The 72,089-nt window shown below is 35.0% G+C and overlaps 1 protein-coding gene across 5 annotated transcripts; it reads left to right on the top strand.

The window, feature by feature from the left end:
- Positions 1-17,059: 17,059 nt before the first annotated feature.
- LOC131162434 (serine/threonine-protein kinase STY46-like) lies at positions 17,060-70,309 on the top strand. Of its 5 annotated transcripts, XM_058118891.1 has the most exons (17): positions 17,100-17,613; positions 20,348-20,462; positions 24,246-24,355; positions 24,502-24,621; positions 28,530-28,602; positions 29,242-29,352; positions 31,262-31,312; positions 33,852-33,991; positions 37,247-37,354; positions 48,035-48,108; positions 60,211-60,386; positions 66,050-66,145; positions 66,963-67,043; positions 67,148-67,198; positions 68,917-69,057; positions 69,133-69,211; positions 69,745-70,309. In XM_058118891.1, exons 1-16 carry the CDS (start codon positions 17,432-17,434, stop codon positions 69,160-69,162), a joined length of 1,659 nt encoding a protein of 552 aa, XP_057974874.1. In that variant the 5' UTR covers positions 17,100-17,431; the 3' UTR covers positions 69,163-69,211; positions 69,745-70,309. The 5 variants fall into 5 exon arrangements, with proteins under 5 accessions (XP_057974878.1, XP_057974876.1, XP_057974874.1 ...); XM_058118895.1 differs by lacking the exon at positions 24,502-24,621 and having other exon boundaries at positions 17,060-17,613; XM_058118892.1 differs by lacking the exon at positions 69,745-70,309 and having other exon boundaries at positions 24,508-24,621; positions 69,133-69,540.
- The last annotated feature ends 1,780 nt before the right edge of the window (positions 70,310-72,089 follow it).

Raw genomic sequence — 72,089 nt, 5'->3', positions numbered from 1 at the left:
GGATCTTCAGAAAATGGATTTCCTGAGGCTTAAGAAAGCCTCAGGTAACCTATATAATATATTATATTATATTATATTATTAAATTAATAATAATAAAATTTTTTTTTGGGAACCACTACATTCTTTCCTCCTTATAAAAAATTCATCCTTGAAATTTTCTAATCGTTACTTATTGTAATCTCCTCTGAAAATTACCGAATTGTTTACCCGACTCTAGAAAGAGCCGACGGCCACCCGCATTGCGGTCCCATCCCAAATTTATTAATAACTCTCACTTATGATGAAGGAATATCGTGGTTACATAAACGGCTCTAGGAGATTACAAAAAGCCCAAACCAAAATTCTCCCAAAACCACTCAACATAAAAATCATCACATTTAGATTTACAATTAATTACACTCAACTAATTACCCTGCACAAAACCTATCTACATACAAACGAATACTTACCTAAACAGTTACACTAAATTGCCTAGCATTGGGGCCTCATCAATTAATTGTGGATACTTTTGGCGTATCTCCTCTTCTAATTCCCATGAGGCTTCCTCAATTGCATGATTCCGCCATAGTACTTTCACAAACAATATTCTTTTAGTACGCAGTTCCTGTTCCTTCCAATCTAAGATCTGAATCGGTACTTCCTCATAAGATAAGGTATCTTCGACTTCCAAGAATTCATAACTTATTACATCTGAAGGATCTGGGATGTATTTCCTTAACATAGACACATGAAATACGTTGTGGATCCTAGACAGTGCTGGGGGTAAAGCTACTCGGTAGGCAACTGGACCGATTCTTTCTAGTATCTCGAATGACCTAATATACCTAGGGCTTAGCTTAATATTTTTCCTAAATCTCATAACTCCCTTCATCGGAGCAATCCTTAGGAAAATCATAGCCTCACATCAAACTCTAATTCCTGTCGGCAAGTATCAACGTAACTCTTCTGCCAACTCTGAGTTCTCTTAATTCTGTCCCAGATCAGTTTGATTTTCTTAGATGTTTGTTGAATCAATTCTGGCCCCAAAATCTATCGTTCTCCAACCTCGTCCCAATACAGTGGAGATCGGCACCTTCAATCATACAACGCTTCATATGGTGTCATTTCGATACTAGTCTGATAACTGTTATTGTAGGCGAATTCCACCAGTGGCAAAAATCGAATCTAGTTACCTTCGAAACGCAGCACACAGGCCCTCTGCATATCCTTTAAGATCTGAATCGTTCGCTTCGACTGTCCGTCAGTCTGTAGGTGAAATGCAGTACTGAAAGTAAGTTGAGATCCCAAAGCTTCTTGTAAACTTTTCCAGAACTGAGAAGTGAACTGTGGATCTTGATCTTAAACAATGAACACAAGCACGCCATGGAGTCAACTATCTCCTTCATATAAAGTTCTGCCAGTTTATTCATAGAGTAACTGACTCTGATTGAAACAAAATGCGCAGTCTTTGTTAGCCGATCCACAATTACCTAGATGGTGTCCAGTCCATACAACGCTGATGGCAACCCCGTGACAAAGTCCATGGAGATGTGCTCCCACTTCCACTCAGGAATTTGAAGTGGTTGTAGTGGTCCCGCTAGTCTCTAATGTTCCGTTTTCACTCAATGGCATATCAGACACTGTTCCACAAAACGAGCAATCTCCCTTTTCATATTGCTCCACCAAAAGGATTCTCGCAAATCTCTATACATCTTTGTACTTCCTAGATGTATGGTATAAAGAGACTGATGAGCATCCTTCAGAATCACCCTTTTTATCTCTGCGTCGTTAGGTACACATAGTCTAGTGTGAAATCTGAGAACCTCATCATCTGAGATATTGAACTCTATTTGTTGCCCACTCTGTACTTTCTCCACAATTTTCACCAATTCTAGATCTTTTATCTGAGTAGTTTTAATCCTTTCCTACAAGGTCGGCTGGATTACCAGACTTGCGATAAACGCCGAGTGATTCCCTTCCACCATTTCCATGCCAAACCTCTCCAGGTCCATCCTGATCTGGTGTTGGGCCACTACTGCCGAAACTGACGCATTGACTGACTTTCGACTCAAAGCATCAGTTACCACATTAGCTTTTCCTGGGTGATAATTGATGGTGTACTCATAGTCTTTTATGAGTTCAATTCATCTTATCTGTCTCATATTCAACTCATTTTGAGTGAAGATATACTTAAGGCTTTTATGATCTTTCAAAATTTCACACCTTTCACCGTACAATTAGTGCCTTCAGACTTTTAATGCAAAGACCACCGCTGCCAACTCCAAGTCATGTGTAGGATAATTCTTCTCGTACTCCTTGAGCTACCGAGAAGCATATACCATAACCTTTCCTTGTTGCATTAGTACACACTCGAGCCCTTTTCGAGATGCATCACTGTAGATCACAAAACCCCCTTCTCCTGAAGGGATTGTCAATACTGGCGTAGTGATAAGTCGCTGCTTTAACTGCTTAAAACTCTGCTCGCTCTCATCTGTCCACTCATATCTCATATTCTTCCTGGTGAACTTTGTCAGAGGACCTAATAACTTGGAGAAACCCTCCACGAATCGGCACTAGTATCTTGCCAATCCCAAGAAACTCCTAACCTCGTGGACATTTTTCGGTGTTGCCCAGTCCACTACAACCTCTATCTTGCTTGGATCCACAGAAATATCATGCATGGATATCACGTGCCCTAGGAATGCCACCTGTTCTAGCCATAACTCGCATTTCTTAAATTTGACGTACAACCTCCTTTGTGATGCCCCGATTTTTCATACCATTTTTAAAAAAAAAAAATCATCAATAATAATTAAATCATACACATAAAACATCACGTCGACCACATCAACATGTCTAATACTACTCACATGACCCGACCCGCATTGGGTAGTGGGTAAACAAACATTTTATTTATATTAGCCTAACAGCGGAAAACATAATGTACATACCATTCAGAATGCAATATCCATAGTATCAACATACATATATACACATTTCTATCGTACCTAAAAATAATACAACCCTAGGGGGATTACACCTTCCTAGTCCAAAACTCACCCTATATATCAGGGTATCCGCTCCACACTATCTCGGAGCTCTATCCTCTGGCTATCTCTGTTCCTTGAAAAGTTTAGATAATTCGAGTGAGACACATCTTTATAAGACGGAATAAATTTTTTATAGTGTGTGGCAATATGAGTTCAGTTATAACACATTTTACTTTTCAAATCATCAATTCATTTAAGAAAAAAACACTGATGTATATGCTCAAAATCATATAGATATAAAACACAAGCTTTTATAAGCTTTTAATTCCATTCCCAATCTCATTCGCATGCAACCCATGTTTATCAGCGAAGTTCCCGAGAATAGGGAAGTCTACCTGCCCATATAAGTAGCTTCCCTCTACCCTAATACGTTATGCAGCCAGATATGACTACATCTGATACTTATCAGGGCACTCACCTTACTCAGTAAGCCCTTATATGGAGAGTTTTACTTCGCTTAATTATTTAGATTATTAAATTCATACTCTTTTATTTTCCATTTTCATCATTCTTTTCCTTTCCATTTCCATTTCACCATACAGCCCATGAGTGTCCTTGATACCCAATACCAACATCGCGTTTGTAACTTACGGCTGCCCTGAGGATTTTTCTGTACGTCATGCTTCCCCCCATGAATAGGGTTGTGCGGCCCGAAAGCTAAATCTAACCACAGTTGGCTTACCCGGTTAGATCAAAATGGAAATCCATCCATGCATCTGTAGTACGATTGGTCAGCCTATAGCCCTGATCCGAACTCAAGTGGCACAACAACTTTACTAAACGACTCAGTCGACTGCCCACACCACACTCTCCACGAGACCGTGTGGTTGTACTAACACCTCACTAGCAACAATATCGTGCTCAATATCATAGTCCATCATTAAGGTTTCCATATCCATCCATCAGGATTATCATTACCACATACCCGCAATCATTATGCGGTATTGGCATTTCATCAATCATATTTTAATGATCTTATTGCAGCTTTCACACTTTGTAATGTTTACATTTCCCCATTATTCACAATCAGCATTCTCATTTCAATAATCACATTTCAATTTCCATATTGTATTTTTCACGTTGCAATATTCTCATTTTCTCATTCTCAACTTAGCATTTATTTTGTCATATTCACATTTCAATATACTCATTTTAGTATTCATATTTCAATTCTCACATTTCAATGTTTATATTGCAGAATTTACATTGCAATATTCTCATTTTCATATTCATTTTCTAATATACATATTTCAGAATTCACATTTCAAAATTCATTTCATAATAATACATATATATCTCATTTCACATTCATTTCATTCTCATGCTAGTATGTAACTCATTTAAGGTTTTTCAATACTTCTCAACATACTCAAATCAGTATTCATTAATTAATTATATTATAATATAATAAATATATTGTGTATTCAGTGCTTGTGCAGGCTTAATATGTTAGCACACACATAAGGAAAAGATGGAAGTCTGGAGGAACATAAAGACCATATCATCCGACATATTCTATGACAAATCAGAGGAACAAAAGTAGTAGAAGAAGAAGACATTTGTTATTTTGATTGTCAATGCATTTTAGTTTTTAATTTGGTCTGTAATAAATGCATGACATGCATGATGTAGATGTAAGCTCAAAATGACCATAGTCTGGCCATAGGGATCCAAACCTGACCTTAGGGGACCTAACCTAAACTCAAAACCTTTTTTTCTTAAAAGCTAAAATTCATACAAAAAGGTTTAAATTGATTAGGGTCAAAATCGAGGCAAAAGCTCGGTCAACCGACATTGTGTTTTTAGGCTTAATTAAAAGTTTCAGTTGACCGACTAGTTTATGTGTTATAGCCCTTGGTCGACCGAACACACTCAAAGCCCGAAGTCAAAATTTGACTTGACTCGGTCGACCGAACCCTTCTGGTATAACCAGCTTGGTCGATCGAACACATTGTAGGCTGAAAAGACTAAGTCTCGGTCGACCGAACCCCTGACAGTATAAATGTCTTGGTCAACCGAATCGATCAGAAGTCAACTTATTGATATCGCTCGGTCAACCGTTTTGGTGTCAAACACGTATCAGTTGAGTCGACCTAGGACAATACGTTCATATAAGTCAACTTGTTGACTTCGCTCGGTCGACCTTTCTTATATGAACGTATTGTCCTAGATCGACCGAACCAATACGTGTTTGACACCCTAACAACTTGGTCAACCAAATGCATAGTTCATTTTGGCCACAATCAACCGAACCTAGTTGAGTAGCCGACCGTCCTTGACTTGGTCGACCGAACCCACGAAGGTGTTCAAAATTGCCTTGAGACAATTGACCATATTTGCAGTTCAAAAGTATCATGGTTGACCGAACTTAGTGATAAGGTCGACCAAACCTTGAATGTGGTTGACCAAACCTCTTGAGTTGACAAGATTTTTACTGTGGTTAAACTGGGTTATTTTTTATTAAACCTAATGAAGCATTTTCAAAAATACCCTTGATGTCCCCAACGATCATATTTTTGCCAAAGTCTATATATGCCCCCTCATAACTCAAAATTAGTAAGATGATTAGTTAGAAAATCCTCTCAAATTTCTATATCATATTTTCATCTTCTTAAGCTAATTTTTTATCTTCTCCTTACTATTACTTTGAAAAATCTTTCAAGAGAGCTTTGTTTTTAAACATCCTTTGGGCATTTGTTTTACAAATAAAAATCCTTTTTACTCTCATATCTTATTCAAGGTTTATATCTTATTTTTTAAAGTAAATCAAAGTTTTCTCCATATATATTCATTGATATATATCTTTGGAGAAAACTTGTCTATTGCTTGTGAATCTTGCACACATATTGCAAGACTTCAAAGGCTCATATATTAAAACTTGTCTATTGCTTGTGAATCTTGCACACATATTGCAAGACTTCAAAGGCTCATATATTCTTTATTGCAAAATTATTTTTGAGGAAGAATCCTAATTCTCCTAAGCTTTATTTGAAAAATTAGTTTTGGGAAAATTCTTGACATATTGAAAAGAGTACCTTGAGCATATTCTTATTTTAATATATTTGCTTGGAATGTCTCTTACTCTTTGTTAGTAAAAAAATTATTTTTCACACTTGGTAGTTATTGAGAAATATTTTTTGAGTGAAAAATACACATTCTCACATTGAGCTTATATTCATATCATATGTAAGGGCATTGAGCTTATTGTTGTACACATCTGCTTAGTATAGAAGCATTCTTTGTTGTACGAAAAATATTTTACTCGATTACCTGTTGTATTCCTGATGGATGGTCGAAAGAGGGAGACTAACCCTGTGAATAGTTCCAAACTTGCTCAGGCTTGGTTAGGAGAGCACCGGACTTGTTCAAACCCAGTTAGGAAAACTAGGTGCACCATCCTGGTAAGGTGTTGTAAATGGTGTAACTCCACCCGCAAGTGAACAACTTAGTGGAATCCTCTTGCTTGTGAGCTTGAGGCGGGGACGTAGGCAGTGTTGCCCTTACAAGGTTTAACATCCTGTTTTGATGCTAACAAATAAGTAGAACTTAACATGCTTTGTTTAGTAATGTCTTTTCAAGACTCAATGATGAATGCAAGGTTAAAGAATTCATGAAAGCTTGTACTTCAAAGAATGATGATTATATCAAGCTTAAGGCATGGATTAAAATTTGAAGATCATGAGAGTATTGATATTAAAGAAAAAACTTCAAGAATGAAAGCTCAAGTGATCAACATGGAAAGCTCAAAGATCAATGAAGCTCAAAATCTAAAGTAATATTGAAAGATCAAGAGAGATAAATCTTGAAAGCTCACATCAAATTCAGGATCATTGAAACTCAATAATAAAGAGAACTCAAAGCAAAGAAGAGTCAAATGAGTCTTTAGAACAAGCTTTGTAAGTACTTCAAGTATGATTCAAGTATAAATTTTCATTTTGAAGCTTATTAGGCAAACGAGACTTAGAAACCTTAGTTTTAAGTCTTAGAACATATTTTTTCAAGGAAAAATATATTGATATTCCAAAGATTAAATAAGCAAAGAAGAGAGAGAACAAAAATATTTTAAAACAAGAAACAATTGGTTGATAGACGACTGACTGCACATGGACAGTCATGTTAAAGGGTGTAAAAAAAACAGACAAAGACATGACAGTCAACTGTCTAGAACTAGACAGGCGACTGTCAATGCAACTTGAGATGACTGAATGTGTTTTGATAGTCGTATGTCACCATTCTGGTCATATTTAAAAATCTAGTTGTTCAATGACAGGCTCCTGACTCCCTTGTTGACAGGCGATTGCCATCTTATTGCTTGTGCATTTTATACGTGTAATATACAGACAGCCGACTGCCAGAGACCTCACAGTCAACTGTCACGCGGCAAAATTTAAAAAACATAACGGACATATTTTGAAATATTCAATTACTTGAGGCTCAAACTTATTTAAATCTTGGACCCTACTCGAAGTAAACTTAGGAAATAAGCTGGATACTTTTCTACATCTATAAATACACCCAAGTTAAATTGATTTTTGAACCAAGAATTCAATTCAGCATTCATAATCTCTCTCAAGTGTTCTGAAATTCTCAAAGCTCTCTCTTGCTCTCAAATTGCACGAAGCTTACTGAGTTCTTACTAATTCTACTCATTGATATTGTGCTACAACTGCTAATTCTTCCATCCATTGAAAGAATCATATGGTGAAATACTTCTAGAGCTTCAATCTGAATTTCATATTATGAATTACATTGAAGTATATAGTTTTGAACTGTACTAATCAGCTCTTTGAGGAGCAAATTCTTTGTACATCTATTTGATTTGTATCTTGTTGATTGACGATTATAAGGATTGTTTGGATCGTTGGCTAAGCGAGGGAATATCGCTTAGAGAGGCGGGCTCTAGCCTAATTGAAGGAGTGACTAAGTATGGGGATATCGCTTAGAGAGGCGGGCTCTAGCCTAATTGAAGGAGTGACCGAACGAGGGTACATCGTTTGGAGAGACGAAATTTAGCCTACTAAAGGAGTGTTGTAATCGGTGCTGTTTCGCCCGGAAAAAGGAACTGATTTTAGTAATCCTTTGGTGGTTTGCCAAAGGCGAGGACGTAGGCTGGTATAAGCCGAACCTTATAAAAATCCTAGTCTCACTCTCTTTTGCCCTTACTCTTTATTTTTAGCACATATAAATTGCGTGGATGATTTAATTTCTTAATTATATATATTATGTATATTTGGAAATCAGGTAAAATTAAAGTCTAATTTTGATTTGGGATTGCAGAAACCGAAAGGGAGTACATTGGTTAAATCATATTTTGCGGAAACCATAAGGGAGTACGTTTGTTAGTTAACACCCAAAGATAAATTAACTAAAAGTTTATTTGAATTCGAAATTTTGGGAAGAGTGTGAATGTTTTGTTGAAAATCACTTTGAGAAAGCTAATTCATTATCAAAAGGATTGCAATTAACCACGGGGCTTGAAACAAACCTTCATATTTTTAGGGCTGCAAATAAACAAGAGCTGAAATCTTGTATCTTATATATCTTGGTTTGAATATTGTGTTTTGGATAATTGGTTTGGTTGATTGATTGGTTACTTGATTGTTTAAATAGTTGTGTTGTTAATTGTATAAAACAAACTAAGTTCTTATGTGATTAACAAATTAAACAAACAAGTCAAGAATTGGTTAAAAGAAATAAAAGAGGTTAAAAAGTCTTAAAAGAAATTAAGAGAAATTTTTTAAAATCCAATTCACCCCCCTCTTAGGACTACATCTTAGTTTTCAGGCAATATTGACCAAACCCTGATAACATATCTGGTATCATTTTTGTTTTCCGCAATTTACTTTATGCACCTGTATGTTTATTTATTACTATGAATGTTTGATATACTGAGATTGCTTTAATTTCTCATATATCTGCTCAATGGTTTTTCTATTGAATTGGTATGTGCTTTAGACAGACCGTAGGTTGAACTATACTGTTGTTGGATTCGTTATACCTAGGAAGAAATTTTTAAAAACTCAATTCATCCCCTCTCTTGGGAATACACCAAAGTTAACAAGATCAATAGCGAACTCCACCTCACGCTCAGTAGGTAACCCCAGCAAATCCTCCGGAAATACGTCAGGAAACTCCTTTACTATCAAAATATCCTCCAGCTTAACTTCTCCCTCTGGTGTATCCTTTACCCAAGCTAGGTACCCCTGACACCCATTCAAGAGTAACCTTTTAGCCCCCGTGGCTGACAGAATCGATTGCAAGGCACGCATATGCGACCCCACAAATCTAAACTCCTGCTTTCCTGGAGGTCTAAACACCACCTCTTTCTTGTAGCAGTCGATACTAGTATATCCAGAAGCTAGCTAGTCCATCCCAAAATCACCTCAAATTCATGCATGTCGAGAACTACAAGATTAGTGGGCAACGTCTTCCCCTGAATACTAATCGAAAAATTTTCAAGTATCCTCCTACACATTACTACAATCCCTGTTGGTGTAACCACTGATAAATCAACACCTAGTGGCTGAGCCTCTATCCCACACAAGTTAATGAACTCCCGAACCACGAATGAATGTGTCGCCCTTGAATCAAACAACACAATAGCTTTATGTGACAAAAATAAAATAGTACATATTACCACGTTGTTGACGTCCTCTGCATCTTTCAACGTAAGCGAATCAGTGCTCCTCTGGTGGCCACTTCAGGGTCCCTGATTATGTCCTCGGAAATGATGAGGTGCGGATGCATCACTTAATGGTGCACGACAGTCTTTTGCTATTTGTTCAAGTCTACCACATCGGTAACAGCCAGCTGATCTACCCTAGCACTCGCCCCAATGCCTCTGATGACACCTGGGGCAAGGAGGGTGTGACTGAGTTCCTTGAGGAGCTCGAGGTCCCACCTCATATCGCTGACCTGCGTAGTCACTAGGCCTCCTTTATGTACTCTAACTGGTGTTGTTCTGAAACCCATGAGGCAGGGGTCTTTTCCCCCGATTTGCTACCCCCTCACACTCCTATATACTGGCCTCCACTACCATGACCTTGTCCACCAGCTCAGAGAAACTCTGGGCCTGTAACGCCGCCACCTGTGCGCCTATTCCCTGCCTCATACCTCTCTCAAACCTCCGAGCCTTCTTCAGCTCATTCGAGACCATGTACGGGGCGAAGCATGATAGTTCCACAAACTTAGCCGTGTATTGTTATACAGTCAAGCGCCCTTGTGTCAGATTCTGGAACTTTTCCGCCTTAACTTCCCTAATGGAAGCGAGGAAATATCTATCAAAGAAGATTCCCCAAAAACGGTTATAGGTGATAGCTGCAAGTCCTAGCCTCTGTTCCTCCACCGACCTTACTGCTCTCCACCATCGTTTAGCCTCTCCTATCAATTTGAAAGTGGCCTACCGCTCCCTCTGCTAATTGGTGTAATGTAAAACAACCAGAAGCTCCTCAATCTCCTGAACCCAATCCTCAGCCACGATCGGGTCTGCTCCTCTTGCAAATGTCGGCAAACTCATATGGGTGAACTACTCGATAGTGCAGCCTCGATCTAGCTGCGGGTGATTCTGTCTTCTGGGGTCCCTTCCTTCCTAACTTGCCGGGCTAAACCTCGCAACACTATCGAGGTATCTACATCCTCCTTGCTAGAAGTATCCACATTATTATTACCTCCGGCATCTACGCCCTTATCCTTGAGATCCATCTTAAAAATAGAGCAAAGAATAGTTTCTTAGAATCCTATTAGTGGGACCTGACCAACACAACAAATTAGGTGAAACTATAGAATTCCCTATATTCTCGTACTGAAATACTTAGACTTCCCTGATGCACTTTTCTTGCACAAATAAATCATCTAACCTCCAACTCCCTAATCCAAGGGTCAGCCTTGCCTTGCCACTAAGAAACAAAACCTTCGATGGTTTGCCATGATTTTTCTAAGACCATCACCTCAGGAAAACCATAGAAGACCATCAAGGGAATTCCGCCTCCAGGCTACAAGACAAACCCCAACATCTCAGTTACTCTGAACCACTATCCACCCTATACTTGACCCACTTTACCTTACCTAAGCTACCTTTTTCCTACTCTTATCACCACTCATTCCTATACTCTGGTAGTATAATTCCTCTAGAGTCTGCAGAACCTGGCAAACTAGGCTCTGATACCACAATTGTAGTGACCCAAAAATTATGCTATATATATTTTTCATATAAAATAAGTTTGCTCTAAAATCACGACTGTAGCACCCCAAACTTAGTGGGGCCTACAATGTTAATATTTCGTAGATAATTTAAATATACAACTAGCGAAAGCAAGATATACTTTTACAACCATGCATACCAGAGTATTGCCTCTCAACCTTAATATCAACATCTTCCCAAAAACATATTACAACCCCAAATAACCAAAACAACTAGATATAAACAAAATATTGTCTCAATACTACTCACTCTCACCTAACTCGTCTAGGTCCCACCCTTAAGCTTCTAGACTCGGTTTCGTGAAGGTCCTAAAAAATTTGTATATTTAATGAGGTGAGACACTTTTCAGTAAGAAGGAATAAATTATTGTCAGTGTGTGGCTAACATGAATTTTGGTGAAATCAGACCCCTCATTTAATTTACTTTAACTAGAAAATATGACATTTGTGTAATATAACTCACACCTATATAGTTGGAAATACTCATTTTCTTCGCAATATAATCTGTTCATTAAATAATAACATTTACATAAATTTACATATATGCATAAAAGAAACCCCCTTTTGGACATACAATATCATCATGTATAAACCCCCATGATCGGGTTGTGCGGTCTAAAGACTGGACCTAGCCTTGGCTGGCCTACCACTAGGCTAAGTCAAATCTCATGTCTACAAGTCCGATTTTCCTACCCAACCTGGTCTAGACTCAAGGGGGGTACACAACCCTTCCGTGGCCAAATCGACTTTTCATTACCAACATTTCTATTCAGAACAGTGTGGTTGCACTATCTCAAATACTAGCTATGGTACCGTGTTCTCATCACATCTGGTTCTCAGGGTTCTTAAACCATATAATGCAATTTAAGTAATCAAAATTGTTATTTAAACTCATTTTGTCATTCAGTATAAAATCTGTCATATAAAAACCCGGTATTCAGCCGTCATATCAAACCCTTGGCATACAACCGTCATATCAAAACCCGGTACTCAGCCGCCAAATCAATCTCGGCATACAATCGTCATATCAAAACCCAGCACTTAGCCATCAAATCAATCTCGGCATACAACCGTCATATCAAAACCCAACACTTAACCGTCATTTCAAAGTTTCACGATTTCCCACATTTCCAGTATTTTCATTAATCAGTATAAATCACATTTTTTTTCCACGATAATATCACAAAAATACTCAGATTCAATTATGCAGTAAAATATAATTGAATCTCATGCCACACAATTTATTCAATAATTATAATTTCACCAATTGCCTGCAGAAGTTTCAAAATATATAATTGATAAATTTAATTATAATGCAGGTATGATCAATTCCCCATTTTTAAATTTAATCCCCAATATATTTTAAAAACCCTGAATGTGATTCAAATCCTCGCAATTTAATTTAACTCCAAAATATTCCCAAAAAATATAATTTGATCAAATTCCTAGAGTTTAACTTAATTAGAATATATTCCCAAAAATTTCAATCTAATCAAAGCCATGCAGTTTAGTTTAATTAAAATTTATTCCCCAAAACATACGTATAATAATTCAAAATTTCCATTCTCATAAGCCTAAAAACTCAGAAAATCATATATATTATTCTTGAAACCAATTACTACAATTTAATCGGAAATATTTTCAAAATAAATTGACATAATCTATTCCCTTTACATCACCCTAGGAGTAATGCTTACGACGCTCTTACGACAAATCCATTTCGGTTAAAATATTGATGGTCGAGAATGGAACCGTATTTTTTATTCTTCGATCGGCGCACGTTTGGCCGAGAAAATCGAGGAGAAAGAGAGAGAGGTCAAGGAGAGAGAGAAAGTAAAGAGTGACGGAGAGAGACAGATGATCGTGAAATTGAAATTGGGGGGTCTCTGCAGGATCTTCAGGAAATGGATTTCCTTAAGCCTCAGGTAACCTATATAATATATATTATTATAATATATTATTAAATTAATAATAATATATTAAATTAATTAATTAATTATTTTTAATTTTTATTTTTACTTTTTTTTTGGGAACCACTACACAAAGATCTCCCACCTCCAATTCTCAAAAGCATGCAAAGACCAAACCCTCAAGACTAGATGAAAATCCCTTAAGATTTTTATTCAATAGCATATAAATATAGGCAAGGACACACAACCAACCATTTCTAGATATAGATCCCTTTCTATTCTAAGACATATAAGATCTCCTTATGAAAATAAAAGGAATGCAAATAAAGGAGCAAATTGCCCAACCAATATATGAAGAGCCTAAACAAAACCTTTCACCAACCTAATCATAAATTTTTGAATGTAATGTTCTAGACAAATAGTTTGTTATAAACAAAGCAAAAATAAGAAAGGAACTTCTATAAAAAAAGAGTAAGGTGCTACCGAAAAGATTCTACCAAACTCCCTCTCCTTGTCTTTTGACCTATATTCCCTATGCTTTTTGTAGTATTTTCTTTCAGGAAATTTGTATTTTTTTGCCATCTTCTTCTTCCTTATTGTCGGTGTCTTAAGTTTTTCAAACTCAAATTGTTAACACTAATTTCCTTAATTTGTATAAGAAATTTGGACAAAGTTTTTTATTGTCTTCTAAATTTTTGATTTTTTATACAATTTCAGAAAATTGAAAAACATCTCGCCTTTATGAAATTGTTAGAATCTAGAAGCGAAAAAATGAAAATTGTTTAGTTAAACTAAACACACCCTTTTTATTTTCTATCATTTTAATACTAATCTTGAAAAACTAGAAAATAAGTTGATCTATTTGGTATTATTTCTGTTTTGTGTTTTATGTTTTTTTTTTTTGTTTAAATAGTGAAGAAACAAATTAATGAAAACATCCTTATTTACATTGTTAGTTTTTTGTTTCTGTTCTCGATTTTCAACTATTTAGAAAAAATAGAATACCAAATTTTACGATTTTAAGTTGTTTTGACAACTTATTGTCAAAATACTTTAATATACTAAAAATTAATTGAATCATTCATTCAATGTAACTTTTAATTAAAATAAAAATAAAATAACCATATGAATTTGAATATAATTAATATAAAATATTCATAAAATTTTCAATTTTCTAAAATAGTATAAGCCATTTAGAAAATATTTTTACTAATTTCAATTATCATATACAATAAAATTGTTTTTGTAAAGTAAATCCTGAACTATAATAATTAAATAATACAGTTATAATAATTTTCATTATATCATTTTTACTTGGTTTTTAAGTAACTTTTATTGTTCTAATAATATTTTTTTAATTGTGTTTTGATTAAGAACAAAATCAAGCATATGTTTATTATTTTAGTTTCCCTTACTTGTTTTTGATTTTTAGCTTACATTTTTCATTTTCATTTTCATAATTTCGGAAAATATTACCAAATAATCAATAATATGTCTATAATTTTGAAAAATAAAAAATAAAAATATTTGTGGCAACTAATGTAGGAACTCAACCTAAGATATGTAGATTGAATAAATAACAAAATGGTGAAAAGGTAAATTTTGCAGGCTTCGTCGACGAAGCCATTGTTCTTGTTGACGAAAGCCCTCGTACTCTTCCTCGTCAAAATTCAGAGCCTCATTGATGAAGAGATACCGAACGAGTTGTAAAAAATCGGAATAGGGTTCGTCGCCGAAGGAGCCGGTTCGTCGACAAAATGTGTGGATGATTCGTCAACGAAGGTGCCGTATCATCGATGAATTGGACCCGGTCAAGGGTCTATAAATAGGATATTTTGTTGCTTCATTGCTAAGAAACCTCAAAACCTCTCTCTCTCTCTCTCTCTCTCTCTCTCTCTCTCTCTCTCTCTCTCTCTCTCCCTCTCTTTATGATTTCAAGCCATCAGTTGCCGGAATCAATGATCCGACGTTTCTACGTGGATCAAGAGGAGAAGTTCTACGTTTTTAACAGATCAGAAATTCGTTTCAAGGATTATCGAGTTTTGACCCAAAACTGAGGTAAGGGTCCAATTTTAGTTTCGTTTCGGTATATATGTAGTAGTAAGAATTATAGTGAAGTATAGTTTTTGGATGTTAAGGTTTTGGGAACTCGGTTCGTAGTTTTGGAGCCGTAGAGTTCATATTATGGTATTCGGGAAAAGGTAAGGGGATTCTATTTATATAAGTTATTTTTGAAATTGAAATCGGTAAACATGTAGTTTACGATTGTATGTATGTTTTGGCTACTTATTTGGGAAAATCTATCGGGTGAAAATGCAGGATTTTTGGGTCACAATTTTTGGGAAAATTTGGGGTTTCGAGTATCATCTCTATTTCGGTTGGAAACTCATATGTTCTATAAAATGGTAGTAATGAGATGACTGTACCTGTATTTGTATTAAACTGTATTTCTCGAATTGATAACGATATGATTTGTTGTATACTCAAATAAGTGTGGAATAAAATGTTGTATGTAAAATGTTCTAGGTTTTGTAAAGTAGTTAAGGGCGGCTAATTACCGTACGCTAATGGATATAGGAACATGAGTTCCAAAATTGTTTTAGGTTTTATAAATCAGCTAGGGGCAGCTAATTACCATACGCTGACGCCATGTCTCGACTAATTACCGTGGGTGAGAGTGTCCGGCTCTATATCCGAGGGTGTGAATATCACTTGTTTGTTCCGGCTGGTCACCAATGGGTGTGAGTGGACATCGTATTAGCATGATATTGCTGTGAGGTTTCGGTTATTGCAGGGTATCAGGTGCTTGAGTGTGACGACACTGACCATATGTTTGGTATCGTATGTACTGGAACTGAATTGTGAAAATACTGGAACTGTATTGTGTTATATTTTATATTGAAATAATATTGGTATACCACACACTGATATAACCTACTTTCTTCTTTACTGAGAGGTGTCTCACCCCGAATATACAAATATTTTTCAAGTCTTTCGGATAGCCGAAACTAGCATCTTAGCATCCGGAAGCGTGAGTGTCAGTTAGCTACGTGAGTACTTGTGTAAGTATGATTTTTGTAACCGGGTTGTCATTGTTGGGTTTTGTAGACACCCAGAGTATGTACTGTAATTTGGGAACATATATTCTAGTTATGTATAGACTTTAGTATGGTATGATGTATGTATAGAAAGAACATTTCCGCTGCGTATTTGATGTATATGGACATGTATGTGATTGTGTATAGAGTTTACGTGTACCCTCCGGGGTCGGACCCTCATTCAGTATAGTATCATGTATGTTTTAAATGATACAGAGACATGTTAGGTTACTAAAATCACACTTGAGACCCATCCACGGGTTCGGAGCGTGACAACTAAAGCGGCCCTAAGGTTTGTACAAAATGTAGTTTATGAGTTTATTATTGAACTAATAATATATTTTCATATTTAACTATTAAAATATAAATAAAATAGTTACCAAGCAAACTAAAATTTATTAAATAAGCCCTCACCGACATGGGGCAATGGTAAGCTCCAAGTAAGGAAGTGGAGGATCATGCGTTCGAGTCCCAGTTGATGCGGTCAGAAAATCGGCCCGACAACGGGTATAAATCGATGTTGACACGTGTCCTGTGATTCGGATAAGCAAATGTCCCACCTGAAGGAGACGAAGTTGTTAACCGTATCCAGCTTTACTGGCTGACGCACTTTTAAGGGGGGCGTCACCCCGATGGTTTAGTGCCGCATCATTGGGTTTGAATGGCTCGTTGGTGGCTGAAGTCTTACCGAGATTCAAAAAAAAAAAATTATTAAATAGTAAATATATTTAAATTACAAGAATCGCATTAGTAAATTAGACATGGATGCGCTAAACAAGGATAAGTGGTAATAAAACCACTGGTCTACGTGTCCACTTCGTCAGTCCATACTTCAGGCCCTGCCATCCCTCCCTCTCTCTCTCTCTCTCTCTCCGTGTCCCGGCTTGATATTCTTAAACGTCTCTCTCTAAACGTTTCTCTCTCTGATTTGAGGAAGAAACCTCTGCCGCCTACAGTAATGGTGGACAAAATTCCCGCTGTTCTCCCACAAACCTTCGAGCCACTACCTTTTCTTTTTAGATTCTACCAACCGTCAAAGATCCTTTCCTGTCGCTGACCGTCTTCTGATCTCCGTTCCCATTTTCCTTCTTTGGCCTCTCACTTTCTCGCCTGTTCCTCTCTTTCCATGGAAGTCTTTCGGTTTATGTTCAAGCAAAGTAGAGAGACAGAGGGTGAGGAAGCGTAGGAGGGGGTATGGATTTGATCGAAGGCGTTGGAGAGAGCTCGTCACCGCCTCGGAGTTTCGGTACTTTCAGCGCTTATGATGTGAGGAACGATGTGTATAACCGGTTGATCGAAAGTGGAAATGAAGAAGCCGTGTCTAATCCCGACTTTCGCGAGCAGTTGGATGCTCACTTCAGTCGATTGCCCCCTAGGTATCAGCTCAAATTTAAACTAAAGATGCGCTTTGGTACTATTTTTGGTATTCGGTGCCAGCTTTAGTTTGGCTGTAAGTGTTATTTTTTAAGATTCCGTTAATGATAAAGCATGCAAAAAAGTAGCTGAATTACTGTTTGCCCACATGAATTCGGCGTTGATATCAGTGATTAATCGCAGCGTTTCAATGTTGAATACAACCACTGATTTTGTGTTCCTGAACATTGTCACCAAATATTTTAGTTACTCTTGAATTTATTCCTTCTATTTTTTAAGTGAAGTATATGCAAATCTGTCCTGTATATCTGAGCAAAATAAATTATTTACAAATTCTCCTGATGCTGCGAATTACTTTGATTTTTTTTTATAAATTTTATGAAGTTGCATAATTATGCTGAATAATGATTAATGACATAAAAACAAAAGCCACCACCAAGTCTGTGCCTGACTGGGTGGAGTTAGCTATATGAATGTATTTTGGCCACTGTGCAGTAGCGCAGTAGCTGTGGAAGTTTGGAATGGTATATTCTTTCTTACTATCCCTGTCTAAAGTTTTTTAGATATACTTTGTCCCTCCTGTTGCGTTAGCATTATAATTATCATGGTAAGGAGATTCCGTTCAACACGGAAACTCATAACTACAGACGTAAAAGTCCCAACAGGGATGTTGGGACATCACAAGCTTCCCGGCATCCCTTAGCTCAAGTTCTGTATGCCAATGGAGCTATAACATGTCCATACATTTTGAGTCCTCTACAAATTTCAGAAAATAAAAATGAGTTCTTTAAGTGATAATGATTTGTTACATTCTCATTCCATCATATTCCTAGGAATAAGTATTCTGTGAACCGAACTACCAAAGTAACCTAAACATGAGGGGGCTCATGAACCAAACCTACTTTGCAATCTCACAGGGGATAAAAAGATGCATTAAGGTTTCATGTTCCAATCCATAAAATGGATACATGTAATCCATTCCCTTTATTTATTTTTTGTCAGTCTGTCTACTGCATAAATAGCCCCCAATAAGGACTCTAATTTCTTGTGATCACACTAGCCTTCCAAATCCTTTTCCATTGTCATTATAGAATTGATGTGGAAGATAAAGGCTGTTCATGATGACATTTGCAACAAACTTGTAAGGAAATTTGCTAGCCCTATTTAACCTAATAAATACTTTGTTTCTGAAAATTCTGCATGTGGACATCACTTCCTTCGATTCTACTTGGGGGGAATCTTTTTAATTGAGTCACAAATAATTGAAGAACCCTATCATTACGGCAGTCCTCCCTTGAAACCCTACACAATGGATCAAGAGGATCACTTTCTTTGTGTATAGGACAATCAATGTGTTTGTCAAGTTTGCTTTAAGTCACGCGGAATCAGGTAGCCATGGATCTTTCCAAAAATTTGTTGATTTTCCATTCTTCGCCACCCAACATGAGCCGTTCTCCAACACCCTCTAAACTTCTCCAACACCCTCTATTCTTTTGAGGTTAGAGCCAATAGGAGTTGGAGTGACACTGCAATAAGAGTTAAGAGAAATTATTGAAATACTTAACTAACCACTTTTGCATAGAAAGATAGGGTTTTGAATAAATTTCTATGATTGGTCAGCAAAATGGGCCAAATAAAAATCTTCCATATATTAATACCCTAGCTCCCTCTGATCTTAGGTTGTATAAGCTCTTCCCATCATACCCAGTGTATCTTCATTTGTTTTTCATTATCTCCCCACTAAAAGCCCCTTACAATTCTATTTATTTCGCTATGAAAAAACATTTTTGTGACACAAAATCTGGACATGCATTTGTAGGATAGCAGAAACCACTGATTTAATGAGAATCTCTTTCCTTGATCAAGACAGCAAATGTGACATTGCCAATAATGGACCTTAGGAGTTCTTTCCTCTATGACCCCCACCTCCTACCCCACCCTCTGCTCACCTCCTTGGTAATCCCAATTAATTGTTAGTTCTCCTGCACCATTAAGAGGCTTAAGAGATTCTTCAATGGGCCTTGAAGTATTTTTGCTAAAAATGATAACTGATTTATCATGTGTCGTCTGACCTCAATTGGAGCGCTAAGTATTAAGATCTTGGAGAGGTTTTTGATTCCTACTTCCTTAGCCTTTACAAAGAGAAAACTATCATCTGTAAAAAATAAGTGTGAGATTAAAGGGGCCTTCTGGGAATTTTGATCCCTTTTATAGGATTATGATTAGTTGCCCGATTAATGGTGAATGAAAGAGTTTCAGCATGAGGCGAGATAGATACAGTGATGGTTACCTTGCCTAAATCCTCTGCGAGGCTGAAAAGATGGTAAAGGAGAACCATTAATTGGAATAGAACATGATACTGAAGATACACTTTTCAGAATCCATTCAATATATTTGTTAGGGAAGGCCATTTGCCTCATAAATTCTCCTGGCTTGGTTTGGATTATAATTCTGGTTTTTCTTTAGAGTTCTTCATTTGGTGGTTTTAGAGGAGTTTCTTTGATTGATATACTCAGAGATTGGAGGGTGTTACTTCATTGCTAGTCTTGGGTTCTTTGTTACTTTTATGTTATGGGTAATATATTGTTCGTCTTACAATTATATTTCTACTCTCTTTATTTCTTAATGAAGTATATTGTTTATCTGCAACAACAACATAATAATTTTAATTGGAAAGGATATAGTTCCTTATGCGAAAACTCATTGCTTTGTATTTCTCCCATTTTTGGATTTTAGCTATGGACTGGATGTTAATATGGATAGAGCAGAAGATGTTTTGTTGCATCAAAAGATTCTTGCTCAAGCAAAGCAACCGGATAAGCGGCCTGTTTATCATATTCGTTTTTTGGAGGTATTTTTTTTTTATCCGAGTGAGTAGAAAATGGTTAGGCTTTCATTTGATTTGTTTATTTTGAAATATTGACCTTTAAAGTTATATATCTTGGTTTTTGGTGTTCTATGCAATGAATTAATCTAGAAAACAAAGCACTTGAACGGTTGAACCCAAAGAAAACAACTTCATCACAATATAGCAAAATGTATAGCACAACACAGGTTGCTTAATTTTCAACATTCAAGATGAAAGTTTTAGAGAGTTTATATGCATTCTATATACATGCATATGCACATGTTCACATTTCTAGACAAAAGTTCTAAAGAATGTGCATTCAGACATACGTGCATGCATGTATATGCATGTGTATACATGTATGCATGTGTATACATGTATGCTTGTGTATATTTTTTTTTGTGATCAATAGCATTGGGCAAAAGTGATAACAGGAGCTTACACACTTTTTGTTCTGTTCTTCATATTGAATTTAATTTTCATGTGAAGCTTCATGTTCTTCAAATTTCCAATGTAAACTTTTGTGCAAGCCCCATTTTTGCATAAAGTATAAATTGCCATGCACAATAAGCTGATGGGCTTATGGTTTTTGAAACAAAATATTCCATACATTACCTAGATCAATAAGCTGATGTAGTTATGTGATACAAGGTTTATCAGATTAAATTGACACAATTTCAAGGCTATTTCTCTTAAGTTTTTGAAGCATCTCACCTGGCTGGAGCTGGAGGATGTAATCATTGTGATGCATAAGGTAAAAAAAGTGATTTTGTTGGTAGAAGAACTTAGACCCCATTTGGGCGCACTTTAAAAAATGCTTATAGCACTTATCTTGAAATAAGCACTCGTACAAAAAGTGGTGTTTGGCTTCCACAAAAAAGTTGCAAAAAGTACTTCTTTGAACAACTTTTTTTCAGAACAAAATAAGTGGATTTGGAGAAGAAATCTAGGACACTTACATGTGGGTATTGTATAGAGGCGTTGGCAATTTTGTAATTATACAGCTTTTGGTGGATATTTTGTAATTTTAAGAACCAGTAAACCTTCTCTGATTCGGTGATTCCTTATCACGCTGCCTCTGCTGCCTCTTGTCACCATTGCCTCACGTTGCTAGATTTTTTCTTCGCCCTCTCTTCCTCTCTTTCTCGGGCTTATGCGTAGGATCTCCTCCTCCTCATTGCATTTTCATGAGTCCCACGCCTTAGATTTCTGCAATTCTCACACCTCTTCATTGCATCTCTTGTGGCACCGGACGCCACTAGAAACCAGAAATCACCGCCAAGAGTCCCATTTGGCCATCCCTTTATGTTGACCATGTCATCATACCATACCCTTTGCAAATTTGCAGACTGCTTTTGTATTTCTGTGGTTTGATTAATTTATTAATTAGACATGATGGATGAATTGTAAAAATTGTTTATAAGATTTAATAAAATTATAAAATGAGTTAATAATAATATCATTGTTTATTATAATCATCAGTTATTTTATTTGATATAAAATCGTAAAAATATTAATCAACATAAATATTAATTAGATTATTAATTATAAATATTTGAATATTAATTAAAAATGTTAATGTATTTAATAATATGATTATCAGCATAAGTTAATAATTATATATTATGTTATGTGTTATAAATATTTATTATATATTGAAAAATAATAATATTATTCATTCGATAATAAAGATAGGGCAATTATAATAAAAGTGAGAATCCAAGCACCACTTACTTATTCTGTTCTTGTACTCTTATTTTTAGACACAACTACCTATAACTTTTTGCATTTTTCAGTTCAACACTTATTATCAGCACTTATTAAATTCATCACTTCTTCAGAAAATTACTTTCTCATAAGTGGCTTCAAATGATCCCAAAGTTTGGAGAACTGCAAAATATGCCTGTACAAAGTGCAACAAATGATTATTTGAGGAAATGTCAATCTTTTGATCCACCTTAAGGAATTATGGGAGCTAGCTCTTGGGAGATTCTGGCATTCTTTCTTTCTTATGCTACCCAAACCATGGAAAAGAGGTTGAGCTGTAAAATAACAATCCTCTCTCCCAAGGATAGTGTGAGATAGAAAAGCTCCAATCCATGACCCTTTTTTTAGTGTGCTTTGGATGTAGGCGAGCAAGCCTTGCTTAAAAGGCTGGCATGAGATGGCAAAACTCCACTGGTTGGTCCTTATGTGGTGAATGATAGAAAAAACATTTCCTTCCACCCCCCTTTGTGTCACTTGACACTTGACAGATTTAAAATTTAGATATCACATTTCTTTTTAATTTCATAAATGCACTAAAGCACAATCCGAATCTTGGGTTCTAGAGGGCCAAGATTCTGTTTGGTGTGGGAAAAGTTTCTGTTTATGGCTTTTTATGATGTATGGACTATGGAAATTTCAAGGGGATGTGTGTTTTAGAAGTTCATCGCGATTGGAAGTCTCTTTCAAGGACGTCTTGAATTTTTGTCATTGGTTGTTTTTGCAATTTTCTTTTTGATTTTCCTGAGGATTATCAGACTTTGTTAAGGAGATGTCCTCTATCTTGCTTGTAAATTCTATCTTTATCTAATGAATTTCTTTTTCTAAAAAAAAAAAAAAATTTCTTCATAAATGCACGTTTCTTTTTAATTTCATAAATGCACTAGAGCACAATCCAAATCTTGGGTTCTAGAGGGCAATTTATGCTTCAATTTGTTATTTCATGGAATTGCTGAATTTATTAGTAAATGATCATTTTGGTATTTATATTACTTATTTCTAGTTTTCTAATTCTCATTTCCTTTCCAAGAATTTATTTTTGAGAATGAACACATGCATATATACGTATATCTAATATATATATACATACATATATATATATACATACATATATATATATACATACATATATATATATATATATATATTCGAATTTGAATTATATTAGAGTGAGACAAAGCTTAGAATTTTGCTTGAATTTTCCAAAAAGCATTTGTCATTTTAAATTTTAAAAATGATGTTGTTATTATTATTATTGTTATTATTATGATACATTTTTGCTTCACTGAGGGTGTTCTTGGCGGCTTTCTTTTGGTCCAAATATAAAGAATTAATTTGTTTCTAAATCTTTCTTTTATCCATAGCTCGTTTATTCTACCTTGTTTGCCTTGCACATCAAAGCTTGGAAGCTTGGATTTTGATGAGTAAGCCAACTCTTTATCCATCCGATCTCTTTCCTATTCATATAGTTACTTGACCAAATCTACAATAAGGTATAAATACTTGGGTTTCCATCACCTAAACCCAAGTTTGCCTAACCTCAGAATTTTTTTAAATCAAATCTTGAAGTAATCTTGAAGGACTAAAGGCTCTAATCTTCTCTGATTGATTGAACTAACTTCTTGTAAACTTCTTTAGACTAAACTAAGAATGATATGCATGCTATCTTTCTAAAAAATGATTATGTTCTAAGAAACTTCATCTTTTACCCTTGCACGATTTAGTCAGCTTCTTATTTAGTTTTTGAATGGTATCCTTGTTCTTTTTTTCTTCTTTTTTATTTTATTTTATTTTATTCTATTTTATTTTTTGTTGGGTGTGGTACCCTTGTTCTTGTTGTATGCATCAACCATTCATCCTTGACTATGATGCATGGCTTTTTTTTTTTTCTTTCTTTTTCCCACCACAATAATGGCTTGGATTCTTTTCAAATATTAGGTTTAAGTGATATATCTCATAACATATTTCTTGTTATATCTTTTGCATATTGTTTATTTATTCCCTTTTGTGTACTTTGGTTAGAATATTTGGACTGCAGCAGATAGTAATGATGGCCAACAATCTATAAGCACACTTTCTACCTCAAAGCCATGCTGTAATGCAGATAATGGAATTTCTCCATTGCATAACAGGTACAAATTATATGAACAGACATAGTTGTGCAGGGTGTTTCCTAGAATTTCTTCGTTTCCTTTCAAACATACATTGTTTTCTAAATTTTCCGTCAGAGGATGCATCGCCTTTTTCTTGGTTATTTATGGCATACTTCTTTAAGTAGAAGCAGGGAATGTGAGATTGACTTTGAACCTTGCTCTAAGCTTGAGGACCTAAATTTGGATGTTAAAAAGAATTCAAAGGAAGCGGAGAGAAGATATATTATGGAGAACTTTTCTAGAAGGTACTCTCAACAAACACTTATCAGTATTTTTTTCCCTCTCTATGAGTGGTATTTTTCAAGGGACAGAAGGCACTACGTTTCTAATGTCATAGCTATGACTGAGGAGTATTTTGCTTGCACTTTAAATAGGAATGGGTGGAGATATTTTTCTCCTTTGCTTTGGAAGTGTGATATTTCAACAATTTCCATTACTCTGCTAATCTACTTCAATTTCATATTGTTTTCAGAATTATAAATTTTCTCTCCAATCACTACTGCTATGAAGTGGACCCAATAATTAATGATATTTGAAAATAATATTAAATGGGTTTTTGATATATATATATATATATATATATATGTATGTGTGTGTGTGTGTGAAACAACATTGATAATGGGTGGCTAAGACAGTAACCAACTGTCCCTTTTTTTGATGGCATTCTTAGGCATTGGGATCTTCACCTGCTGCTGCTGCTCTTTCTCTCTCTCTCTCTCACACACACACACACACACACACACACACACACACACAAACACATGCACGCACGCATGCAAACATGGTGTACCTCCTAGAAGAGCAAAAACGAGATAGTTGCAGCATGCACATTTCAGGTCTGAATTATCCTGCTCAAGTGGGAGCATAGTTATTGCTTGTTCTTAGATTCTATATATTATATGGACAAGGGTATGGGTGTTGGATGTGGTTATGTGTCTAAGATAGAGGTTGGATTTGTCACATTTCCAAATAGTTGGATATGCAGAGTAGAGAGAGAGGGAGAGAGAGAGAGAGAGAGAGAGATGACGGCAACTGGTTACTTCTTCTCCTCTTTCTTCTTGGCATGGTGTGTGCAAGGGCGTGTGTTTGATACAGGAAAGGTCATGTAGATGTTAGATTTCGGGGGACTGGAATTGAGAATTAAAGTTGTTGGGTGTTGGTTCTGCATCAAGTGGTATTAGAGCAGATTATCCTATCCATCTGTCAGTGTTACCTGTCAGCTTTTGACAGGGTTGTTTACGAGTTTTAACTCAAACTTGTTGGGTTAATGATTTTGTCTTAAATCGCCTTGTGTGAGCCCTATCTCCGCCAACATCCTCATAACCGACTCTAAATCTTCCCTTCTACCCTTTTCTATTTGCAGCTGAAATTTGAATCTCTCTGACCATATAGAGACCTAACACCCGCCTGCAACCTCTAGAATTACAATGACTTCATTCTTAGTGCTCCCAACATGGACGAAAGCAAGCCTCCATCGTCGCAAGTTTCCATCATCTTCTTTGGCAGCTTCATTGGAATTTAACTGTTGGAATCGAATGACTGCCTGTCGCTGTCCTTCATCCTAACTTACAACAATCGTTCCTCAGTTTGTCATCAGGAGAGCCTCAACCATCCTTAGCGGGTCTCCATTTGGAGCCTTGTTGCTGCATTCATGCCATCATCATTGGCAGCCCCTCTCGCTACCAGCTACTTAGAACAGCTGAGGAGCGAATCCTAGCCACCACTCGCACAGCCTTCCCTTCATTCTTGACAAAGACAAGGGAGACACAATGCTTTACCTCAAAGAAGAAACAAACTTTAAATATTAGATTGCACTGGTTCACCTAGTCAGACTAAACCTGTTCATTCAGACTGGACTGAATCGAATTGGTCAATACTTAGATCAAACAGGCCATAATAACACTACTAAAAAAACAACGTGATGCTTGAATCGGCTTTGGAAAAGTTTATTCTAGGATTAACAAGATTGATTCTATGCTTCGCACCCTTGTATCGTTCTGTGTGCTGAAGCATTGTTAATTAGAAGAGAAGCCTTCCTTTTGGTTCATTCAAGAAGAGGTCAGCCAGTGAGAAGAGGTAGTTGAGGAAGTTGCTACTGAAATTGTAGAACCATTGCATTTGGGGCTCAAACCACAACATGTAGAGTTAGTTGAGGAAGAAAAATAGCTGTGGTCTCCTTCAAGCTTATTTGTGGTCTTTGTTCTTCATCTTTTGCATTTTTAAAATTTGAGGTTGAATTCTTTCTAATAGTGGGGAAATGATGCAGTTTGCTACCAAGATTTATTTTAATTTCCTAATATTTATTGTATTTTCGTTTGTTTTATTTATGGTAATTTTATTGTGGTCATATCTTCAAGATTCTAGGATACTATTGCTTAGGAAGCAAGATTCTAAATTATTTAGGAAATTGATATTTTTGCTTAATTAGCTTTCTTAATTTAGTTTCCTCATATTTCAGGCATAAGTCTATGAAGGCCCATATATATTAGTTTTGAGGGATTGTAATTGAGAATTAAAGTTGTTGGATATTGGTCCTGTATCACTGTATGTAGGAATGTTGCTTTGCCTTGCAGTTATGTTTTCGTACTCTGGATTTCCAAAATCTTTATTGAGGTGATACAGTATAATGAAAGCTTAGGATACTTTAGTCTTGGTAATTTATTTTTTCATATTTCCTTAAATCCATTGTTTCAAAATGAAGCAATTATTATGGAGGTTATGGAGGTTCACTATTGCCTTTTGTTTCAGAAGTTGAATTTGAAGTTGATGAAAAGGTTCTGATTAAGAGTCATTTTGCAGATAAACCAAATGTATTGGGCAAATATTTGGCAACTCTTGCTTAAGCTTTAGGGGTCACTTAAGTTGGGTTTGGCTCTAGAAAAGTGGATGTGCAGAGCTTATGGCTGTTTGTGGTCTGGAGTTTAGGTAGTTGGTGTAATGAGATTTTAGTGATGTATTTTAGTGGGAAGTAGAGTCAGAGATGCATGTGCATAGAAATTAATGAAAACATCCACGTTATGTTGTGGATTAAATTTTATTTAACTTATTTTTGTACATATGCGTGTGTGCACGCAGGAATATAATATTTTTTATAAATCGATAATAAATCAATTTTGAGTGGTGTCTACGATGATATTTTCCTATTGTCTTAATGTATAATACAAGAATTTTTCGAGATTGGTACCTACCTTTGTTATTATTGTGGGATAAGATTGTTGTTGTGGCTTCTTTGTGGAGTTCTGTGCTGGGAGCTATTAAAGGAGGATTCAGAACATATTGTCTGCTGAGAGAAAGGCTATTCTATATCAATTTCCATTTGTTTTTTCTCATTTCATTTGTATTTTCCTTTACTGTCAGAGAATGCTTTATCCTCCTTTTTGTTATTCATTTCCTTCCTCTTGTATTCTTCTTCTTGGTCTTCTTATTATTCTTTTAAAAGAAAATGCTAAACTTTCATTCCTTTCCATGTATATGTAGCATTCAACAATCATCCAGGTTTTTTTTTTTCAATCAGCAAAGTGAAATTCATTAAAAGGTAACAAGGGGGTGCCACCCATGTACAAACAGTCAAAAGACAAATAATCTACACTGTAGGGTGTCAAAAAGTCGAGAATAGTATGTGTGTGTATCAAAAACAAGCCACTTTGTCAACTAGTTACAGTAATAATCCATCAGTCTTTGATAACATGTAAGGGCGTAGCTGATCCTTTGAAAGCTCTTCTACTTCTTTCCTCCACCTAATCCAAAATACGGCAAAGGGGAATAAGAGTCGAGGCTTTCCTTCCTCGAGCGAATGCCTTTTAAACCCCATAACTCTCCCTACACTGTTATGGCTGTAAGCCACTGCTGGCTGATAAGAGATATGGCCACATTCCAAAGATTTCTGGTCCAAGAACAGTGCAAGAGATATGTTCAGTTGTCAGCATTTTCCATACATAAGAAGCACCTGTTGACAAGAGGCAGCCCTCTTTTCTGCAGGTTGTCTACATTAAGAGTCCTTCCAAGAGTTGCCTCTCTGCAAAGAAAGCATCCTTTGTGGGCATTGATGGCGGACAGAGCTTACGTTTTTCTATTATTTATTCAAGGGCGCGTTCAAATTCTTCATAATGGTCATTACAGAGCTTATGATTTTCTACAATATTTTTTGATGCAGGAAAGAGGTTTCATCCGTTCCAATTCATGAAATAATTTTTTCTACTATTGACAAACCCAAGCTCCTCAGTCAGGTAATTCAAAAAGATCAATTTGAACCTTTTTTTTAAGTTTTTTCATTTCATTACCACGGTGTCTTCAACTTTCATTTCATTTCAAAGTTCCAATTTATTTTTTCATTGCATTGTCATGGTGTCTACAACTTTCATAAAGTAATATCACTTTCCAGTAGCTGATGTTTGATCATAGTTTTTGATTTCTGTAGCTTTCAATGTTTCCTGCTGTCTTGTTTTCCTTTGAGTTTGTATGGAACTTGTGACTTTAGTAATGGCATTAAAACTCTTCACTGGAAAGGAATGTCATGTCATAGCCTCTGTGCAAGGAAATATGTGAAATTGAAGGACTTCTTCTAGGTTTTGGATAAAGGCTAACAGTTGTGTTATAGAAAGCTTTATCGTGTGGCTATGCCCATATCCGCTTGTGTTGCTTGAGGTTGTTAATAGAAAGCTAATGTGGTTTTCCTTGAGGAAAACCATTTCCTAGCTTCTATACAAGCTATTATGTGAAAACCTCTTGCTAGGTTTCCTTGAGTTGTTTATGTTAAGAAACTCTGGATATTTTTTCACCTGCATCCATTTGGTGTACCTAACTAAATTTATGGTTCTATATCAGGACTATGTATTAATCACTAACAGAGCACCTTTTTCCTCTAGCTTTCTGCTCTGCTTTCTGACATAGGCCTTAACATCCGTGAAGCACATGTGTTTTCGACAATTGATGGCTACTCATTGGACGTATTTGTGGTGGATGGATGGCCGATTGAGGTATTTTTTTTTTTGTTATTGTTATGGTCTTCTCCTTAAATTTCACTTCACATAAGAATTTACTTTAACATATATATAATTCTTTGTTAAAATTTTTTCTTGGGTTCAATTATTTTTTTGTGGGCTTCAGCATTGTCTTTCTGTGATAGCTTTACTAGTATCTAACAATAAGCTCTTGCTTTGGTGCATGAATTTGCAACTGTTTATTCATTACTATGCTCGCTGATGTATTATTTTTATCTGAGTCTGATTTATCAATTAACTAAAAAAAATCATATTTTTGATATAGTGTAGTTTTTTGGGATATAATAACACGCTGATCCGATGGATGATGGTATGTTATGGAGTATAACATTATCAGTAACATTTTTTTTTTTTTCCAGTTTTATCTGTTAAAAATATATAAAACAGCTAATTTTGCAATGGGTTCTAATGATACTGTTGCTAACTGATTGTAATATCACATACAAGATAATGCATATGCTTTAAAATATATTATAGTGTATGGTAGCATGAAGTAGTGCATAATATACATTGTAACTTATGCAGCATGAAATAGTATATATTATATAAAATGTTTGACATTATGCCCCATTATAATAATATATAAAATCATTAACTAAAATTTTATTTATGTTATCATTTCAATATTGTTAAAAAGTATGGGATTTGAGAGTGGATGCCCAATAGTTGATGCATCTGAAGTTGATTATTTGTGATGAGCTGTTGGATTGTTAGATAGATTGGATAAAATGTGTTATTAATCGGGTTGGCTGTAGATTACTTGCGATTCTGCCTACATCTGCACTGTTTGCATTCCTACTACTTATCCATCAAGAACAGTGATCTCCCATGAGGTTTGACAAAAAGACATGGGCCTCCCTTATGCTTTGAAAAATTTCACATACCTCCGTTGAGGTTTGACAAAGATATATGGGCCTATTGTGATATTTGATTTTTAGGATACTTATGTGCCCTTCCTACCTTTTCCCTGTGCCAAATCTTAGGAGTGGTGCATCAAATTTTTGAAAATTTGGGGGAGGTTTGGGTCTTTTGCTAACCTGAGGGGAGGTTGGTGTCTTTTGCCCTAATTTTATTGAAGCTAGTGTATTTATATTTTCTATTGGTTTTACCTTGTTTCTGAGTGTTCATGTATTCTACTGTTGCTTGAAGTTCCAACCAGGAAAAGAGAACACATTTGACAAAAAAAAAGAACATTATTATTATTATTATTATTATTATTTTTGGGGGTGGGGGGATCTGTATGCCGCTCATCTTGAAAGGTACTTTACCCGTTGTTATTGCTGCTCTTTTATACTTGTTAGCATTGAGGGAGTCCTCATGAGCAGGTTTGATACACATGGGTGAGCACCTATTTGACCCAAAAGCTTAAGCCATTTGGTCTCGTGTCCATGCATGTAAGCCACTCATCCTCCACTCAATTTTCTACTGTGGGATGAATCACAAGTTGAATGTCTCAATGATACCTAAGTTTTTGTTTTTGTGCATTCTTTCTTGCTGGTATTCTTATTTTGTGATTGCATCTTACAAAATTAATTTTATAATAGATAAGCTTGTTGCTTAAGCAACAACAACAAAACCAAGCATTAGTCCCACTAAGTGGGGTCGGCTATATGAATCCTTTTCCGCCAATTTATGCAATCATGGACAATAGATAAGCTTGTTGCTTGCTGTCACCTATATCAATATGCATTTGTTCAGAAATTTGCTTTATATCACCGCTCATTAAAGTAGTCAACGAGAAAAGTATGTATTTCTATATTGAAAAGTTTATATTTCATGTTAGGACAGTGGCCTTTAATTTATTAAGGAGCATTGTGATTATATTTTTTATGACAGGGATCTGTGCTGAGTCCAAATGTTGCTGACTTTGCAATGTTGTGGTCAGGATACAGATGGCTTGTATGAAGAAATGGAAAAAGCAATTGCTAGAAGTGAGGTATAATTTTCAGTGTGTTCCCATGGTATGGTTACAGGCTCTGTTTACAACTTTGGATATAAGAGGTTTTGGGAAAATAATGGCAGCATAGTTCTTGTAACCAATGGATTTTGGTATGCATTTTTCTTGGAGATCATAAAGCCTTTTACCAAGAATTTTCTTTTGGTATATGTTGAAGTGTGTAACTACAGAAAAGCAAGTGTCAATTGCTGTTCCAGAGAAGTTCAGTCCCTGTTCACTTAAGGAAAACAGTTCTATTTTCCATTTCTAGTTTTCTTAATAATTGCAAAAATGACTGTTTGTTTTCCAGTTTTCCAAATTTGTATAAGAAAGTTAGAAAACATTTTTTTTTATTGTTTTCTAGATTTTGTATGTAAGTCTTGGAAAATTGGAAAACGAGGTGGCTTTTATTTATTATTTGAAAATCTAGAAATGGAAAATGAAAACTGTTCTCCACAACTAAGCAGGCACCAAATGTTCATATCAGCTTTCCTGGGAATTATTTCCTTGTTTTAAATCACTATATTTTCCATCATTATGCATCTTTCTTGAACAGTTAAGTTTTACTGCGAATGCAATATTCACATTTATTGCAATTATTTCTTGCAAGCGTTTTGGGATAAGTTCATGTCTTCCATGGGAAATTGTTTGAATATAACATGCAATGCTGCATTCTGTAATTGAAAAAAGGGTTATTGAAGAGCTGCGTCACGTCTCCCCCACAGCCCCATCTCTTACCCAAACCAAAGAAGAAAGGAAAAAACCTCAGGTGACCAGTACAATTTTTTTAGATTTGTGTGATCATCAGAAGGTTCAGAACTCATTTTTCCTTGATAAAATTCGCACACAAATGCTCCTATGTTGTAGGTTATCCTTTTATCGCTCTTGTATCATGCTGATGGACCTAGATTCGTAGTACTAGTAGTTTTTTTTTTTTTTTTGGAGATCTCGTGGAAGGAATTAATATTTTATTAGTTCCAGTGCTATTTGATTGACATATCAATCCCTAACTTGCTGCTCTTTGCATGAAGGAAAGGGATCACAAATGCACCAAAATTATGGATTTCATTGCGATTGTCATGTCACTAGGGATTAGAGAAATGATTGAGCTGCACAAGGAAGGATAAGAGAGAGAATCTTGGTTTTAGTCAATAAATGGATAATGACATGTTCCTGTTTCCAACAATGTGTTGCTTCGTTTGAGTGGTATATTTTGGAAATTGAAGTAGTTCATAATTGATATACATATTGCGTAGCCACTCTCCAAGGTTGATAATTGATTTTCCACCCTTGGGCAGGTGCTGAGCATGTATTTTAGTTAATGATACATAAATTTGTCAGGCATGAGCTTGCCACATAGTGGCTTATCTATTGTTCCTTTCACCATGGAGGCCAAGCTTCTATCTCCCTTAGGGGAAGTTGTATGTGTATGTTAGGGTTAAGGGCTGTGTGTGTGTGTAACTGTGTATTTACCATTTACCCACTAAAACGAGACAGAATAAAAAAGCTAAGCTTTTGAAATTATGTGTAGGATTCATTTGCTTGTTCTTTAAATGAACCTGTACTTCCCTTGGACTAGTTGAGCAACTGTATAATCTTATCATGGAGAAGTCTTGTCATCTTGTTTATTTTTTTTTCCTTTAGTCTTTTTTAACTTCTTCTCATTCACATCTTTTGGAACTGTATATATGTTTTCCTTGACCTTCAAAATGAACTTGTACCTTTCTTTGGACTAGTTATTCCAGTTCTATGCATAATTGTACTGTGGGAAGAGGATACTTCCATCTTGTTGCTTTCTTCCACAGTTTTCTCTTAGCTCGCTCTCTCTCTCTCTCTCTCTATTGCGTGTTCACACATGCATATGCACACTCTCGAACCTCTCTCACACACGCACTTGTTGCATAAAACCCTAACTTTCCTCAGAGCCGTGTTTTCATTCATAGAGAGGGTGTTTTATCTTCTCTGATTACCCATTTATGTTTTATGCTTCTAAACTTCTGCAAATGTCTTCATTTCAAATATTGGCATTCTTGATTCTTGCTTACTGATCTTTGGTTCAATCATTTTCTACAATCACTGCTAAGCTATGATATATATGATCTTTTTATGCATGTACCGTGCTCTGTTTTCTTTTTATGAGCATTCTAGATTCTTGCTTACTTTTTTACAACCACTGTGAAGCTATGGTATATATGATTTTTTATGCATGTGCTGTGCTCTGTTTTGGGTGGATTAATTTTGTTTTTTTGTGCGATAAGCTGTTTGATTGAGCTGTTGTGTCCAGTTTGTTAGAACGTTTTTTCAATATACCTCTTTAAAATATGCACTCCTCCCATCTGAGTTGATCTTACACTCTCTTTCATACTTAAAGAGTGTGCCTGGCACATTCATCATTTTGATGCATTCTTTTCATTCCATTCCTTGGTTGGTACCTTTCAGTTAAATGTCTTTATTAACCATTTTAAGCTTATAGTGGTGTCAGTTATACCATGCTTAAGTAAAGAATGATGACTAATAAAAATATGATTAATCTGTCTAGGGGTCCTGGTCTGGTTCTTTGCATTTTCATTCAGTCGTGGAAAAAGCATTGGCCCCACAAGTAAAATCTGGAGATTGGGAAATAGATAGAAGATTGTTGAAGATTGGAGAAAGAATTGCATCTGGATCTTGTGGAGACTTGTAAGTTGGGAATTGTATTTTGGACAGCAGTTTGTGTGTTTCTCATGGTTTTAAATAGCATTAATATGTAGCATAGCGTAACTGTAATGGGTGTAGTAGGAAGTGGGAGTAGTTAGCATAACAGGAAGCGGATGTAGCAGGGGTGAATTTTTTTCAAGCACACACAATCTTATGGATATTGGTTTCTTTGCATGTTTTGAGCTCTTAACCCTTCTTGAAAAGAGTACTAGTTCATTTGGACCCTTTAGTTCAACTTATTGATGTTGCTTAGTAATGACTATAAATTTTACGTTAGTTTTAATATGCTATTGATAGAAAACATTTATATATATATATATATATATATATATATGTATGTATGTATGTATGTATATATATGTTTCTCATTTTCATTAATCATATGTGATAAATTCATTAATAAAACAAAATATGTTATACACTTCATAAATTTATTAGGCACATAAGACATACAAATAAATTGGCCAAGTTCTATTATTTTATTTGTTAAAGTAATAAAAATATAATAACTTTAGAGTCTTAGACCAACAAGTTTTGTTGTATAAATATTACCTAAGCTTTAAAATTATAATATATAATCATAACATTTACCATTAAATAAATAAAGCACTAACAACTTGAACATGATAGAAATTGGGAAAAAAAAGGGAAGGTTGAATTTGAAAAATATAGTAATGAGATACCAAAATTCTAAAAATATTATAAAAAAAAATATATTTTTTAACAAATAGTTGTTAATTAATGCATCTCTTGTAAATATTAATAAAAATAACTAAATTTTGTATCATTATCATCCTCATTATAATCTTCTCCCCCTTCTCTTCATATAGCTCATTGAGAATGACTTATGAAAGGAAAAAAAATGATAAGAAAAGCAGACAAAAAAGGTGGCGGCCGTTATGTAACAATCATTATGAATGTGAATTTTCTTTCCACTGTTTTAGTGCTGTGAAATGGTGTAGGGAACCCAAAAAAACTATAGCAATCGCAGCTGCTATTTAAAACCATGGTATATATATATATGTAGTTATCTTAAATTTCTATGAAATTGCCAAAATTTCTTTCAAAATTCTGCTTTCCACCACAGCCGAAATCGAAATGATAGTCAATTTTCATCTTACAAAATTTCCGTCGAGGAGCTTTGTTGTAATGGTAGAGTTATTGCTATGAGATCATGGGTTTAAGGCATGGAAAACAACCTCTAGTAAAAAACTGCAAGGTAAGGCTATGTACTATAGACCCATTGTATTCCACCCTTTCTCCTAACAATGCATACATGGGAGTTTTGTGCACCAAGTGGCCCAAAATTTCTGTCGAAATTTCCAGGATATTGAAATTTAGTGAAGTTTGTCAAAATTTTGCTGTAATAAAATTTCCTTTAAATTAAAAATTGAGGCGCAAAACCCAAATTGAAAAAATTTATTTTATTAATTTTTTATTTTTTAATAGAAACTAAAGATTATTACGAGAAGGATACAAATTTTAGCTTTTAGACTTTCGTAATTCTATGAAAAATTAAACATAGATATTATCTACAACATTTTATTTGACTATTTATGTCCAAATTATCTGTATTTGTAGAATAGAAAAATATTATACTAAGTTATGAATTTCATTTAATATGTTCAATATGATTATTATATTACAATATTGCTCCTTGGTGTATATACATGTCCTGATGTACTTTATTTATAATATTTTAGTTCTAAAACTTCCATTATTATGTTTACTAGGTACTACCCTGTGTGACGACATTGTATATTATTTCTGTGTACACACGTTTAGTAGAAGTATAATTCACAATGTAACACATAGCAAGTGTATTGTAACTTGAAAATATAATCACAAATGCATAACACCACCAAATTATGTAAACTAAAATAACAGCAAGAAAGCCAAAACAAAAAAAAAAAGAAAAAAACATGGGAAAATGAAAGGAAAAACACATAAATATTAAATTAAAATATTGCTCTTTATACACCACCATATACATGTCTTGATGTACTTTATTTATAATATTTTAGTTCTGAATCTTCCATTATTATGTTTACTACATTCTACCCTGTGCGATGCACAACATTGTATATTATTCTAAGTACACACATTTAGTAAAAATATAATTCACAATGTAATTCATAGCAAGTGTATTTTAATTTTAAAAGATAATCACAAATGCATGACACCACCAAATTATGTAAACTAAAATAACAGCAAGAAAGCCAAAAAAAAAAAAGAAAAAGAAAAGAAAAAGCATGGGAAAATGAAAGGAAAAACACATAAATATTAAATTAAATTTACAATTGCATATAAATTGTTTTCAAGGTGAACAAATCAATTTTAGAAAGTTGATACAATGACCTTAGTAATTTGGCATCACCAAATGAATTGGTGACATGCATTGCGGAAAAAAAGGTTAACAACCCACTTAAAAAATTAGTTCATTTAATCTCTAAATACAAAATTTATGAAACAAAAATAAAAAAAATAAAAATGACACAGATAAGAGTCACAAATTGTAAGTAAAATCTTAATTGTTAATAAAAAATAAGATAAATAATTACCAAAACCTGATTGCTCAATGAGAAGAGTCATCCTTAAAAAAGAGTTGTTCTCTCCTGCATTGTGGCGGGGGTTGGGAGAAGGAAACTAGGAACAGTTTAGGTATGAAAAAAAAGGAAAAAAAAGAGTTCATGAGTAAACATAAACAATGTATTCTAGATTGGGCGCTTCTGTCGGCTTTGTTTACATTTTCCTACTAGGGTTTGTTTCCATTTTCTTGCTACTGATGAAAATTTGAAGTTGATTTATAAAGGAATGACTGGCTATATGGAGAAGGGAAAGTCGTAGTCTTTGTTGGAAGATGGAAAGGCTCAATCTTGGGAAGAGACCAAGCCTACACAAAATAAAAAGGAAACAAAACGTTGGAGAGATGAAAAGTCTCTGTGCAAGAAGGGATTGATAAATAAAAAAACTAAAAAATAATAAAAAGAAAATGTCCAAATATCACACATGGACATGTGGAGAAAGCTCCAAAAGTTTCTACTTATATATATATATATATTGCAGATTAGCAATTTCCATTACTTTGTAGCCTGACAATGACATCACAATTTCCATTATTTTGTAGGCTTAAAATTTTAGTCAAAATTGAAACTTGAGACCTTGGGACATGCACGCACACATATAAGTTTTTATTTTCCCCCTTTTATTTGACTCTTTTTTGGTTTTTATGCAAAGGTATCGTGGAGTTTACGATGGTCAGGATGTTGCTGTTAAGGTTCTTAGGGCAGAGCATTTAAATGAAGGTCTCGAGGATGAGTTTGCTCAAGAAGTAGCAATTTTGAGGTGAATTGTTTTGCATCTGTTATTTGAAGGTTAATGTTAGTTTAGGATTGGAAACTACTTTTTTTGTTTAATCTTACCTAGAAAATGACAATTGATAACAGTGAAGTTTTTTTGTCCCCTTTGCATGTTATATATAATATCATATCAAAGCATTATAATTCATGTACCTTTTGTATTTTTAACTAGATGAATAATTAGTAGCACTTCAGAAATCCAAAATTCTTCTTGCCAAGGCTTGAAGTTGACAAATGATCGGTTAGGCTTCTCATTTTCAAGCTAGATGATAATTTGAACTTTTGCATTACCAGAACTATTTTTAATCCTCAAGGTATTTACTCCTCAATTCTTTGTGACAAGAACACCCCTATTTGCTTAATGGAAAGTCTTTTATATTCTCAAGGTATCTTATTCTGTATGACAATGACACTCATATCTTTCTCCCTTTTGGGTTAAAACTATTCAATCACACACTATTGCTTATTTTTGTTTTGGGATTATTGATCTTATTTGAGTTTTTTGGAGCTTTTATGGTAGACAACCAAATGCTGTTTGAAAGTCTTAAGAGTATTGTGTAAATTAGAATGCTAATCACAATGATATCTATGCCCTCTATTTATAATATAATATATGCCAAGTACAAAAAATAATGGCCTTAATGTCCTCTCTAACTAATGCATTAACTCACGTTTACCAACATGTCAATAAAACAACAATAATGCTAAATAACTAAAGAGTAACACTCCCCCTCAAGTTGGAGCATGGATGTTCCTAACGATATATTGGAAAGTTGGAATCACACTTCAAAAGGGTGTTTCTAATGAGCTTCTACACAAGTTTCTCCGAACAAAGTGACAATCAATTTTGTGTTTCATTTGCTTATAGAAGACTAGGTTGTAATAATATGAAATAGCAAATCATCATAGATCGACTCCATGACTGAGAATGTGGAAACCAATTTCTTCCAACATGTTCTTTAGCCAATATGCGACGTGCAGTGTGGGCCATGGCCTGATATGCTGACTCAGTAATCGATAGGGCCACTATAGTTTGTTTCTTACTCTTCTAGGAAACCAAGTTACCACCAACAAAACATAGTACCTGGTAATGGATATTTTGAAGGTCACCCAGCCCATTTTGCATCCGTATGGATACTATAGACCCATTGCGGTCCGCCCCCTACCTTAGACCCTGCATACGCAGGAGCTTTGTGCACCGGGCTTCCCCTATGGATACTTTTATACCTAAGAAGTACTCGGGCTCTAGATATGTTGATGATCTTCAATAGTAGTGATAATTTCATCTGCATACACAACGAGCAAAATTCTCCTAGAACAATGTAGTGAGAAAATACAAAGTGATCTATTGCGCACCCCTAAAGGCCAAACTCAAGTATTAGGTCTCAGGACCATGCTCGGATGCCATATTAAGTGTATTGTGAAATTTGGAAGGCCTAACACTATGATAGGTGTCTTGCTCTATTTATAGTATTTGCCAAGTGCATACCAATGGCCATAATACCTTTAGTAACTCATGCTTGCTAACACGGCAATAATATTAAATAACTAAAGTAAAACTGTAATAAAAGCCATTACCCAAAGCTCAATTTCTCGTAGTTAAGGATCATTTTCTCTCTCCTGGTGATACTTATTTAGTGGCCCTGAGTTCCTCTTTTTGGGCCACAGCTATGGGGACCCTTTGAAAAAAATTGTCATTGGGAAGTCCCCTGGAAAAGCAAATTTTAAATTTTGGAGAATATTTTTATTAGGATTTTTCTTTTTATTGGAAAATACACTGGGTTCTTTTTGATAGAAACATAAATTTATTAAGGAATAAGAATGTATGAGGACAGCAAGGAATCCTCAAAAAAATGAAAAATAAAGAGAAGAAGCTAATACAAAAAGAAATTCAAGACTAAATCAGATGCCAACCAATACATTGAATATTAGAAAGAGCCATATTACCAAAACACCTTGTAGTGAACACCCACATCAACGCTAAAAAACACAATCCTGTCCTAACCTAATCTACAGACAACAGTATAAAAAAAACCAAGCATATCTCTCTAGCCAAATAATCTTTATAGAAAAAGTATATAACCACACAAAATCCTTACATTTTTACACCTTCCAAAGCCTGTAAAATCACACCACCCCAACAAACCAAATAGTTTGTTCCTGTTAAGGCTTGATATGCATTATTGGCTCACAACCTAAGAGCTTAAGTAAAGTGGTAATATAACATGGCATCATAGGTATGGTTGCTAGGAGGTCCTAGGTTCTGGCTTTGTTGCCTGCCTTTATTTTTTGTTTGTTAAGAATTATCTAATTTCCTGTAATGGGTGTTATTTTTTGGTCCTCTCTGCATGCAATGGGGCTGCACGTACAGGGAAGCGTTAAGGCTTGATATATATTGTTGGCCCAAAACTTAAAGTGTGTAGGCCTTTAGGTAAAGTGGTAATTTAACTGTTCCGTAAACACCAAGCTACAGGGCTGTGCATAAATAAATGACCATGGTCTTCATTACTACCATAACACATAAGTGACATAACACGCACACACACGTCTAAAGAGAGATCCATCTATGGTCTTTGAACTTGGCACAAATCATTGCAAAAAGTTCTCTTATCATCTGACAAGAAAATACTGTCTTATTAGAAAATTTTATACCTACAACAATGCCCTGGACAAGACCCCTATATCGTCCTACTAAACACACCAACAACAAAAACAAAAAGAAATGGAGATGAAGGATCTCCTTGCCTCTCAACCCCAGAGGCTGAAAACCAAGTCTTAGATTGATCATTAATAATCATAGTATGGGTAGAAGAAAGACAGCCCCTGTTCAGGCCCTCCATCTGACACCAAAACCCTTCCTGTGACTGCCAACTAACCCTGTCATAGGCCTTCTCAAAATCCGGCTTAAAAATTAAAACCTGTTTGTTACATCTCCTAATTTCCTCCATTTCAAAATCAGGATTTTTTTTAGGGACTTAAAAATATATGGTGGACCACCATCTCTTAGGCTTGAGGCAAAGTGATGGTGAAAAATGAGGAAAGCTCTGAAAAAATCCTTGCGTTTCTGTTCCTCTACATGCAGTCAACATTGCAGGGTCACATCTCTATTCATTGGATTTAGGTCGTTTCTGACTCATTGGAAAGCCTAATGAGTTTACTACAGATGAAGTTGATTCCACCCTGTTGGCCCTAGAGTTGTGTCTAGAGGGGGGTGAATAGACTTTTTTGCGGATTAATATATTTTTCTACAAAATAATCAGACATGGCAAGATACAAGCAAATAAATTACAATATAAGCAAACTGAATAACACAATAAAGAAAATAGATAAGAAGGAGAAAAACTTAACACCGTAGTTTAACGTGGTTCGGCCCCTTGCCTAAGTCCACGCCTTGAGACACACTCAAGGGTTGCAAAATCCACTAACCAATTTCCTTTGAAGACGGAGAAGCCTTTACAAATCAGGGAACCAATCCCCTCACGCTCACCAAGAGCCAATCTGCGAAGTTCACCAAGAACCCCTTTGATTCGGTTCACCAAGAACCCTTTTACAATCAAACAAAAGAAGAAAGAATGTGGTTGATACAATAGATACTCCTTGAGCTGATTACAACACAAAGCCTCACACTAATCTCTATAGAAATATATCTTACACAAGTTTGAAGAGCAAGAGAGATTTGAGCAATGAATGATGAACTAAATGCTTGCAATAAATATTCAACGACTATCAAAGATGTTTATTAAGTGCTAGTAGCTTGTTTTATAGGCAAAGGGGCAAACTAGCCGTTGGGCATTTAAAATAATAAAGTACTTTGAAAACTAGCCGTTTTTCGCCCGTTGGAAGCAATTCCCGAAGCAAACCGTCGACGGTTTTTTTTGGGCCAAAATCAATTTGGCCCATTTTATGAAACCGTTGAAGCACCTGAGCTATTTCTTTTCTTTGGGTGCTTAATCTTGGTTTAAACTAAACTGGGACCAAGTATATGAAATATTATAATACTAATATCGTTTAAAACTTGTCCCTTATGAAAATACATTTGATTATAGGATATTCTGTATTTGAAAACTCATTAAGTTTTGTTCTAAGAATTCGTTGATATCCTATATACTAGCATGCTCATGCAATTGCTCAACTCTTGCTAAATGAACTTGCTCGAATAAGAACTACAAGAGTTACAAATTATTCCTATCTCAAACACTTCCCATTTACATTATGATTTTACATTTGCTTTAGTTGGTTGTGCTTGAGATGTTCGGAGTGAGTGACTGCTTTGATCTTTGCTTCTTGAATGTTTACTAGATCTTTGCGTTTGATATCACTAGTTTCAATTTCATCAAACTCAATAGTGTAAATATTTGATTCTCAACGTCCTACTAGGATAGTTTTTCCATGTAAATCATTTATGAGACATTGAGTAGATTGAAAGACAACATTAAGTCCCTTATCACATAATTGACTAATACTCAACAAGTTATGCTTCAAAGTATCAACAAGTACTACATTATCAACAGTAAATGATGAGTTACCTATTTTTCCTTTGCTAATGATTCTACCTTTGGCATTGTCTCCAAATGTCACAAATCCTTCCTTTTTGTAGGTGAGAGAGACAAATTTGCCAGCGTCACCTGTCATGTGTCTTGAACACCCACTATCAAGAAACCACTTATTCCTCCTGGATGTGGTCTTCAAGCATACCTACAAAACAGAATTAAGTAACTTGTTTTGGTACCCATTCTCTCTTGGGTCCTAGGGGGTTAGTTTTCTTAATAACCCATTTATACTTACTTTCTTTTCCTTTATTTCCTCTAAAAGGACAAGTGTAGCAAATATGTCCTTTTCTTTCACAATATAAACAAGTTTTATTTACATGCAAAGGGTTGGGCTTAGGTGCTTTATTTTTATCTGGTAGGGAACTTCTTTTGACACAAAGGTTAGCAAAACCAATAGATTTACATGAGGATAGTCCATAACTCAAACCTTCTTTATAGATTCCAATTCTTTGAGCTCCTAATAACTTATCAAAATTTTCTTTTCCATTAGTGAATTTGTAAATGGTTTTGCAGTAATCCTCAACTTTCTTTTTCAAGAGCATATTTTCTTCGAAACTCTTATCAGTTTGATTTTTCATGTTTTCAACTTTCTTTTGAAAAAGTTCATGATCTTCTTGAGCACATTTAATAGGCTCCTCATTTTTCATTTTTAAAGAGGCATTTCATTCTTTTAAAATAGAACGAAGATAATTCTTTTTGTTTACATTTTGAGTGTTTGTCTTCAAGATGTTTATTTTTTCTTTTGATCACGACTAATTCATCATATAATTTTCTACGTGTATCTCTTAAGTCATAATATGAAGGAGCATATTCATCATCAGAACTAACCTCTTCTTGATCCTCCGCCATGAGACAGAAATGAGCCACTTGCTCTTCATTTTCTTTATCGGTGGAAAGTCCGTCTAGTTTGTCCCACGCTGTTGCATTAATGGCTTTGTATTTCTTGTTGTCTCCTTGTTGGTAGTTGCTTTATTTTTGAACAGAGGACAATCGGCCATCTTATGTCTGACTTTCTTGCAATTATAGCATTTCATGCTATCATTTCTACTTGATTCCCCTTTTTCATTTTGCTTTCAAGATTTTTTTTTCATCAGGAATCTTTTGATTCTTATCGTGATTAGAGCAACTTCGTCGTCATTGTTGCTCTCGTTCTCCTCAACTATTTCTTTTTGGCTTGTTGACTTTAAGGCGATACCTGTTGCCTTTTTGGGCTTTTCTTGCTCAATTGCTGTATTGTTATTTTTAATCTCATAGGTCATGAGAGACCTGATTAGCTCATCCAGGGAAACCTTGGAGAGATCCTTTGCTTCTTCGATTGTTGTTGATTTGGCATGCCATGACTCAAGCAATGATCGAAGAACTTTCTGCATGTTATCCTCCATGGAATAATCCCTAGCATTTGCTTTCAATCCATTTGTTATATGAGTAAAACGAGTAAACATGGATGTGATTGATTCCCCTTCATCCATTTTAAACATCTCATATGCCTTCAATCCATTTGAGCAATGAATGATGAACTAAATGCTTGCAACAAATATTCAAAAGCTATCAAAGATGTTTATTAAGTGCTAGTAGCTTGTATTTATAGGAAAAGGGGCAAACTTGCCTTTTTATGGCCGTTGGGCATTTAAAATAATAAACTATTTTGAAAACTAGCCGTTTTCCACCCATTGGAAGCAATTCCCGAAGCAAGCCGTCGACGGTTTCTTCTGGGCTAAAATCAATTTAGCCCATTTTATGAAATCGTCGAAGCACCTGGCTTATTTCTTTCCTTTGGGTGCTTAATCTTGGTTTAAACTAAACCGGGACCAAGTATATGAAATATTATAATACTAATATTGTTTAAAACTTGTCCCTTATGAAAATTCATTTGATTATAGGCTATTTTGTATTTGAAAACTCATTAAGTTTTGTTCTAAGAGTTCGTTGATATCCTATATACTAGCATGCTCATGCAATTGCTCAACTCTTGCTAAATAAACTTGTTCGAATCAGAACTACAAGAGTTACAAATTATTCCTACCTCAAACACTTCCCATTTACATTATCATTTTACATTTGTTTTAGTTGGTTGTGCTTGAGATGTTCGGAGTGAGTGTCTACTTTGATCTTTGCTTCTTGAATGTTCAGTTGATCTTTGCGTTTGATCCAGTATCTTCATGTTGTTCCTGTACTAACTTGATGTGCAAAGATTAGTTTAACTTAGAATCACTAATGGGTTGTTATCATCAAAATATGTTATTTAGGATTATGTAGCCAATAAAGCTAACACACCCAAAATTGAAAAGTATGGAGAATTGAAGGAGTTTTGCTCAAAACATCGAGAAAATATCAAAAATTTTCTTTTGCGTTCTTAAAAATAGGTAATATTTGGTTCAAGTTAAAAAGAAGTGACATTTCTTTCATTGCGGTTGTCGGTTGTTCTTTTGAGCAGCCATAAAATGCTCTTAATGTCCACGTTTAATGCTTTAAGAATCACTCGAGTGTTGCTTATATTTTTGAAGTTATGGCCAAAAGAGTGCTTAAAAGTCAGATTTTGAACAATAAAACTATGCCTGCTACCTATCTTTTTCATTTCTTGCTAAATTCGAGTGATTCTTGATCTGATTCTGAGCTAACCCAATGTCTAAATGGACTGACAAGTCTTCACATCCAAAACTAGGTGGCTACCTGTGGTAACTTTTCAAATTTAACCACCCAATTCATTATTTTAAACTCTTGAATTGTTGAATTTTCTGACGAAATGGGATGCACCCTTTGTGCAATGCAATGTTCGAGGGCTTTGGTGTTAAGGAGGGGAAGCTATGTGCTGTTTTTTTGATGTAGTGTGGTTTGAGATGGGTTTTCTGTTTTTGCTTCTCTATTGTTTTTGGATTTTGGTTTGTTTAAAGGTGTGTGGCTAGAGTTCTTGTGAAAATATATTTATGGGCTTTGTTAACTTACCATTGCCATTATTTGCTTATTTGTTTCTTAGCTTTTTTTTTTTTTGCTTTTTTTTTTCCTTTCTCTGTAGGGGTATATATTTTTATCCTCCAAATATTGTCTTTCCTTCTTTGTCTTAATAATATTTCATTATTTCTTCTTTTGTGTGTAAAGAAATTGGGGCATCTACACCCTGGAATGGCTATTTACCTTTTCATACTTGGAAGTATTGTATATGCAGTAAGGCATGCCCAGTCAACGCATTTTGCTAGATGAACTGGTCAATTCATGCATATGGCTAATATCTGTCTACTTCTAGCTTTCTAGAGTATCTAGACCAACACCTGAATGGGTTCATTAAGCACACTGTGATTATAGTTAGTTTCATTCTGTACACTGGTGCAGCTTAAATGGTATGCCTTTGCATACAATTATTTTTTCAGTGTGTATTTTATGATGATTAGTATGGCACATACGATATACTCGAAATATGCATGATACACACCTTTTCAGTTGAACTGTTTTTGAACCTTTTTTGTTTTTAGTTTAATTTCAAATGTTAGAAAGTAAGAATAGTATTTTAAAGCCACTTTGCAAGGAATATGAAGCCAGCTCCTTAAGTGGTTGATTATGCATAATGTGGTTATAGTTGGTTAGTGTCATCCTGTACCATATGCAGATTAGATGGTATGCCTTTATACAGAAATTATTTTTTCAGAGTGTATTTTACGATTTTTATTGTGACCATGGTCTTAAATTTCCACGAAATTGTCGAAAGGGAAATTTTATAGGACAGCTATAAGACCAGCTATGCTGTATGGATCGGAATGTTGGGCGACGAAGAAACATAATATCCAAAAAAGTAAAAGTTGCCGAGATGAGAATGCTTAGATGGATGAGTGGTATAACATTAAAAGATAAATTAAGGAATGAACATATTCGTGGTAAGTTAGGCGTAGCTCCTATAGAAGATAAGATAAGGGAGGGACGACTCAGATGGTATGGACACTTGCAACGTAGGCCTTATAGTGCACCTGTGAGGAAGAGTGACTTAGTTACTGTGGGGGGGCAGTAGAAGGGGTAGGGGTAGACCTAAAATAATTTGGGTGGAGATAGTGAGTAAGGATTTAATATCCTTGAATCTATCAAAAGAAATGGTCCATGATCGCATAAATTGGCGGAAAAGGATTCAAATAGCCGACCCCACTTAGTGGGATTAAGGCTTGGTTTTGTATTGTTACCCTTGAAATTGAAATGGCAATCAATTTCCGTCTTGCATAATTTCCATCGAAATCTCAACGAATCATCCGAAATTTAATGAAATCTCGAATTTTTAGCGAAACTTGTTGAAATTTAAACTATACATTGAATTTTTCTCGAAATTCAAATGAGAGATTTAAGAGTGAAGTGAAATTTCTCTCTTAATTTATTTTATTTATTTTTATCAAAACAAAATTGTTACAAGTGCTTTTGAAATTATATGACAAAATAAACTTACAACAATATTTTATTTAACCATTCATGTCTAAATTATAATTATTTATTATAATAAATAATATTTAAATGATTTATGAATTTCATTTCTATAAACAGAATATGTTTAATTACATTATCTTACAAATATGTTTGATACACATACTATATTACAACTTTTCCACCTTGTACACAACATATATGTATTTAACTTGTAATATATTTGTTCTAAAACTTAAATTGTTATGTATGTTAACCATTTTTAAAGTTTCACAAAGAATTCCATGCTTTAGTGCTGATTTCTCTTATTTTTTCAAATCGAAATTGAAACTGACATCAAAATCAAAATTTCTGTACTTTTGGAGATTCTAAATTTGAGTCGAAATTGAAATTTAAGACCTTGATTTTGACACATGATATACTCAAAATAGGCATGATACATGCATTTACAGTTGCACTGTTTATGAACTTTCTTTTTTTTTTTAATTTAAATTTTAAATATCGTAGTCAAGATTTTTCTTTAAAGCCACTTTGCAAGGAATATAAAGTCACGCAAGGTTTCATTTGCTTTTCTAGTTTTTCCTTTTCCTTATTTTAATTGTTTTTCCTCTTCAATTCATGCTCTAGATTGATTCATTTTCTTGTGCCTTACGAACTTTTTATTAGTGCAATGCACTAGATGCTCCCTTTGTGATGAAAAATTACAAGCCTAGCTATTATAACATAGAAAATGTGACATAATTGGCATTTTTCTATGTTTTTGTTTCAAACTTATGCTATAGAACACATGGAGCTGCATGCTTTTGTTCAACATCAAGATATTTTGCAATTATGAACATTTTCTTATTAACTTGGTGAATTTTTATAGTACATTGAATTACTTGGATCCAAACTTTTATTTTTAATTGGTCGAGTAATGACCTGAACAGTTTGACACAACTTCCATAGAAATGATCAGAATTTGTAGGTAATTTATTCCCTAAATACTAGATAATGTTTTATGTACTTACTTATATTTCAGTTTTTTAAAATATTGAAAAATTAATGGCATATTACAAAGCCTGATGTTAGATAATGTAACACTCAGTAAGATTTTAATAATTGAATCTTGAACGATAATTATATGTAAGCACTTAGACATAAAGTGCCCTTTTCTTTTCTTTTCTTTCCCCCCTTCCTGGGCCTCTCTAAATTAATGTGTTGATGTTGAGGATATATTACCATCAAGGCGTTATGGTGATCTATGAATGTATTATGATTGATATCTAGCTGGAAGGCACTTACAATTACAAATATTATGTATATTTTTTGATTTTCATGTTAAGCTACCTTCTATTGTTTAACCTGATCCTGAAATAAATAATATTGGTGGATATCATAATTCATGAATAAGAGGATTCATGCCCTATTTCTTGTAGTTTTGTCTTTTTTGTTCTTAATAGAAGCAAAATTAGATGAACTGAACCATGATAGTGTTTCATTTACTAATACTCAAGTCTTGTGTTAATGATATTTTTAACTTAGTCAATGGCAGTGCTTCATATTTGTAAGCATTTAAAATATTTGAAGCAAAAAAAAAAAAAAAAAAAAAAAGAGTCTTCTTCTATACATGGTTTCATTTTCTTTTTATTCCACTTGGCATCCTTATGGCCAAATCATACTCTTTATGAATACTCTTATGTGAAAAACTTGAATCTGAATTTTTGTTTGCTTGAATGCAGGGAGGTACAGCATAGAAATGTTGTCCATTTTATTGGTGCATGTACTACGTCTCCACATTTGTGCATAGTGACAGGTATGCAAGTTTCTACTTGCAAGACAAAGGATTTGCCTTTGCGCTATAGGGCTATATTCTTATGATAGATCGTTGTAGGTTTTGTGTTGCAACTCAGCTAGATTCTGCAGTTGGACTATGTTTTGGTCATATCCTGGTTCTAATACTACTAGGATAAGTGGATTGATTACTGGCAGGAAGAACATATAATGGATGCATAGAAATTTTTTAGTATACATACTATACAATAGCAAGGATTGAAATATATGCAATCTTTAATTTCTGAGCTCATTCACATCCTTGCTCTTCAATCTCCATAGAAGGTCGTGATTTCCACCACCCTTCCTAGCCATGGTCTTAAATTTCCATGAAGTCGTTGAAATTTTCATCAGGATTTCTGTTTTCCACTACCTCGAAATTGACTTGATCAATTTTGGTTTTACAAATTGTGTCTAGGGAAATGTGCTGATGAATTTCTTTACGACTATGTGCACAGATGTTTTAACTTCTAGAGATTCATGGTGCAATTTTTATCTAGTTCTGGATAATTTCACCCCCATAACTACTGTTTTGAGAATTAAGCAGTGCCCCAAATTGAGTCTCAAAGGCCCAAGACAAGGTCCAAGGAGGCTTATAAGCTCACTTTGATAGCGTTCTCTCTCTCTCTCTCTCTCTCTCTCTCTGACTTGAGGCACATTATGGTTTTGATAGCATTAAATGATGCTAATTGCTAAAGTAGTTGATTCAGATTGAAGGGAAGACCTCGATCTGAGATTGGACAAATTGGAGGGATCTCCTTTTCTGTTCGTGTTCAAGAAAAACTTCTCTAGCAGCAGGTGGGTAAAATTCATGAAAGAGCCAGGTCTGTGATCTGCGGATGGGCTTTCAGATTTCGTTTGGTCATAGAAGGGTTCTCGGAGTCTGTTCGGGTAATCAGCTGTACTGGATGAAAATCTGATGGACAAGGGTGGGAAAATACCTGGATTTAGGTCGGGTGGAAGGGTAAGTATTATTCAGTTTTTATTCCTGGTGGTGAAAAGGGGTCGGTTAGCATAGTTTTGCAAACTTATTTTGCGAACTAGTTAAGGAATTTTGCCAAGATTCTGGTGGTGCAGGTGATGCTAGGCCTTCAACCCCTTCAGTTTCTCTTCTTTCAGTAGGTGGAGCACCTCTCAAGCAAGAACACCTTCTTGCTTGTCCGATTTAATACCCGAATCGTTCATTTACAAATAACAGCATCGGATTTCATACAAGAAGAAACTCCCTCAAAAGAGCGGATTTGTACAACTTAATATCACTAATATACTCTCAACAATAAATTTGCTATGAAGCTCAAGAGGTTTTCTAGGTTTTCTGGATTTAAAGATAAGAAATCAAGAACAAAAACCAGAAAATATTTGCAGTGATGAAGAATGGCGCACAGCAGTGTTTGAATGATGAAATCAATGATTTTTTGTGCGATTTGATTGCCCTAACATGATTAGGGTTACCCTTAAATAGATGGGTTTGAATTCTGACTGTTTGCCCAAATTTTGGAAACAATATCTTTTGAAAACGGAAAGAAATTGTGCTGTTAGTAACTTAAATCATGTACTTCGGTCTACTAAACTGGTAGTTCGGTTGCCTGAACCAACTAAAAACATGAATTTCAAACAGGTAGTAGCCTTTTGGTCGACTGAAAACTGACACTGTCTGGGCTTTAACAATAGCAGTACCCATTCAGTCGACTGAACCAAGTGTTCGGTCGCCCAAACTCACTGATGTCAGACCAGGTTGTTTAGTATACTGCATTCGGTCGACTAAGCTTTGAGCCTTGGTCGCCCGAACATTTTGAAATTCAATTTTTCCTTTTATTTTGATTCCAGAAATCATTTGTATTCTTTTGAAAAGATATTTGAATTTTGAAAAAATATTTTCAAGTTGTTAAAACAGGTCTCTAAGTCCAATTGTTTATCTAAGAGCTTCATAGACAAACTTAAACTTGAGAAATACTTACATGAGACATCTATTACATTACACATGAAATAAAAGTCTTCATGTCTTGAAGCTTGATCTTCATCCAAGCTTTAGCCATACTTCATTTTGCTTGTTTTCATCATGGCTTTTAAACTTAAATGTGGTCTATTGTGCTTGTAAGATATAGTACCTGTAAATTCACTTGAAAGCACATTTAGATTCCTTAGTTTGTCAGTATTAAAACCAAGATTAAGCCTTGTTACGCCAAGAATCTCCCCTTTTTTGATGATGACAAATAAGGAGCAAAATAAGGTAGCCTTGATAAGGCTCCCACTCACAATAAGCATAATCACAATGTAAATGAAAAAAATTCAGTATTCTCCCCCTTAGGAAAATATAAGTACAAGCATATTTTCAGTATAATCATATTATTTAGTACAAACATATTGTCAGTACAAGCATATTTTCAGTACAAACATATTTTTAGTTCAAGCATATTTTCAATTTGCTTTCATTTTGCTTGTTCTCCCTGTTCATTGTACATCCAGCATATATTGCTTGTTCTCTCTTTTTTTTGACATATGAACATATGAAAATAATCATTTATTTTGCTAGTTCTCCCCCTTTTGACATCTGCAAAAAGGACAATAAAAACATTCATAGCAAACATAAGTTCACCAAACAGTCAGCATGCAGTTCACAAAGATGACATTTAGAAGAAAGTCACAATCAATAATACAGTATTCAGCTTGCAGACATATTCAGTATTGCCCAAGTAGACCACATAATGATTTAAGATAAAGCATATGACAATATGAACATACATTACATGTTAAGGCTGTCTTCAAAGCAAAAAAAATAATTACAATCAGAATTACAGTGTTTCAAAGAAAATTTTCAACAACAACAACTCTCAATTAGTCGTACTTAGTATCATTGTCACCAGATGAGTTCTTATCCTCCTCATCATTGTCGTTGTCCTCGTCATTTGAACTCGCTGCCATGGGACCTTTTTTTTTGGAGGAAGAAACACTACCCATGTTGCTTTCAATTCAACCGAGTGCTGACCAAATGAACTGAAATAGGATTGGAATGTATGGTGAAGTGCAGTGTATTTAGATTCAATATCTTCAAGAATAGTACTAAACCGAGCATCCATATCCCGACCATAATCCAAAAACCAAGCAGGAGGATCAGTAGCAGCACACCAAAATGAGTAGGTGGTACTTCATGTGGTGGATCATTCCTATGTTCATGCTCATGTCCCTCCTCCATTTGTACATTTACATTATCTCTCGGAGGTCTTCGGTGTTTGGGGATCCAACCAAGTACACCAACTTGTTCATATCCCATCAGCTTTATGGTGGTCAATGAGAATATATCTGAGGTTTTCCTTTTAACAAAGAGAGTGGAAGGATGAGTTAGACCCAAGTTTTTTTGGAAGCTTTCTTGTTGGTTAATTTTAGAGGTTTTTTTTTTTTTTTTTGAGGGGGGGGGGGGGGGTGCTGTTGGGGGGCGTAGAAATGTTAGAATTTTGTGGTGGTGCTCTACTTTTCCTGTTGTTTGATTATATATTTGGAGAGAAATGCGCTGATTTTTTGAGATCATGGATCTTTTGTGCTGATGCTTTTGGGTGGTATTGTGTCTTTAGCATCCTTGTAGGCATTCTTTATAGGGTGTTTTATGGCTTTTTTTGACATTCAACAGAATTGGCTTGCTACTTTGGTTAAGTCTTGGGTTTATTCTTGTATTCAACTTTTTTATTTTTAATTTTTTAATTTTTTTGGGGTAAGATTATCATCCTGTGCCTACATTCTTCTACTTAATACATATCTTTTTCTATTTAAAAAAAATCCTTTTGTTGGAAAGTTTCAAATCTGTTTAGTCAACTTTCCTATTTTTCTAAGAGAATCTTGGCTGTAAATGAGTGAATATCCCAGAATATTTAGTTTCCTTAGAAGTTAGCATCTTTGGTTCTTTCCTTCTATTGTTCTATTGTACATCTATTTATACAGACTTGTACCTTTGTTATGATAAAATGAGAATTATTTCCACAAGAAGCTATCTCATTCTAGATGGTATCAGAGCTAGGTCCGGCTCTTGGCCTTGTGTAAACCCTAGTTTCCCTTGGCGGCTCCAATCTGACCCTAATCTCTATAGGGTTTTCTTCCTTGGTCAACTCTACCCTAATCTCTTCTGTTGCTATAGCCATGGCTGAAACTTCAAATGATGAGTTTGATGAAGCAAGGGGAAGAATCATAGGGAGACAGCCTCTACCCCCACTTGGGGAAATATTTTCTGAAGTACGATGAGAAGATTGTTGAAGGAGTGTGATGATGAAGAAAAAGGAGGATGAGATTGGAAAATTCTGCTCTACTTGCTGCCAATAATCCTGCTCCTCATGCTGCTAGTAACACATATTTGGCTATTGCCAATATTTCTGCACAGTGACCTTACTCTAATCAAAGGAGGTTGGAAGATAAGTCTCGAGTATGGTGTGACTATTGTAATAAGCCATGCCACACTCAAGAATATTGTTGGAATCTCCATGGAAAGCTAGCAAACTGGAAGAACAACATATTTAGACCCTCTGGCAACAATCATGCAGTCCCTAAAACAAATGAAGCTAATTTCCTAAGTGCTGAGCAAGTGGATCATCTTCTTCAACTGTTGAAATCTACTTCTGCATCTAGTCTTCCTATTGGTTCATTGGCCCAAACAAGTGATAACCCTAGTGCTACCCTTGTTGCTTAAATCTTGCACCATGGATTATTGAATCCTGTGCATCTGATCACATGACCAGTACCTCACAATTGTTTCAATCTTATTCTCCTTGTTCTGGTAATAAAAAGATTAGAATTGCAAATGAAAGTTTTTCATCCATTGTTGGAACAGGTTCTGTCCAAATCTCTGAAAAAATAGAACTCAAATCTGTCCTTCATGTCCCTAAACTTGCTTGTAACCTGCTGTCTGTTAGTAAACTCTCACGGGATTCTAATTGTTGTGTCATTTTCTTTGATTCCCATTGTGAATTTTAGGACCAACCCTCGGGGAGGATGATTGACAATGCTATGATGATTGATGGACTCTACTACTTCAATGAGACTTTATTTAACAATAAACAAGCTCAGGGTTTGAGTAGAAGTACTAGTTCTGTTTATGTACGTGAACGAATAATGCTTTGGCATCTTAGACTAGGGTTTTCTCTATTGAAGACTTTTGTTTCCTAGCTTATTTAAAAAACTAGATTGCAATTCTCTTCATTATGATGTTTGCCACATGTCCAAAAGTCACCGAAACACCTATCAATCAAAAGCTTATCATTCTTCCAAACCTTTTTATTTAATTCATAGTGATGTTTGGGGTCCCTCAAAAATCACTACTACTTCTGGTAAGAAATGGTTTGTTTCGTTTATTGATGATCATGCACGTTTGTGTTGGGTGTACTTATTGAGTGACAAATTTGAGGTTGAAATTTTTTTTTTTTTTTTTTCAGAATTTTTATAATATGGTTGAAACCCAGTTCCAAACGAAAATCAGTATCCTTAGTACTGATAATGGTACTGAATATTTTAACAAATGTTTAGGAATGTTTTTTTCAACAAAGGGTATTCAACATCAATCTACTTGTCGTGACACCCCACAACAAAATGACATTGCCGAGAGAAAAAATTGCCATTTGTTAGAGGTTGCACGGGCCCTAATATTTTCAATGCAAGTTCCTATGGGGTGATTTTATTATAACTGTATGTTATCTCATTAATAGGGTGCCTACTCGAGTGCTAAAATACATCACTTCCTTAGATTGCCTAAAAAAATTGTTTCCTACATGTTGGATAACATCAGACCTGCCACTAAAAGTGTTTGCATGCACTGTTTTTGTTCATATACCTACCAATCTTCGATCTAAGCTTGATTCTAGAGCAGAAAAATGTGTTTTCCTTGGATATGCTCCTAATAAAAAAAGGGTACAAATGTTTTAACCCTCTTTCCAGAAAAATTCATATTAGTATGGATGTTGTTTTTATTGAAAACCAGCCCCTTTTAGGCCATAATTATCTTCAGGGAGAGAAAAAGGAAATTGAAGATGAGTTCTGGCAAACCTCTAAGCCTCTTCCAAATGTTTTCCTTGACATTGACATCCTTTCTTTAAAGGGTTAGGAAACCGATACTTTAACTGGCGAAAATAATGGAAATCCTAGTCTACCTATATAAGGCATACTTGATTCTCAAACAGGGGGAGAAGTACTATCAAATATTCCCTCATCTGAGCTTTGTGTTTACACTAGAAGAAGAAATAATCAGAATAATAGAGCTCTTTCTTCAAATCCAAAGCAAGGCCAATCATCATCACCTACACAAGTTGGTCCTCCTTCACATACTCCAGGTACTTTTTCTTTTCCAGATCCTTGTTTTGATAATTCTTCTGATCTTGACCTGCCCATTGCCCTTAGGAAAGGAGTTAAAACCTGTACCACACATCCTATTTTCAACCATCTATCCTATCATAGACTCTCCGATTCTCATAAGGCCTTTACTTCAAATGTTTCTCATCTGTTTATTCCAAGAACCATTCAGGAAGCACTAGATCACCCGGAGTGGAGATTGGCTCTTCAAGAAGAGATGGATGCACTAATTGCTAATGACACTTGGGAAATTGGTGACCTATTGAAGGGGAAGAAGACCGTTGACTGTAAATGGGTATTTACAGTAAAATTCAAGGCTGATGGGAGTATAGAAAGATACAAAGCAAGACTTGTGGTGAAGGGGTTGACTACCAGGAAACATTTGCTCCTGTAGCCAAGATGAACTCAATCCGTGCGTTGCTCTCTCTAGCAGCACACTCTAATTGGCCCTTATGTCAACTAGATTTGAAGAATGCCTTCATAAATGGAGACTTAGAGGAGGAAGTCTTTATGGATCTACCGCTAGGATTTGAAGGGAAATGTGGCAAAGGCAAGGTGTGCAGATTGAGGAAATCATTGTATGGACTCAAACAATCTCCTAGATCTTGGTTTGAATGCTTTGGGAAGGTAGTAAAGAGTCATGGCTACAGCCAGGTCAAGCCGATCATACTATGTTCTATAGACACACGAGCTAAAGGTAAAATGACTATCCTTATTGTCTATGTAGATGATATAATTCTGACAGGCAATGATAGCAATGAGCTAGAGAGGTTAAAGAAGATCCTTGTTCACGAATTTGAGATAAAAAACTTAGTCAACTTGAAGTATTTTCTTGGTATGGAATTTGCAAGGTCAAAGAAAGGAATTTTTGTTTCCCAACGCAAGTACGTGCTTGATTTACTTGGAGAAATAGGTCTGCTAGGGTGCAAAGCAGCAAAAACACCTATAGAGCCGAACATAATACTCCAGCCAACTAAGGTTGAAGAAGTGATCAACAAAGAGCAATACCAAAGATTGGTAGGGAAACTCCTTTATCTCTCTCATACACGTCCTGACATAGCCTTTGCAACAAGCGTGGTAAGTCAATTTATGCACTCATCAGGACCTGAGCATTTTGATGCTGTGTATAGGATTCTAAGGTACCTAAAAGGGGCTCCAGGTAAAGGTTTATTATTTGGAGGATATGGGAATTTACAGGTTGAAGTATACATTGATGCAGATTGGGCTGGAAGTATCACTGATAGAAGATCAACTTTTGGCTGTTGCACCTTTGTTGGAGGAAACCTAGTAACATGGCACAGCAAGAAACAAAATGTGGTGGCAAGGAGTAGTGCAGAGGCAGAATTTAGGGCTGTTGCTCATGGAATTTGTGAAGCACTATGGATCAAAAGGTTGCTGGAAGAATTAAAAATTACTAATTCACTACCAATGAAACTGTATTGTGACCATAAAACTGCAATAGCTATCGCTCACAATCTAGTTCCTTATGATAGAACTAAATATGTGGAGGTAGACAAGCATTTTATCAAGGAGAAAATAGATGAGGGAGTAATCTGTCTGGCATATATCTCAACAACTGAGCAAGTAGTAGACATACTGACAAAGGGACTTCTGAAGAAACAGTTTGAAAACTTCATTAGCAAGCTGGCCATGGAAGATATCTTCTAGCCAGCTTGAGGGGGAGTGTTGAAAAGTTTCAAATTAGTTTAGTCAACTTTCCTATTTTTCTAAGAAAATCTTGGCTGTAAATGTGTGAATATCCTAGAATATTTAGTTTCCTTAGAAGTTAGCATCTTTGGTTCTTTCCTTCTTGGTTCTTTCCTTCTTTTCTTCTACTGTACATCTATTTATACAAACCTGTACCTATGTTACGATAAAATGAGAATTATTTCCACAAGAAGCTATCTCATTCTAGAACTTCAATAATTTTAGCAAATCCTCAACTATTTTATGAGTCATCAAAACAAATATAGGTTGGGTTGGGTTATTTGGTGCTCTTTTTATTCATGTAAAACCTTATCCAGATTGAATTATAACTTCAATGTTTATCATCATCATCATCTTCTTCTTCTTCTTCTTATTTTTTATTTATTTTTATTTTCATTTTATATTTTTTATAAGAAGAAATAAGGAAAGAATTACAAAACATGGAGAATGAGGCATCCTCCAACAACTCAAAGAAAACACAAAAAAAAAAAGAAAAAGAAAGGAGGAGAAATATTTACAAAACAATGTTTCTGAAGCAAAGCGATCCAATCTTGCTGCAAGTCATCTCCCCTAAAAAAATAAAGGTCATGTATATAGCACCAAAAAGATGCAAGACAAACCACTCTGCTCTAAACCAAATTATGAGCTGAAATAGTACCCTTAGAAGATTGTGACAATTCTGAACCAAATACACCAAATAATGGCAAGAACAGCACATCTCAACAATGCTGTCCTCTCCTTTCCTTCCTTGCCAACGCCTCTAAAATTAACAGCACAAGGATCATCTGAAGAAGAAGAACAAATCAGTTCTTACCCAGAACTGTAAACAAATTGTCGCTCATATTCTTATAAAAATAAAAAGAAGATAATATAAGAGAAGATGTGAACGGATCTTCTCACTCCTGTAAAATAGATTGAAGGAATGTGAACAGATGATTCTGAATTTATGGGGGCTCATTCTTCATCTCCAATGGATGATCTAGAGGGAGTTCTTGTATCGAGGAATGATGAATTAGAGGAGGTAGAAGATAAGGTTGAGAAGAATGAGATAAATACTGATTTTGTATCTTGTATTCAACATATGCTGGATAAAAAAGGTTGCAGCTAGCAGATTCAGAAGGAAATGAAGTTCGCTTGGATGAAGGCATAATCAAGACTAGGATGTGATTTGGGAATCGGCTAATTTGCAATGTTCTGTCAGTTACGATGGGAAAGGTCTGAAAAGAGGTTTTATTAGGTAGTGTCTTGTGTGGAGGGCAATAGTGGTTTGGATTGTGGGCAATTTTGGTTTGGGGCACTTAAATTGTTTTTTTTCTTTGAGGATTCCTTATTTTCTAATGCTTGTATATCTTCTCTTATTATCTATTAAAAAAAGTACAAACATTTATTTAATTATTATTTTTTTGATTATAAAAGAAGATATATTAAGAAAGAGAATGTACAATCATAGTGAGGATAGTAAATGCTCAAAAAGAAAAAGGAAAAATAGAAGCAAAAAAATGAAGATAAAAATATAAAACTACTACAATCAGCCAAGAAAACCCCCTTCGAGCACTTCAAATTAGTGAATTCCCTTTGATCCTTCTTCACCCTAGATTTACCACCATCAAGACTTTATATCTATGAAAAAAAAAAAAAAAACTACAAACATTTACTTATTATTATTTTGATTATAAAAGAAGATATATTAAGAAAGAGAATGTACAATTATATTGAGGATAGTAAATGCTCAAAAAGAAAAAGGAAAAAAAAAAAAAGCATAAAAATAAAAATAAAATTAAAAATGAAAAAAATACTACAATCAGCCAAGAAAACCCCCTTCGAGCACTTCAAATTAGCAAATACCCTTTGACCCTTCTTCACCTTAGATTTACCACCATCAAAACTGACTTCATTTCCTCCTTGATCAGCCAACATGAGGCCAAAGTCATTCAATAAACTCTGAGTTCGAAGGTCCTTCCTTGAACTGGAGTAGGCAGAATTCCATCTTTTACCTTCTGTTTTCCTTGGAAACATCATCTTCAAAATATTAATTCCATCTAAACCTTCTAAAAGAGGAGGCAGCATGTAAGATAAATCCCCAAGGCGATTAGAAGGAGAATTGGAAAAAATTCCATGCTGATCTTGAATATGATCCAAAAGTAAATCCATTTCACATTTAGATCACTGCTTCCTACACTATCATCATCTGAAACATCCCCTCATCTCTTGCTATCCTTGCTCTTACTAGATTCTCTTTTTCAAACGTGGAAATGTTTTATAGGAAGTTTTTGTGATAGAAACATGTTTTAAATGCAAGGATATTTTTTTAATTAGTTTTTTTTATACTTTTATGATGCTAAAAATAGCGATAAATTTTTTTGTAAAAATAAAAACTGTCATAAATAGAGTTTTTATTTTATTTTTTATTGAATACAAAAGATTCTAGTCCTCCCTACTCCCCCCCACCCAAAAAAAAAAAAATAAAAAAAATCAATATGCAAATTCAAAATAGATGATGATGTTATGGAATTGGCACATCTAATGGGATCCTCTTGCATCTTATGTTTGTTCATTGGTGTTGAGCTATTGAAACATCTTCCCCATTTTCCCTTTCTTCTTTTGTTCTCCAAGTGGCCCAAATATTAAAGCTTTGGCATGCTGCACTTACGTCGTATAAGGATTTTATTTTTTTAGGTCTCATGAATGTGTGAAATTACCATTTTGCCCTAGATTATGAAATTGACCCTCATTCAATTCGCATGCACATGGTCATGCACAAATTGTTAACGATCTTATGTTTGTACCTTGCAGGAGGTCAAATTGGCAATTATGTGCTTGGGATTGGTTGTGGAGACACATGGTGGGGTCTCCCTACCAATTTTGATTTGGGATATTCTAGAGAGTTCTGGCTTGATGGATTGGAACTAGGGTTTGCTGGGAGTCCCTACCTCCTTAGCCTTTTCCTAGGCCGCACAATCTTCCAACATGTGCCGTTTGTGATGCACCCCTTTCTTTTCTCTTATATTTGCTCCACAATTTATTTATTCATTTATTTTTGATTTTTTGATATTTGGCATGGCATTCTCTTATTGGCCTAATCCCTATTAGTATCCCAAACCATTATTTAGCCTGGTCTCTTGGCACTCGAGCAATCAAGTTCTCCTTTGCACTTACTCCCTTAGAAATCCTTTCAACTTTGAAATCCCTTTGTTTTGAGGATTTTCTTTGGCTATTAGAATCTTTTTACCTCCCACCGCTCATGCTCAAGCTTCCTAAGAATCACCTAGTTCTCCACTTCCGAGCCTCTTTACAACTTCATTACTCGTTGGCAAGACAGGTTCTCCTTCCCTTTGAAGAACCCCAAATCCCCCTACAGGTCCCATTATTGTGTACATTTCAGCTCTTTTATTTATTTTTATTTTTTTTGTGACTAGAAATATTCGCAATATGCTCAAAATTTTTTTTTCCCATTCTTAATTCTATTTTAGTAATTAAGAAAAAATCAAGTACATGTGCATTATATTAAATGCAAGTGTTAGATTTTTTTTTTATTGTTACTTGTGATTGGGGAGTATTTATGAATGATAGAAAATTTTTTGTTATTGACGATATCATTTTTTTAATAATTAATTTTGATTAATCCACTAAGTAAAATATTCATGTGCCACTTTGAACTTGGACTGAAAGTTGATAACAGGCTTTTAATCATCACTGACTTTTACTATGGCATTGCACCTTTGTTAACAAATTTGTGTACTTGGTTTGTTTAGTTGGTTGAGCTTAATAGCTTCTTCGAGGTACTGTTTAAAGTAAAGTATTCTGTGATTTGCTGAAATTTGAATACATGCTTCTGTTTGGCATTAATGCATCTTTTGCTTCTTGGCTAAAATGCCAAGTTTCATGTTTCTTTCGTATATTCATGTTCTCTACGGTTGCATGTTTCAATGAAGTCCTATTGGCATCTCTATTTCAACTGCTTGGAATTGTTTAGACAAAACCTAGTCATGTTTTTGATCTGGCATCTTTGCACATTACTACTTCCACACGTTACAGCTGTTGTTATTGCTTACAGAGTATATGCCTGGAGGGAGTCTGTATGATTATTTACATAGGAACCATAATGTCTTGACGATCTTTAAAGTGCTGAAGTTTGCAATTGATGTCTGCAAAGGAATGGGGTACTTGCATCAAAACAACATAATTCACAGGGATTTGAAGACAGCGAATTTACTAATGGATACTGATAATGTAAGTATTTGTAAGTAATACTGATAACGTATGTATTTGTTAGTAATACAACTGTGATTGAATTGAATCATGCAGTTTTTTGCAAATGTTATCATGTCTTGCAGTCAAATTTATTTATTGTCTAAAAGATATTGGTTGTTCTTTGTATTTTGAAACATGATATAGGCTTACTTTGTAAATCAGAACTATTGTGTTTGGGAGAGAGGGGCTTGTTGTGCCGGGCACCCTACTTGTGCCAAACACCAATACAACAACTATTGCTATTGAATATATAACAAAACTAAAAAATGCAGAAACTAATAATAAAAGACAGCAATAAAGAATAACACAAGAATTTACGAGGTTTGGTATAAAATTACCTATGTCCTTGGGCGCCGATGATCAATCCACTACTTTCAGAAAATTACAACTTGGGAAAATTTCAAATTACCAATAGTAATTAGAAATACCCTAGAGTACAAATACTCTGTGACTCTACAAATGAGAGGTGCAATTACAAATGGTGAGGGAAACTCCTTACATAGCTTCAAACTAAAAGTATTGAAAAAACTTTCTACCAATGTGAGAAAAAAACCAACAAATCTCCACCTTGATGATAAGTTCAACAAATTTTTTAGTCTCAACCATTCTTTGGAGTTCCACATCATTGGTGCCTTCCAAAAGTATTCAGGCTTGTAGGATATTGATCTAGTCCAAATAATGTTTGAACTTGATTGTTGTCACAATCTTGGTCAACATATATGTGGGATTCTCTGTTGTAGTAATCTTCTGAAGAAGTATTTTACCTTCATCAATTATGTCCCGCATAAAGTGAAATTGAATGTCGATGTGCTTCGTTTGTGCATGGTAGACTTGGTTCTTTGCCAAATGAGTAGTACTCTAGCTATCACAGAACAAAGTAATGTGCTTCTGAATAACTCCCAAATTTTCAAGTAAACCCTACAACCAAATAGCTTCCTTAACAGCCTCTGAAGCTGTCATCTACTCTGCTTTTGTCGTAGGCAAAGCAATAGTAGAATGTAAGGTAGACCTTCAACTCATTGGACATTAGCAAATGTAAATACATATCTAGTAGTTGATTGACATTTATCTAGATTACTTGCAAAATCAGAATCCACATATCCAACAACACGTTAATCGATAGTATTTTTTTTCTCAAATATTATTCCAACATCAATAGTATTCATAATGTATCATAAATTCCATTTCACAGCTTGCCAATGTCCTTTACCCAGATCATGCATATGCTTGCTCACCATATTAATAACTTGTGAAATATCAGGTCTTGTACAAACTATTGCATACATCAGACTACGAACTGCACTTGCATAAGGAACTTGTGACATATACTTACGTTCCTCATCTGAATTAGGAGATAAAGATGTACTAAGTTTGAAGTGAGGAGCAAGCGGAGTGCTAACTGGTTTTGACTGCTCAGGCATGCCAAAACTTTGTACTACCTTCTTCATATACTATTTCTGAGTCAGAATAACTCTTCCTCTCATTCTGTCTCTGCATATCTCCATGTCAAGTATCTTCTTTGCTTCACCAAGATCTTTTATCTCAAACTGTTGATTTAACTGACTTTTCAATTTGTTGACTTCTTTCCTGTTCTTTGAAGCCATCAACATATCATCAACATACAAGAGGAAATATATAAAAGATTAATTTTGTAGTTTGTGAAAATAGACACAATGATCATGTTTATTTCTAATGTACTTGTGACCAATTACAAACATATGAAATTGTTTGTACTATTGTCTTGGAGACTGTTTTAAATCATACAACGATTTTCCCAGTTTGCATACCCAATTTTATTTTTCAGCAACCTTAAATGGATCTGGCTGAGTCATATAGATATTCTCTTCCAAATCACGATGTAAAAATGTCGTTTTTACATCGAGCTGAACTAGTTCAAGATCAAATTGTGCTACCAAAACCAACAACATTTGAATGGAAGAATGTTTAACAATTGGAGAAAATGCCTCATTATAAACAATACTTTCCTTCTGTGCGTAGCCCTTAGCTACCAATCTAGCTTTGAAGCGAACATTATTCGCGTCTTGAAATCCTTCTTTCTTTGTATAAAACCATTTGCAACAAATTGCTTTTTGACCCTTAGGCTGCTAGGCTGGCTCCCAAGTCTGATTCTAATGAAGAGATTGCATTTCTTCATTTATCGCTTTTTTCCATTTGTCTGATTCGAAGTTCCTCACTACTTCCTTAAAAGTGCAAGGAATATCATTATCTACAAATGGAAGTACATAGGCCACCTTGTTAGCATACCGAGCAGGTTTTCGAGTTTCTCTTCTTGGCCTCTGAGTAACAATTGATTCTTGTTGCTGTGAAGATTCTCGAATTGAAATATTCTCTTCTTGTACACTGTTCCCCATTGTAATTGGAGAGTTACATCCTGTAGCCTCATTTCTCACTGGGTCTCTCAAAATTGTCTCAATCTCCACCTGTTGTTGAGTACCATTGGTGTTTTCTTCAACTGGTGCCTCCTTATGCATTGTTTTATTTATTATCGCAAGTTCATCAAAAGCCACATCCCTACTTAGAATCATTCTTTTCGTCTCTAGACACCAAAGACGATATCCTTTGACTCCTGCACTAATCCCTAAGAATATTGCTTTCTTGGCTCTAGGATCTAACTTAGATTCTTTAACATGATAATAAGCAACACTACCAAATACATGTAAATAATCATAATCATTAGCAGGTTCTCCAGACCATACCTCATAGGGTGTTTTTCCCCTAATAGCAGATGACGATTCATGCGCCCTGCCAACCCATTCTGTTGTGGTGTATTTCTAATAGTAAAGTGTCAAGCAATACCTTCATCTTGACATACCTTCACAAACGGATCACTCATGTATTCACCACCATTTTCTGATCTAAGCCGTTTGATCTTTTTGCCAGTTTGAGTTTCAACTAATTTTTTCCTCTTAAGGAAAATATCACTCTTCATTTTTATTCTTCATAGCATACACCCAAACTCTTCTGGAAAAATCATCAACAAAAGTGATAAAATAATGCATGCTTCCCAATGAAGTAGTTTTGGTAGGCCTCCAGACATTTGTGTGGATGTAGTCTAAAATACCTTTAGTTCGGTGGGTTGCAGTGTCAAATTTTACTCTTGCCTATTTTCCCAGAATACAATGTTCGTAAAATTCAAGCTTACATACCTTTGCACCCTTTAACAAACCTCGCTTAACCAATTGTTGTAAAGATTTTTCATGCGCATGTGCCAATCGCATATGCCATAACCTAGTTGTATCTAAACCTGCATCTTTCTAAAAAATAATAGTTGCTGAGCCTATAACTGTACTACCTTGAAAACAATACAAGTTATTTTTCCTAATACCTTTCATCACCACAAGCACACCTGATTTAACCTTTAAGGTTCCATCTTTTGAAGTAATAGTGAACCCTTTAGATTTTAAGGCACCCAAGGAGATCAGATTTCTCTTTAGGCTTGGAACATATCTTACATCAGTCAAGGTTTTAATATTTCCATCTTGACATTTCAACTATATTGAACCTATTCCAGTAGTTTTACAGGTATTATCATTTCCCATAAAACAACCACACCAGCTAATTTTTCAAAATTAGAAAACATTCCCTATTGGAATACATGTGATAGGAACAAGCAGAATCCATTCCACTCACCACAGTAATGTGTCAAAGATGTTCCAACAAGAGGAAAATCTGACTTACTTCCATCACGCTTGGCTATACAAGTATATAGACATTTGAATTTGCTTTGCCCTTATTCTTTTGTTGCAATTTAGGGCAATCTTTCTTCCAATGTCCTTTCTCATGACAAAATGCACATTCATCTTTAGCAAGTCTCCCTCGAAATTCTTTCCTTCCAGGTTTACTACTTTGAGAATGCCCCCTTATTGTCAGTGCTTCTGCTACTGTTTCCTTATGGACCCTCTGATCATTTTTTCTGCATTCAGTATTAATCAATTCAGTACAAACAACATAAAAAGTAATTTTATCCTTCCCATATAATATAGTGGTGGTGAGATGTTCATAATCATCAGAGAGAGAAGTCAATAACAATAAGGCATTGTCCTCATCTTTGACCTTTTCATCCAAATTCAACAAATCAGCCAAGATTTTATTAAAAGCATTTATGTGGTCATTTATAGAAATTCTTGGTTAATATTGGAAGCAAAACAATTTCTTTTTCAAATAGAGCCGATTTTCTAGACTTTTGTGATCATATACATTTTCCAATGTCTTCAACAATTTCTTTGTAGATGTCTCTCCCATAACACAATATTTTTGATTTTTAGTGAGATACAAACGAATTGTACCACATGCTTGATGATTGATCTTTTCCCAATCTTTGTTGCCAATGTCCTTTGATTTATCATCCAGAGCAATATCTAATTCCTGCTGGTACAGGATGTCCATCACCTCACGTTGCCACATACCAAAATTATTGGTACCATTAAATTTCTCCACCTCAAACCGAGTATTGCTATCATCTTTGAAGATGACGATGAAGCTGTTGGGGTTGGAGTTTGTGTAGACACAGTTTCTTCTACTGCTGCAGGCGTAGTTTTTGCCATCTTCAAAAACTATATATCCAATAGCAAACCAACAGAACAAAAGACCTAGGATGAATAGTACCACACTTATCCCAACTGTGTCTACTCTGTACATTCTATAAAATTTCACTTTGACCCGGCCGACCTTCAGGGAGTGACTATGCTGCAATGGTCTTTGAGCACTCGCTTAGATAAGGTCTTTTTTAGGCATAAAAAATGGAATCAAGGATCCTAATAGGGAAACACCTCCGTATCATCACTATTTAGTCAGGCTCTGATACCAATTGTTGTGCCGGTCACCTCACTTGTGTCAAACACCAATACAACAACTATTTCTATTGAATATGTAACAAAACTAAAGCAATGTAGAAACTAATAGTAAAATACAACAATAAAGAACAACACAAGAATCTCTGAGGTTCGGTACAGAATTACCTAGGTCCTCGGGCGTTGACGATCAATCCACTACTTTCAGAAAATTACAACTTGGGAAAATTTCAAATACTATTTGTAACTCTACAAATGAGAGGTGCAATTACAAATGGTGAGGGAAGCTCCTTATATAGCTTCAAACTAAAAGTATTAAAAAAACTTTCCAACGATGTGGGACAAAAACCAACAGAGCTTATGTACAAATACTTACAAGTGTGACATTCTCCTAGGAATGGTGTTGTATATTACATCATTCGTACATCATGGCTGTTGGTTTATTTGGATTTTGGAAGCAAAATTTTGTGGAAAATCTTTATGCTCTTTCCAGAGACAAGGAGTAGGGTATGATGCGCGAAGGGTGGGGTTTGTTTTTTTTTTTTTTTCTCAAGTCTTTTTAGTTATTTAGTTATTTAATTTAAAAATTTTTTTTTTTTTTTGGGTCAGATGTTGCTGGATGTTGGTTTTATATATAGAAGGTTTTTACAAAATTCTATGGAAAATCTGTATGCTCTTTCCACAGACTAGTAATAATGCATGTTAGCTTGTTAGGTTTGTAATAATAATCTGTGACTTAGTTTTGCTCTCTGTATAATTTATTTATGTTGCTCAAGTGAGATAAATGGTACACAATTTCTCTGTTGTAAATCCTGTATTTTTTGTCTCAAGGTGATTAAAGTCGCAGATTTTGGTGTTGCTCGATTCCAAAATCAAGAGGGAGTAATGACCGCAGAGACTGGAACATACAGATGGATGGCACCTGAGGTTTGTCTTTGTTACATTTGTCATTTTCTTTCACTTTTGAAGCTTAGATGAATATTAGGGCTGACTTCTATTTTCCTGAATTTTTGAGCTTTAGTGGCATCTAATTTTTAACTTTTAATCGATTAGCGCTGCTTCCATTCCAACTCTTATGATAGATGCTATATGATTAGCTTAAGATGTACACTCACTGAGGCTTGCAGCTGCAAGTCCTTTTACTTTTTTCTAATTGACAATGATGACCATCTTAGCTGGAAAATCTGCTGGAGAAGGTAACAGGAACCTGGGTTCATTTCTCCTATAGGCTAAACTAAGATAGGTCGTATTCATCTAGCTTAATACAAGTTAGGATAGGGGCTTGTTAAAATAAGTTAGGATGGGGGAATGCATTATGGACGTCTTTTGAGGTTATGTTGGTATTGATGCAAAATGAATAAGGAGAACGTAGTCTGCACTAGTGGTGTTATTGTTTATTACTTTCTTAGTTACCAAATTCATGTTTTCAAAATGAATAGAATCAGGTTCCCTTGATTTTTTGGACGCTGCTTTCAGTAAGCAACCATCCTTTGGGACATGACACTTATCAGCTTATCTTGCAAGCAATTTGATAATTTGGCTGTAGACATTGGAACCATACAAAAAATGCCTTGTCCAAAATCAGCAATATGCTACCTTGTATCATTTTTTTTTTTTTTTCCTCCCAAAACAAGATCCTACTAGTTTTGTGACTATAGATCCATGTCCATTGTAATTCAATGTCATTACCAAAAAAAAAAAAATTCTGTATTAATGTCACGTTTACTTTCGTCTTGTTAACAAGGTGATAAACCATCGACCTTATGATCAGAAAGCAGATGTATTCAGTTTTGCTATTGTGCTTTGGGAGCTAACTACAGCCAAGGTATTTCCTACCGAGGCACCAAATGCCAATTTGTGCCTTTTTAGCACTTTCGAATACAGAGGTAGTCCTTGAAGATCTTTATTCAACTTGTGTTGGGATTGCAGATTCCATACGACGCCATGACTCCTCTACAAGCTGCACTTGGAGTGAGACAGGTATGCTTTTGTTTTATGTCTATATCTTGAATAGATTAGAACCTTGGCATCTCCTTAGCAGCCCGTATTCAGTGTTAAAACATTGAAGTCAATTGGTTATTTTACAAATGAAAGACATCATTAATATTTATTGTATTATTTCTTCTACATGGATCATGTGAGTTAGTTGTAATTGCTCAATTCATTGTATTCAAGTGTTTCAGTGCTCTGGGCACGTGTGGACCTAGAAGGATAAGTTACTTGAACCCATGCATTAAGATAATGAATGAGAAATCCCTATCTAGTTTTCTGTTTTTATGCTGTGTTACTGGCATACTTTAATTTCTATATTTTCTATATTTTTTGATGATAAAAATCCATTGCTTCCCTATTAATAACTGGACATTTTTACATGAGGAAAGTGCTTTTGTTAACCATGCATCAGAATCGCATTTATTGGTGTCCAGATGATAATCCTAGTCCTTTTTGTACATCATCTATTGAGATCTGTTAACAGTTAAAAGACTTAGCACGTGTTCACTGATTAAAACAACATTTGTTAAGCTCATAGAACTTTATTTATACATTGATACTGCAATATATTAAATGTGTTTTTAAATCAAAATTACATATTAATTTAATTGTATATGCCAAGTTTTATAAATATTCTGCTATCAATATAATCTTTTCAAAACTAGTACCCTGACTCATATATGCTCATGCCAAGTTCCAATTCCAATACTTGTAAATACCCTATCAAAATTTTCTTGCTGGTTGATCCATGAGCTCCATAAGCAACTGCTCCCCCACCTCGCCAAAAACGCACACACAAAAAACCTCCAAAAAAGATGAAAAAACAGAAGGCAAAATAACACCTGTCTCTATAAGTCAAACAAGTAAAAGAAGTGAAGATTGAAGACTTAATATATTGGGCTTGCCAAAGGTAGAACATTTTTAAAATCTATTGTAGAAATATACCAGGCCAAATCAGGTACTAATTTAATGGCAGTTGTTTGTGGACACCAGGAATTGCAAAACACCCATAAAACAAAAAAGAACAGAAAAAAATTGGGAAAGGAACACCCAACTGACACCCAACTGTATCAAGTAGAAAAAAAATTGCAAGGCATGAGTGAAATCCTAGTCATGTAAATAGCGCTTTTGGCCTGGCCAAGGAGAAATTTTGAGAAATCAGTTGGTATAACTGTACCAGGCTCGTAAAGTATTAGTCCGAGGGTGCGATTGTTTGTGATTTATCTGAGCAAGGAACATTCTTTTCAGTGTATAATGCAAGCTCAAATCCAGTCATGTGATGGGACTATTTTGTCTCCAACTGATTCAAGTAAAATATTTCTAATGATACCACCGACATTATGTGGGGTCTTCATTTTGAATGAAATATTAATTTCATCACACCAAGCCATCATTGGGATCCCTCCTTCACCCTGTTTAAGCATATGATAGGGAAGAATGACATTAATAGTCCATGTACTTCACATGTTTAATATAAGTTTTTAGTGCATTCCATAAAATGTTCATTGATTCAATAAAACTTGCTGTTAATTTTAATTCCTAAGTACACTAGAATGGAAAAGTGAACATAATCAAGAGGGTTGCCAAGGGGAAAAACCCTTGCCACTTGTTGACAAAGAAATGACTCTACCCTTAAGAAGATGTTTATTTGAGAAATCTTGTTTTTTCTGAATGAGACCTATGAACTGTTACACACTATTTTCTAGGGACTACGGCCTGATCTTCCTGAGAATGCACACCCCAAGCTGTTGAGCTTGATGCAGAGATGTTGGGAAGCAGTTCCTGAAAATAGGCCAGCCTTTTCTGAAATAATTGTTGATCTTGAGGAACTCCTCCAAGAAGTTCAGGTAGAAAATATTTTTCTTGTCCTTTAAAAATTGCCACTCATTTTTGCATGCTGTTGTACTCTGTACGTTTTGCAGGAATTTTCAGTGGCACCAAATGGCAACTGAATATGTTCTACTCTTTATATTTCAAACGGCACATTTTCTTGGCTTTTGGGTGAGGATCTGTTTTTTGCTCTTTTTATTTTGTTTTTTGTATAGTTCAATAGTCCAAAATGTGTGACCGAGGAAAAGAGAAGCTTGTACATGGCCATCCAATCGTGTGTGACAATATGTTGTATTATTGTTATAGTGCTGCTCTCATCTTCCTAGTGACCCATTTTAAAAGGAAAAGCTTCCTTGTGAAAAGTTAAAAAAAAAAAAAAATTTTTTTTTTTTGAGGAATGTAAGGCAATGTTTCCCACGGATGAGTACAGCAAGATTCGAGTAGTACTTGCTGTCTTGAATTTTATCATTTTATGTTTAAATATTTTTAGTTATGCTCCACATTTTGCCCTTCTCTTACGCCTGACCTGTTCCATTAATCAGTCAGGGTCCTCAATGTCAAATTTAAGGCTTTGGTTCATGGGAATAGGGTTCTGGAGGATACACTGGTTAAGGAATTCACAGGCTTCAATGGAAGGACATTGTAAAAACATCAATTTGTCAATAATTTAACGTGGAGGTGATATTTTCCTCAAATGTCTGCAGGCGGTTTTTTTTCCCTCCCCCAAATTATACAATGGTTGATTCGGTGGACGATTGGTGAACAAAGAGCTATTTTTGAAGCTCTTGGACATTTAGAAAATAGCAACCTAGCAGGTATGGAGTTTAGGTTTGATGCACTTAGTACAAAGCTTTCTGAAGCTTTGAGGCCCCATATATTGTAGCTGCACAGGAGAGTCCCAACAAAAATTTGGTGTTTTAATTTTATATTTATTTTTAATTTTTTTGGTTTGGTTGGGGGAGGAGGGGAGAATGTCATGGATGCATAGCTTGGTATATGTGCACTGTTTTCTGACCCTAAAAAGGTTGATATGTACCTCTTTAACGCATAGCTTGGTATATATGCGTCGCCACGCCCTCGCCTGAATACGTATGTAAATGTCTTATTTAATCTTTCTAAAATCAGAGGCAGAAAACAGTGCAGTTTTAGTATGGTATGCTTTAGGGAAGGCATCGGGTATGGTCATGTGTAGAGAGTACGGTAGAGTCCGGGTATACCGTGGGCGTGTTTGTAATTTTATTTGAAAAATAAAATAAGTCGATTTTGTAAGTTTTAGGTTTTACTATCATAGGAATATATTCTTGCGTTTGGGTATGCAAAGCAAGTATCCCTTATTCGATTCATGGCAAGCTTTTGCTCTAGTAGCTTAGCATCACATTTTGAAATTGATCAAGTTGACAAAAAAATTCATTTTATTCATACCCTTTAACAGTTTTCCCCTTTACCCTATGTTTAGGAGAGTCTTCAATTTGAATTTGTATATATTTAGGTAAAATGTAATATAAAATTATATTAAATTTTATTCAAATTCTTAATTTATGTTTTCAAATGTAGCTTTATATATATTTCTAACTTTCTTTAGTTTTTCCCTACCTTAAGAGCTCTAGAATGATTCAGTGACTCCACCATTTTCATAGGCATTTGTATGAAAATTAAGAGTTTTCTTATTTAAATAGGTTTTCTCTTAAATATTTTTAGCAGTCTTGGAATTTATTTTATAATTCTGGCAAGGTGGGCTTTAGCATGAGTAGGTGCACGTGGCATGCATGTCCTTTAGCTCGCAAAGAAGTCCCAAATGGTGTCGTTTTAAGATTTTTTTTTTTTAGTGAAAACATAAGCAAGATAGCTCGAAAATAACCGAGCTGGGCATTTAAGGGAAATTTGAGTGCCAAATCATCTTTTGCATAACGAGTGCTAGCAGTCAGATGATACATACTGGAATGCATAATGCATGAGAGATTTAGATGCCCCTAATTTAATCCTTCGTGGGGGAGGGCTGGAAGAGTTTGTTAGAGATCTTTGATGGCTTGAGAACGTGGAGGTAGATGATTATTTGAGTTGGGTTGAGTGGTAAAGTGGATACTTCAACTAGACTAGACTAGAAAATGTTGAACTTAAAAGCTTGAACTCGAATGAGTGGTAAAGTGGATACTTCAACTAGACTAGACTAGAAAATGTTGAACTTAAAAGCTTGAACTCAAATATGACTCGGCTTCAAGTTTTTAAAACTTGAGTTTGATTTGACTAACTAGATTTTATTATAAATCAATATAGAATAATATATATTATATTAAACATTTGTGGGAGATATATTATGTAACTGATAAAGTTTGAAAAATAATAAAATTACATAAGCTTGACTAGGCTCATGAGGGGCATTACAAAACTTAAACTCACCTTTTTAAGTTATTAAAATAACCAATTTAACTAAAAAATTGAGAAAAAATGAGTCTAGTTGAGTTAAATAATGAGTTGAGATTGAGTAGCTTGCGTGTAGGATTGATTCACTCATAATATTGTAAATGTTATGTCTAAGGAAGTTGAGAGGAAATAAGCAAGGTATCTATTTGGAAATCGGATGCAATCTCAAGTGGAAGCGGTGGGGACTACTAGATTAGTTTTGAGATTTAGATCCATTCTAGATTTATAAGATGTCTTTTATGTTTCATCTTTTTCTAGATTTTAATTTTAATTTTGAGGCTTGTTTGTTTTGGTTATGATTTTACTTATTTTGGTACTTGTATGGATTGCATCAAGGAAAAGCAAATCAACAAGTCTACTAAAGATGCCATGAGGAGCTCATAAATTTTAGAGATCATACACATTTACATCTGTGGATTATTCCATACTCTTTGTCTACATGATTAGAGATGTTTTATCTTATTCTTTGATTACCATACTAAATTTATGTATTCCTATTTTTTCTTTGATAAGTCTGAAGCACTAGATGCTTTCAAGACATGTAAGAGGCAGAACAAAAGGAATTGAAAATTGAAGTTGTAAACTCAAACAAAGATGGGGAGTGTAGACACTTCATTTTATCCAGGTC

Source organism: Malania oleifera, chromosome 8 (genome assembly GCF_029873635.1).
Source record: "Malania oleifera isolate guangnan ecotype guangnan chromosome 8, ASM2987363v1, whole genome shotgun sequence".
Taxonomy (NCBI): Eukaryota; Viridiplantae; Streptophyta; class Magnoliopsida; order Santalales; family Ximeniaceae; genus Malania; species Malania oleifera.
The sequence above is the reverse complement of the archived record's forward strand: the minus strand, read 5'-3'. Positions and strand labels throughout refer to the sequence as shown.

Bases quoted from the DNA above. Each gene is read 5' to 3' on its own strand.
- LOC131162434 (XM_058118891.1), top strand. From the start codon at position 17,432: ATGGATTTGATCGAAGGCGTTGGAGAGAGCTCGTCACCGCCTCGGAGT. The intron at 60,387-66,049 runs GTAAGTATTTGT...TTTTGTCTCAAG, and splicing joins TACTAATGGATACTGATAAT to GTGATTAAAGTCGCAGATTT. The intron at 67,199-68,916 runs GTATGCTTTTGT...ACTATTTTCTAG, and splicing joins CTGCACTTGGAGTGAGACAG to GGACTACGGCCTGATCTTCC.